This window comes from Gossypium arboreum, chromosome 12, assembly GCF_025698485.1.
Source record: "Gossypium arboreum isolate Shixiya-1 chromosome 12, ASM2569848v2, whole genome shotgun sequence".
Classification (NCBI taxonomy): Eukaryota; Viridiplantae; Streptophyta; class Magnoliopsida; order Malvales; family Malvaceae; genus Gossypium; species Gossypium arboreum.
Window position 1 is genome coordinate 98,059,460 of NC_069081.1, and position 72,089 is coordinate 98,131,548.

General features: G+C 33.5%; 2 protein-coding genes and 1 long non-coding RNA gene across 3 annotated transcripts; 1 reads left to right on the forward strand and 2 right to left on the reverse strand.

The window, feature by feature from the left end:
* Nucleotides 1-22,638: 22,638 nt before the first annotated feature.
* Nucleotides 22,639-23,406, reverse strand: LOC128285259 (uncharacterized). Its single transcript, XR_008275720.1, has 2 exons — nt 23,217-23,406; nt 22,639-22,953 (listed from the first exon to the last, which is right to left on the reverse strand). It is a non-coding gene; the product is annotated as an uncharacterized LOC128285259 (long non-coding RNA).
* Nucleotides 23,407-28,694: 5,288 nt separating this feature from the next.
* Nucleotides 28,695-29,862, forward strand: LOC108476522 (fasciclin-like arabinogalactan protein 9). Its single transcript, XM_017778745.2, has one exon. The coding sequence runs from the start codon at nt 28,938-28,940 to the stop codon at nt 29,670-29,672; it is 735 nt and encodes a 244-aa protein (XP_017634234.1). The 5' UTR covers nt 28,695-28,937; the 3' UTR covers nt 29,673-29,862.
* Nucleotides 29,863-35,658: 5,796 nt separating this feature from the next.
* LOC108479479 (acyl-coenzyme A oxidase 3, peroxisomal-like) lies at nt 35,659-43,438 on the reverse strand. The gene is made up of 13 exons (XM_017782110.2): nt 42,733-43,438; nt 41,238-41,355; nt 41,024-41,131; nt 40,693-40,865; nt 40,501-40,600; nt 40,311-40,385; nt 40,037-40,167; nt 39,502-39,637; nt 37,476-37,595; nt 37,008-37,154; nt 36,823-36,927; nt 36,641-36,742; nt 35,659-36,077 (listed from the first exon to the last, which is right to left on the reverse strand). The coding sequence occupies exons 1-13, from the start codon at nt 43,236-43,238 to the stop codon at nt 35,832-35,834; spliced, it is 2,067 nt and encodes a 688-aa protein (XP_017637599.1). The 5' UTR covers nt 43,239-43,438; the 3' UTR covers nt 35,659-35,831.
* Between the last annotated feature and the right edge of the window lie 28,651 nt (nt 43,439-72,089).

The following is a 72,089-nucleotide window of genomic DNA, read 5'->3' on the forward strand; positions in this document are numbered from 1 at the left end:
TTGGATTCATTTTGAACAATTGGACTGCTGTTGATCTCCTTGTAGTTTCTAAGTCTTCTCCAGAGTAATGTTCAATGTTAACACTCTTCTTTTTGTGTGTCCCTAAGTAATAGAGGGATTCTTTTGTAAGAACTTATGATTTTCTCTTTATCATTTAAATGAACATTAATGAAGATGTATTTTGTCATGGTCTTTACATTCTAATTAACTTCATAATTTTTCCCTCTTCTCATAGCCTATCATTGCATATATCTCACGTCATACCATGCTTGTTGGTCCCAATACTTTGATGCTTCTCTATAGTTTTCTTTTCCATTCAATTTTCAAGTGCTCAGATATCAACGATATGAACAAACCCGTTACAAATCTTGAAATCGATTTCGAGAAAGCTATTTGTTTAGGAGAGTTTGAAGCTGAGGAAAATGTTGAAGACTGTGCCTCGTCTCCTGACTTACTAAGAATGGTAGAACAAGAAGATAAACAGATTCTACCTCATCAAGAATCTGTTGAGATAGTGAACTTGGGAAATGAAGAAAATAGGCAAGAAGTGAAGATTGGGACCTCCATTTCAGATAACACCAAACATGATTTGATCGCTTTGCTTCATGAGTACAAAGATGTATTTGCATGGTCGTATCAGGACATGCCAGGATTGGATGAGGATGTAGTGGTCCATAAACTCCCACTGAAACAAGAATGCAAACCCATTCAACAGAAGCTAAGATGAATGAGACCTGAAATACTGTTAAAGATAAAAGAAGAGGTCAAGAAATAATTCGATGCTGGCTTCCTACAAGTCTCTAAGTATCCACAATGGGTAGCTAATATAGTCCTAGTACCGAAAAAAGATGGTAAAGTACGAATCTGTGTGGATTACCGCGATTTGAATTGAGCAAGTCCTAAAGATAATTTTCCATTGCCACACATCGATACCTTGATGGATAACACAGCCAAACATTCATTGTTTTAGTTCATGGATGGATTCTCAGGTTATAATCAAATAAAGATGGCTCCTGAGGATATAGAGAAAACTACTTTTGTAACGATGTGGGGAACATTCTGTTATAAGGTGATGCCGTTCGGATTAAAAAATGCTGGGGCAACATATCAGAGGGCCATGGTGATGTTGTTTTATGACATGATACACAAAGAAATAGAAGTCTACATCAATGATATGATCGCCAAATCCAATGGGGAAAGAGAGCATGTTGGGAACCTCAAGAAGTTGTTCGAAAGACTGAGAAAGTTCCAACTGAAGCTTAATACAGCCAAGTGCACGTTTGGAGCTACCTCGAGAAAATTGCTAGGCTTCATCATCAGCGAGAGAGGCATTAAAGTCGATCCAGATAAGATAAAAGCCATACAAGAATTACCGCCTCCGCTCACGCAAAAAGAAGTCAGAGGATTTTTAGGAAGGTTGAATTACATCGCTCGATTCATTGTTCAACTCACTAACCAGTGTGACCTAATTTTTCGACTTCTTCGAAAACATAATCCGAGAGAATGGAATGATGAGTGCCAAGTGGCTTTTGACAAGATAAAACAGTATTTGTCTAATCCCCCGGTGCTAGTACCGCCAACTCTAGGAAGACCGTTAATATTGTATTTGACTGTGTTCAAAAATTCAATGGGTTGCGTACTAGGGCAACATGATGAGTCCGGGAAAAGAGAAAAGGCGATTTACTATCTCAGTAAAAAGTTCACAGAGTATGAGGCAAAATACTCATCAATTGAAAAATTCTGTTGCGCTTTGGTTTGGGTAGTTCAGAGGCTCAGACAATATATGTTGTATCATATGACATGGTTAATTTCAAAGCTGGACCCAATAAAGTACATGATGGAATCACTTGCACTCTTAGAAAGAATGGCACGATGACAGATCCTACTATCAGAATATGACATCGTCTATGTGAGCCAAAAGTCGATAAAAGGGAGTGCAATAGATGATTTCTTAGCAACTTGAACGATGGAGGAATACGAGCCATTAAGATTTGATTTCCCAGATGAAGATTTGATGTGCATTACGGGAAAAAAATTTGAGTCATCCAAAGAGAATCATGGAAGATGAGCTTTGATGGTGCATCGAATACGTTAAGGCATGGGATTGGAGCAGTCTTAGTATCTCTAGAAGGGGACCATTATCCGTTCACTACCAGGCTGAATTTCTTCTGTACCAATAACATAGCGGAATATAAGGCCTGTATCATGGGACTTCGTGCAGCTATTGAACGAAACGTCGAAATCTTAGAAGTGTATGGGGACTCAGCGTTGGTGATATACCAAATCCGTGGAGATTAGGAAGTGAGAGATTTGAAATTAGTCAAATACAGCGATCTAGTAGCAGGACTGATTAAAGAATTCAAAGAAATAACTTTTAATTACTTCCCACGAGAAGAAAACCAATTGGCTGATGCCCTGGCCACTTTGGCTTCGATGTTTAAAGCAAACAGAGAAACAGAAATAATGCCTCTGCAAATGAGCATAAATGAAGTCCCTGCACATTGTTTCAGCATTGAAAAAGAGCCAGATGGACGCCATGGTTCCATGATATCTTAGAATATGTCAAGAATCAAAAGTATCTCGAACAAGCAAATGAGAACGATAAAAGAACAATCAGAAGAATGGCAGTAGGATTTGTTCTTGATGGGGATATTCTGTACAAAAAAGGAAAAGATCAAGTGCTCTTGAGATGCGTAGACGCTGTTGAAGCTAGAAAAATACTTGAAGATGTCCATGAGGGAATTTGTGGAACACATGCCAATGGTTTCACTACGGCCAGGAAGATTATGAGACTCGGTTACTACTAGTTGACGATGGAAAGCGACTGCATTAGCTATGCACAAAAGTGCCACAAATGTCAAATTTACGGTGATAAAATTCATGCAGCCCCTTCACCCCTTCATATCATGACTTCTTCGTGGCCTTTTTTTATGTGGGGCATGGATGTTATAGGGCCAATTTCCCCAAAAGCTTCTAATAGACACCGGTTTATTTTTGTGATTATTGATTACTTCACAAAATGGATAGAAGCCGCTTCATTTGCTAATGTGACGAAGACTGCAGTTTGTAGGTTTTTAAAAAAGGAAATCATTTGTCGATATGGTTTGCCTGAAAGAATCATTTCAGATAACGCTTTGAATCTGAACAACAAGATGATGAAGGAAGTGTGTGAGCAATTTCAAATAAAGCATCATAACCTATCACCCTATCGCCCGAAAATGAACGGAGCTGTTGAAGCGGCCAACAAGAATATTAAGAAGATTATTGGGAAAATGACCGAGACATATAAAGACTGGCACGAGAAACTACCATTTTCTTTGTATACATATCACACATCTGTGCGGACATCTACGGGAGCAACTCATTTCTCTCTGGTCTATGGAATGGAAGCTGTGCTACCTATCGAAGTTGAGATCCCCTCTCTACGAGTCTTAATGGAGTCAAAACTAGAGGAAGTAGAGTGGGTTCGGGCTCGATATGACCAGTTAAACCTTATCGAAGAAAAACGTTTGAAGTCAATCTGTCATAGACAGATGTATCAGAAGAGAATGATCGCGGCCTATGACAAGAAAATACGGCCAAGAGAATTCCATGAAGGAGAACTCGTGCTGAAAAAGATTCTCCCAATACAAAAAGACCTGCAAGGAAAATGGGCACCAAATTGGGAAGGACCATACATCGTAAAAAAAGAATTTTCGGGTGGAGCTTTGATTCTCACTGAGATGGATGGGAATGAGTTACCTAATTCAGTGAATTCAAATGCTGTGAAGAAATATTATGCCTAAAAAAAAAAGGATCAAGGTGAAAACCCGAAAAGGGCGTCTTGATTAACACAAAAGATTAGGATGAAAACCCAAAAGGGCATTCTCATGAAGCAAACCCGGGCTTAAAGTGCAAGGCGGTTGAACGGTGGGTCAAACAGTAAGACTATAGTATTTGAAGCATTTTCAGTAGCTCGAAATCTTCTACGCAAGAAGCCATGCTCGAAAAGATTCTTGATTAAGGAACGTGGAAGAGTTCATGCGTTGAATATCTAGAGCATTTGTATCCGTTAAATGCGATCCCTTTTCTTTTTATTACACTTTTTACTATTCTTGGTTAACTTTCTTTGTTTGTCACCTTTGAAATAAATAAATGAAGGTATCCCTTTTGTACCTACCTGACCAATTTCATACATCTCATTGTGTGGTTTATTTAAATAATAAATAGTAACATGACATACTCTGAACAAAAGAAATGTTAAGCATTACCTGGATAAGAATTTGATAAGTACAAGAGCCTCAAAGCAAGGACAAAGTTCAACCAGGGGCAAAAGAGTGATATTTGAGAAACGCAGATTGCCCATGAAGCTTGAGGACGGGCACAGGGCCTAAAGAGAAAGTCAAAAAGCCAAAGTAATGAATGCAGATTATCACAAAAATTGTGACGAAAAAGGACATATGACAAACATGCCTAAGGCGCATTGCATAATCATGTAGGCATAAAGGCATTTAAGACAAACATATGCATATCATGATATCATCATGCATGACATATGCAGGTACTCCAGTAGAGTAAGAGTATGTGATGATAGCTGTACTGAATCAAAGGAAAAGACACCTGAGTTCCACCAGATGACATGTTTTGGTAGTTTGATGTTTTTATTTCTATTTTCAAAAATCAACTTATATTGCGAGAGGTGAGTTGAGCCTCAAGACACGTTCAGGTATTTTCAATTTCTATCTTTCAAAAAATCAACTCATATTGCGAGAGGTGAGTTAAGCCTCGGGACACACTGAGGTATTTCTTTTCAATTTCTGCTTTTCAAAAAATCAACTCATATTGCGAGAGGTGAGTTGAGCCTCAGGACACGCTGAGGTATTTTCAATTTATGTTTTTCAAAAATCAACTCATATTGCGAGAGGTGAGTTGAGCCTTGGGTCACATGTCGAGGTATTTTCAAAATCTTTTTTTCAAATTCTGTTTTCAAAAATCAACTCATATTGCGAGAGTTGAGTTGAGCATGGGCTCACGAGCTGAGCTATTTTCAATTTCTGTTTTTAATGTCTGTTTTTTTAAAGAGTCAACTCATATTGCGAGAAGTGAGTTAAGGTCAGGATCACATGCCGAGTAAAGAATAAAGATTGGAACTGATTGAAGACACAAGATTTTGTCTCCCTGAAGTTGCAGTGGAGCTGATCGAGGATATCAGATCCTGCCTTTCTAAAGTCGCAGAAGAAAAGACCACAAACCTTATCCCACTGAAGCGGTAGAAGAGCAAAGTGAAGTTGTAGATCTTATCTTTCTGGAGTTACAGTGAAGCAGATCGAAGCCGTAAATCTCATATCCTTGAAGTTACGTTGGAGTAGATTGAAGCTATAAGGCATATCTATGAAGTCGCAGTAGAATGATCAAGGCAACAACATGCGGTGGACTAGAAAGAGACTACCTGGATAAGAAGAGCACTAAAGAAGTCAACACTTGGCAAGACCGGACAAAATTGGCCTTTCTTTGTGTCTTTGCTCTATTCTCGATACACGACAATAAGCAAAAAGGGACAGCTATTACAGGCCAATTTTGGCCCACATTACCAAACCCAAAGCCCAAAATTTTAGCCCACCTAACCACTACCCAAACCCAATTTCAATCTAACTACCCAAGCCCAAGTAGCTAAATTTAGGGTTTCAGAAAGCTAAAACCCTAAAACACCTTACCCAACCGCCCTGGTCAAGTCATCAATGCAACTGGCCACCTGCCCCTGCCTCCACCGCCCATCCCCTGCAAGTATCAAAAAAAAAGAAAGGATAGCATAAAAAAAAAGATGTAAAATAGGCTTTAAAAGCCCAAGCCAATTTCAATGGAAATATTCGGCAATTTTTGCAAAAAAAAAAAATACAAACATTCTATTTCAAAAGCAAAAAACGAGAATAGCAAATTCTAGTGATACTAAAGCACTGGTATTACACCAAATCAGAGGACCAAAGATACCAAAAATCGAAAAGCAAATACCTAAGGTGATTTTGTTTCTTTTATTATTTTATTTTTATTTTTTTTGAATCAATTGATTTATATAAATACATATATTATAAATACATAAAAGATAATAAAAAAATATAAAAAAATTACCTTTTGGAATTTGGGCGGTGGCCATGACGGCGGCCGGCGTTCAACCATCGATTTATGACCGCCCTGTGGCCGAAAATCCCCCAACTCCCTCTCCCCTCTCTCCCTTTTTTTTTTCTCTTCCACTTTGCTGAAAATGATTTTTTTTTAAAAAAAATTAGCCTTTTATAGCCTCCCAAAACGACGTCGTTTTGGGGGCTACCTTTTAACCCCAAAACGACGTCGTTTTGCCCTGGATCGGGTCGACCTGACCCAACCCACTCAGGATCCGCGTGTTTTTGCTCTTAGGGGCTAATTGCGCGCGTGGTCCTTCCGCTTTTTCTATGATTTTCAATCAGGTTTTTTTATGTGTTTTAATTTGGCCCTATAATTTGTTGCGCTTTCCAATTTTGTCCGCAATGCTGCTGCGCATTTTGGGTGGAGGGGTTTATTTTGTTTTTAGTCCCTCCACTATTTGTGCGCGTTGAAATAGGTCTCCTTCCCTTCGTTTTTTTTCAATTTCGCCCCAAACCGTTTATTTTTAATTCGATTCGATCCTTTTTAATTACTTTATTATTAAAATTAATTATTTTAGTATTATTATTATTACTAGTACTATTCATGTACGTATATATTATCATTATGGTTACTATTATTATTATTAATCTTCATATTATTACTATTATTTCTTTATTTTTATTTTATATTATATTATATCATTAGTTTTTAGTATTAGTTTTAGCTTCAATTAATAATTTTAACATGCATATATATATACTTTTATGTAACATTATTAATAATTATTTTTAAACATTATTATTATTTTTTAATACATGCATATACATTATGTGTATATTCTTTTAATAGACATTATGTATATATTTTAATATTATTAGTTATATATCTTTTATACTATTGTATGTATATTTCTAATACTATATTGTATATTTCTAACACCATTAGTATTTATATATATATATACGTATTTATGTAGCGTATGAATAGTTTTTTTATATATTATTATCATTTCTAAATATATGTATATATTGTATATATTTTATATATATTTTTAATGTTATTTGTTATATATTTCTTTTACTATTCCATGTATATATTTTATATCATCTCATCTACATATTCTTGAATACTATGTTATATATATATATATATATATATATATATATATATATATATATTAATACCATATTATGTATATATTATTGTATCTATTTTATCCTATTATATTTATTATTAATATTAGTACATATATTTTATTATATGGGTATATATATACTTTTATATATAGTATTATTTTCATATATCGTTATATTTATTATTATACCTACTATTTTCACTATTGTCACTTATTATTTTATTTTAATATTATTATGTGTTATTTGGTGTACATACATCTTATTATTATTATTATTATAATAATTATTATTAGTAGTATATGTTTACTATATATGTATATATCTTTTATATATATGTATATGTTTATGCAGCATTATTAATAATTGTTTTGTAACATTATTATTATTTCGATATGTATATATATATATTTTTAATAACTATATTATGTATGTATTTTAACACTATTTTGTGTATATACTTTTATTATTATTATGTATTTATTTTAATATATATGTACATATTTATGTAGTATTATTAATATATATTTTTTATGTTATTAGCATTTCTAATCAGATTGTATATATTCATTTTATATATATTATGTATATATATATATTTAGTATTATTATGTATGCACTTTTCATTCCTATTATTACGTATATACTTTAATATATATATGGCACTATTAGTATTTTTAATATTATGTTTACGTCACTTCACTTATTATTATATGTTTATATATATGTTCGTCTCTATTTCGTGTTTAATAATATTATTATCTTGTTTAATATTGCATATATCGTCATTTTTTTAATATTATTGTCATATTCATTATTTGCTTCGATGTATTTCTAACTCTTTTATTTTTGTTTCCGCCCATTTTATATTATTTTGCTGTTCACTACTTTAAAGATTTTTATTCATGTTTTACTAATTTCAATAAATAAGGCAATGAACCGATTTAACATTAAGTCATCGATTTCATCACTATGTTGGGTGAAATTAAATAAACTCGTGTTAAAAATGGGACACCCTTCTAAAAAAATCGAAAACTAAAAATTCTCATTTTTCAATCGAATCACGATTAAATGTCAAATTGAATTCCTATTTTTGAAAATCAAGACAACACCTGTTTAATAAAGATACCAATTTTGGGCGTCGCGAGGGTGCTAATATCTTCCTCGCATGTAACTGACTCCCGAACCCAACTTTACTTTGGTTTTTGACGTACACCTAAATTCGGCCTTCTTTTTGTTTAAAAAATGAAATTTCTTTTAAAAGAAGAGGATTTATTAGGTGTCTGATCACACCTAGGAAAAGGATCGGTGGCGACTCTCATTTTTTAAAATGTAAAGTCGATTTTCAAATTTTCAATACATTGACTTAACTAGCGACCAAGAGCAAATTTTTACGTCGCTACAACCCTATCTTGAGTTAAATGTACAATTTTCATCGCCAAATGAAGCATTTGCGACTTCAACATCTACTGCTATTCGAGAGGAACACACGACTCCTACTTGACACTCTATTAATGGGAGGCAGAACACGGAAGCGCCCATGTTTGGTGGCAGTATGGAATACACAACTCCTGCACGACGCTCAATTAGTGGATGAGACATACACCTCATTGCGTCGATGTTCGATGCTGGAAATACGTACTGAGGAATGACATCAACTTCTAGTGGTTTGCAATCCATATCTGATTGGGGACGTTAAACGTCCACAAGAAGGGATGATATACTCCCTACGACGTCCACCGGCTAGGGGACCCTGTATTGCAGATGACGGTGGGTTGGATGATAAGTCTGATGTGGATCCACATCGAGAGTCTAGCCTCGATAGTGCAGAAGTTGTATTATTTTCTAAACCGGAGCCTGTTCCAACCGAACCTGAAAATGGTGAAGGGGGTTTAGATGAAGAAGAAGAAGATTCGTGATTCACGGCGTACTCGCCTCCAGTCCATATGCATAATGTCAATCTGTCGGCAGATGATGCGTTAGAGTTTCCAGATTTACCATACAGAAAGCGTGACCATACAAGTTCGTCATTGGATTCGGGTGAATTGGAAGTTGGTAAGGAGTTTTCTAGTAAGGATAGTTTTCTTGGTGCATCGAAACAACATAGCATCAGGAACAGAGTTAACTACAACGTGGTTAAATCCAAATCTGAGAAGTTCGAGGCCAAGTGTGCAATGCAAGACAGTACATGTTCATGAAAAATCATGGCTTCGGTTAGGAAAAAGACAGGCTTGTGGGAGATAAAAAAGTACAAAGGACCACATACCTGTCTTGCCAGTACAGTATCACTAAGTGTTTAGGGTTTTTGAATAATATTGTTCTTACTTAATGTTGCGTTATTTAATGTACTTCGTTGACAAGTGTTTCACAAGATCATCCCAATATGGATTCAGATATGATAGCTAGCTTAATACTATCGATGGTGAAGGCGGATCCCAGGACTTTTGTATCGACTTAATTACTAATATTCGTAGCCAATTAAAGTATACGTCCTCTTACCGCAAGGCTTGGATAATAACTAAAAGGCGTTGGAAAAGATGCACAGTGGGTAGGACGCTTTATATAATGAGGTGTGGCAATGGTGTCAGGTGCTAGAGAGATACATCTTAGGTTGTATAACAGACCTTGAAACGGGCTCTGTATACTACAACGATCGCTTACTTTGTGTATGCCAAGTGTTCAAGCGTCTATTCTGGAGCTTTAAGCAATGTCGGGACGTATTTGTGTACTGCAAGCCATTGGTACAAATTGACAGTACCTTTATGTATGGTAGATATACCCATCGGCTATTGTTAGTTGTCAAAACTATTTTTTTGAAAACGGGGATCAACTTTACATTTTGAAAAGAAAACGAAACTTGGGAGTCGCCACCAATCTTTTTTGATTAGGTGTGATGGATCACCTATGTAACACTCTCTAACCCCGAACCATCGCCGGAACAAAGTTACGAGGCATTACCAGACGTATCAGACAACTTATAAATAATTCACTAATAAAATAACATTCATAGCATAATTTAAATTACTAAATCCCTATATTGAACTATTCAAATCTAAATCTTATATTTAATTGAAACGGGACTCGTTTGTTTCTTAATTCTTTCACTTCTCGAGCTAGTATTTGAACTGGTTCCTCTTCATATGATAAATCTGGTCTAATATCAATGTTTTCAGTAGAGATAATATGAGATGGATCCGATCGATACCTTCGTAACATGGAAACATGAAAAACATCATGAATTTGTTGTAATTCTAGAGGTAAAGCTAATCGGTAAGCAACTGGTCCAACTCTCTCTATAACTTCATATGGTCTGATAAACTGAGGACTTAACTTTCCTTTTCGGTCAAATCATAATACTTTATTCCAAGGAGAAACTTTGAGAAACACTTTATCCCCGACTGAGTATTCAATGTCCCGACGTTTCAGATCAGCATAAGATTTTTGTCTATCAAAAGCTGCTTTTAATCTTTGTTGAATCTTCTTGACTGTTTCTTCTGTTTCACAAATTAATTCAGTCTTAAGTATCTTCTATCACAGAAAGAGTTGAATTTGAGGCAGCGTCGATGGATAGAACTTTTAAAAGATTATGATTGTGTTATTGATTACCATCCAGGTAAAACTAACGTGGTAGCTGATGCATTGAGTAGGAAAGCAGCAATTGAATTGCGAGCGATGTTTGCTCAGCTCAGTATTAGTTATGATGGAAGTTTATTGGCTGAATTAAGAATTAAACCAGTGATGTTTGAACAAATCAAGTCAGCTCAATTAGAAGATGATAAGCTAATGAAGAAAAAAGAAATGGTTCAGAGCGACACAGTAGGGAATTTTAGTATTGATGAGTATGATTCTTTCAGATACCGAGATCGAATTTGTATTCCAATCAATTCAAAGATTAAAGAATTAATTCTTCGAGAAGCACACGATAGTCCATTTGCTCTACACCCTGGAGGCACAAAGATGTATCGTGATTTACGATAATTGTACTGGTGGCCTGGGATGAAAAAAGATATAGTTGAATATGTCAGTAAATGCTTGGTTTGTCAGCGGGTGAGAGCAGAGCATCAGGTTCCTACTGGATTATTACAGCCGATTACTATTCTAGAATGGAAATGGGATCGTGTTACGATGGATTTCATTACGGGATTGCCATTGTCTGCAAGTAAGAAAAATGCTATATGGGTAATAATTGATCGACTCACAAAATCGGTTCATTTTATAGCTGTCAGAATGGATTGGTCACTTCAGAAACTTGCAGAGGTCTATATTCGGGAAATTACAAGGTTGCATGGTATACCGGCTTCTATAATTTCTGATCGAGATCCTCGGTTTACATCGAGATTCTGGAAACAGTTACATGAGTCTTTGGGTACTAAACTTGATTTCAGTACAGCATTTCATCCACAGACTGATGGGCAATCTGAGCGAGTAATTCAAATTTTGGAAGATATGCTTCGAGCTAATTATTCTGAAAATTTCAGTAATGCCTCGTATCCTATCCCGGATCTCGGTACGGGTATGGGGTATTACAACCTAGAAATTTGGTCATTTTAATAAAATATTTCAATTTACTAAAACAACAATTTTGGTCTACGAAATTTGAGAAAACGGGTTCGAGAGTCGGTTACGTACGAGGAAGGATTAGCACCCTCGTAACGCCCAAAATTGGTACCTAGTTGATTAATTAATGTCTTAATGTCGAAATTTAAAAACTCAAAAAGAATTAAAAATACGATCCTTTCTTTTTTGACTTTTTATGAAGAATTTGCTTGCGTAAATTGAAACGAATGTTAAAGACCTTCTTGTCCCGAAAGTAATAAAATGCCACATCCAGTAAGTTAGGACACAACATTTTAAAACCTCGATAATAAGCTTGTCTTTTGATTTTCAAAATTCATGCATTTTAATTTCAAAAGGTTATTCGGTCATTTGGGTCAAACGAAGAAAATTGAAACCCAGCATGTTAGGGCACGATCTCTAGAATTTCCAAATACAGAACATTGCCTTAATTTTCAAAATCTTTCGAATAAATACACATGTAATGTTTAAAACTATGCATATTTATTTTATTTGGATTATAGTGTAAAGAATGGACATTTAAACACGGCTCGTGACATAATTGGAATAATAGTAGAATGATAACACAAATAAGCGATATGACTATATATATATAATGATGAAGCAACAAATAAGCAATGACAATGATCAATTAAATTTAATATTAATTAAGTAATAATAGTAATAAAAATGAAATAAAATGGTGATAAGAAAGTAGGTAAAATGCATATACATGAAGTTAAATTTAAGTGTTTGAAAACGAAAGAATGAAAAATAAATAAATTAGTATAAGTAAATATAAAATTAGGTAAAAAATGAACATAAAATATTAATAACAATAATAGTAAAAATAATAAAAATAAATAATATAAAATTTGAAAGTATAAAAAGATATAAACAAATAGATAGTAAAATGATAATAATATGGGTAAAAATAAAATATAACCAATCTATAAAAATAATAATAAATAAATAAATAAACAAACAAATAAATAAATATTAAATATTAACTAAATCAGTTTAATAGTATAATAATAATAATAATAATAACAACGACATGAGTAAATACGAAAAGGAAATATATAATGTAATATAAAATTAATATGATGATAATAATAGTGATAATACAATGATAATAATAAAATGGAAGATAATAGTGATGATACATTAATAGGAATAATAATATTAATAATAACAATAACAGAAAAATAATAATAAAATAATAATAACAATAAAATAATGAATAATGAAAACAATAATATAAATAATAATAGAAAAACAATAATAGAAATAGCAACGATAATAATAAATAATAAGAGTAATAGTAATAATAATAATAATAAATAATAATAATAATAATATGTAATAATACTCTAAACATAGAAGCATATAACAATGTATGTATAGAGAAATAAATGAATAAACAATAATAATGCAAGTAATAAAAGCATATTATGAAGATAACAATACGTGAAGAAATAAAAATAAAATAAAATAAAATGCTGAATATTAGATTAATTAATTTTAGTAACATAATAATATTAATATGGAAGGACTAAATTGAAATCAAAATGGGATTTGAGGGCTTAATTAGGAAAAGAATAAAATAGGGGATCACATTGAAAGGCGCGGATAACGTGGAGGGATCATATGGGGGAATATCCCCGCCCTCCAAAACGCTGCACTTCATGCGGGATTAAATTGAAAACTAAAATAAATTAATAGTCACAAAATAAGAGAACTTAATCACAAATTGATTAAAAAGTGGAAGGGCTGAAAATGCAATTAGCCCTTCCGTTACAAAACACGCAGGTCCTGGCTAGGCGGGTCGGGTCGACCCGTTTCACCCCAAATCAACACCGTTTTGCATCTGGGGGCTTAGAGCCAAAACGGTACCGTTTTGGTACCACTACTTAAATTAAAATTTCAGTTTTTTTTTATTTTCAACACTTTCAAAAAAAAAAAAAAGAAACCCCTCAACTCTCTCTCACTCTCCCTTCATTAGAACACTGATTCCGGAGAAAAAGCCACTATGGTGGCGACGGACGAACCACCAGGTGAGACTTTCGCTCTCTTTTCCTCCCCTTTTTGTATTTTCTTTCTTTTAGGTAATGAAAATAAGGAAAAATAACGGTAAAAAAGAAAGAACTACAGATAAAAGCACTTTTGTTTTTTTATTGCTTTCTGAGTTTGTATTGATATTTTATTTTTCTATATGAGTGTTCGTATAGCAACTAAGATCAATTCACATTTTAATTTATAACATAAAACATCCCAATATAAGGTAAACGTGTATATAAAACGTTTCGGGTACATTTTCAGGTCTTATACGAGCTTACGAAAGCTCTATTGCTAACCCGAGGTCGATTTAGGACCAAATTGTAAGAATTTCATAACATTGGGTTGACGTTGCGAAGTCGGGGGTTCCTCGTCGCGACGCAACATACTGAGTAGGTCTCATCATGACCTCGAATACATGTCGTTACAACATGAATCCTATGATGCTCCTCGTCGTGACGTTAGGGATATGTCATCATGATGTGATATTCTATTTCTATAAAAATGAACATGGTACAAGTTTGAGAGACCTGTAATAATACTTTACATTTCAATTATAACCAAAACAAAAATATGCCAAAATGGTACTTCAAAACAACATTGAGCATCCAAGTTTTAAATTCAACCATTTTCGATACAAAATCGACTTAAACCTTAGGTACATGTCATATACTAATCAAAAGAGAACTTTACAAACTTTATTGAGTCGGGGATCGCTTGCTAGATGTTGGAACAACTGCTCAAACTATCTAGAATCTACTATACCTATGCACGGAGAAAACAAATTGTACACTGAACAATTACGCTCAATGGTAATTTCCATATTTCAAGTTACAAATAAGCATTATCTGTAATATCCTGATTTTGGGCCTAGTCGGAATAGTGGTTTCGTGACCACAAAATCTGAGATAGAAATAATTATTTTATGATTATTTTAAGGTCTATGATATGATTGCATGATTGTGTGAAAATTTCGTGAAGAAATTTTATGCATAAAGAGCTTAAATTGAAATTAGGGACTAAATCGAATAATTTGCAAAACTTGCATTCTAGAAGTTTCTAGTATGAAATTGTTTTGAAATATTAATTAGGAGGTCTTAAATAGAAATTTTACCAATTTCTAAGTCTATGGACAAAATTGGACATGGATGGAATTTTTGGAAAGTTTAGTAGTAAGGGCATTTTGGTCATTTAGGGTAAAATGAATTAAAATACAAAATTAAAAGCCAATTTTGCTCATCTTCAACCCCATGGCCGAATATAGCATGGAGAAACCATGGCTAGGGTTTTCAAGCTTTCAAGCTCGATTGTAAGTCCGTTCTAGCCTCGTTTTAATTATTTTTACGTTTTTGGAGTCCGTTAGCTCGATTAAGCTTATGCTAGCAATAATTCAACCTAGGGTTCATATTTGGAAAAATACCCATAGGTGAAATTTGTGTATTTTGGTGTTTTATGATAGAATATGAGGTTTTAAATTATGTTAGACAACTTGTACTACTCGGTTTTAAGTGAAAACGAGCAAAAGGGCTTAATCGGTAAAATATCTAATAGTCATAAGTACATGTTAGATTGAGAATTTGATGTTTCCATAGAAGGAAAAATGATCAGCATGTCATAAAACATAAGAAAATAGGCTGAAGTTTAATTTACGAGCTTTGGGGCAAAAGTGTAAATATGCAAAAGTTTAGGGGCAAAACTGTAATTTTTCCAAAATATGATTTTGGGTCAATTTGAATAATGTGAGTCCTAATTAGACTATATTTTAAATGATAGAGCAAGGAAAACTGAAATTTGGGCTAAAATGGAAAAATACCAAGTTGTGGACGAAATGGTAAAAGTAGTAATTTTCGCATACGAGGTAAGTTCATGTGTAAATAATGTAGCATAATTGTTATTTTTAAGTTATTGATATTAATTATATGATATGCTGATTTTTTTATCGTGAAATATTATGCTTTGTGGTTAATGTTGAGTAATATGCAAATTAAGTTTACTTCTTGATAAATATGAATTGCTACCGAGTATCGGTTCCGATATTCCATGGAAGACGGCAATGTGAGATCGAGGAAAAAAGCCCGTTTGAACCTTAGGAATAGATTAGGATACAAGTGACATGTCACTAGGACGGTTGAGCATCCGAACTCGTTGAGTTGAGTCCGAGTTCACTTATGGATGCGAATGTCCGAACTCGTTGAGTTGAGTCCGAGTTCGTGAAATGTAACTAGGCATCCGAACTCGTTGAGTTGAGTCCGAGTTCACTTATGGATGCGAACGCCCGAGCTCGTTGAGTTGAGTCCGAGTTCACTTAGGGGCGGGTTACATGATTTCTTGATTACATATGAGGCACTTATGTGCAAATTATCCGTGTATCCGAGTTGTATTCCGATGTGTTCAACGGGTGAAATTTCTAGTGAAATGAAAGAACACTTAAGATGCAAGCGACATTTTGGTAAGTGTTGTGAAATGGACACTTTGGACAGGTATGTTCTTAACCCTCGGGTTGATAATAGATACAACAACGATAAGGTAGTAAGATGATGAATGATGTTTAGAAATATGATATATGTTTTGGTGATACCATGCTAAAGTTGTTTGGTATATTTGTATTGTTATGTTACTTGTTATTTACATATGAACTTACTAAGCATTTATGCTTACTCCCTTCTCTTTATTTACTGTAGTTTTGAACAAGCCAGCTCGGGAATCGGGACGGGTCGAAGGTTCGATCACACTATCCAAAGGACTTTCATCTAGGTAAATGACTTGTAAAACTTAAGTATGGCATGTATAGCAATATATTTATTTTGTGTAAATAATTTTATGATATGACCATGATTGGTTGAGAAAATGTTTGATATTGATAAGTCATGGTGGTGGTTAAATTTAGATCATGTTTGATATCATTGAAGTTTAATAGGTTATCTAGTTCATAATAACTCATGAAAAGATGAAATTTGCCTTAAAACAGAATATTGCTGCAGCAATGACATGAATTTGAAAAATCACTAAAAATAGTATAAATGGAATTAAATAATGAATAAGTTATGGAATCGAAGCTTGATGAGTCTATTTTCATATGGATGAAGCGAAACAGGTATATGAGCTATATTTTATGAGATGTTTAAATTTTTGTGAAACAGGGCCAGAGCGATTTCTGGATCCCCTGTTCTGATTTTGGAAATTCACCATAAATTTTACAAAGATAATTATAAGTCATGCTTTATATGTACAGATTCCTTATTGAGTCTAGTTATTAGAGACAAATGTCATAGTCATTGAAGCTCTGTGAAGGGAGATATCTGATTCGTAATACACAGAGGTCAGAGTAGTCAAACCCTGAAACAGGGGAGACTTTAACTAATAAACTGTACTACTTGGCCCAACTAAAAATTCTAGAAAAAAATCAGTAAATAGATATATGAGTCTAGATTTAGGGAAAATTTACGGATCCTGATTTCGAGTTTCGTAACTCGAGATATGATTTTTCTTGTAAATGTGACGCGAGTAGCTAGAAAGCTGTGAATGTAGAAACAAAAGATTTGAAGTTCTTAATTTGATAAATTATGTTCGGTAACTCCTCAAGCTCGACTCCGGTGACGGTTTCGGGCGTGGGGGCGTTACATTATCAATACAAGAATTCAATTCAAATATACTACAATTCAAATGAAACAATTTGCGTATTCAATATAAGAATTCTATTCTCCTACAACATTCCATTTGATAGTCAAACTAACATTTATATCATTCGTTCTTTTAACAAATATGTAACATATCTAATTGAATTACTTACATATACGATTATGTACCAGTATGATGTTTAATCTCATTTCCATTCCTATTTTATACAACTTAATCAATTCATATTATCATTTATAGTCACATACGCTCCTTCATTTATTATGACCAATATGATGCCCTTGTTACCAGAGCAGTATTCTATTAGTTTAAGACCACTTATTTGGAAGCACAATTTTAAAATAATAATCTGTTGCATTTAAAGATTTAATGATGCATGAGTTAACCTTTGGCGGCTGTTTAATTTTAATATCAATAAGTCACAAATAACATTATGTCATCAAAACTTTCGATACACATTCAAGTGTTTAAAATAATGTTCAATACAGTTTAAATGGTTTCAAAATTGCGGTATCTAATAGTTGTCCTAGCACCCCTTGCAAATACATGTTAACCCTGAAAATAAGAAGGCTCACAAATGGTCACAAATTTGACTGTATCCCTTTAATCACCACGCTCAACCTAAGAACCTGAAGGGAAAAAGAATTTGGGTAAGTTCATGTGAACTTAATGAGTTACTGGGAAGAACGATCCCACCATAATTACTCTCAGTCATTAGGAAATGGGACATGTAATTACTTTGATCAATAGATCAACTGGCGAATACTACCACAATTAAACTCAACATATTGGCGGATAGAACTAGTTACTAACTCATATATGACAGTCATTGATACATCTACTCCACGAATACGCCACTTATATGGGCTACCATTTATGATTGGTAGGCTTACTATTTACGTTCTCATGCAACGTGCACTACTGCATGCAACCTTTCTTACGCACCCTTTTTTTGTGCTAGTTTCTGATCCCAGTTCCCGAAGAACCAATTTTTCTTATATCTTCATATCCACTCATCAGATTTATTTAAAAATAAAGCTCTCATGAACTCAAATCTATAAAAAAATTATAAGAAAAGGGTTTAGTTACTTTAACAAATTTTTGGTCGAAGCTTAACTCTCCAAAAAAAAATGAGTTTTTATTTGGTTTTTGCTTCAATAGATGGTGGGGAAGATGATATTCATTACCTTTCTCCACTTACATGATTTATATAGTGTGATTAACACTAATTAACCAAGTTTAATTAAATTAAACTTAATTTATACTTTAATTAATCTTAATTTAGTAATAATTAAATATTTAATGGTAACCATCATAAAAGTCCACTAAATAATGATTATTATTGGTTTATTAACCATTTTAGCCCCTTGGATAATTACTATCTAGGTCCCCAAGTTTTTTCTTATTAAAATCTATAGCAATTAAATATTTACAAATTTAGTCCTTGAACCTTAATTAACTATTAATTCGGCAAAATTACTAGACCAAACTTTAAGATAACAATATATTATACACGTAAATATTACGAACTTGGTTTATGGAAACGAGATCCTGAGATTGCAATTTTCGACACCAATAAATTTCAGGTCGTTACAAGTTAATCCTAAAGAAACAAAATTAGGATTTTTCAAAATTCTTCTCTCCATAGTTGGCCACACCTTTGAAATAATTAAAAGATTGCATTTTATAATTGCTTAGATAATTAACAATTATATTCACTTCTTAATATAGAAACAAGAATTCAAAATTTATTCATGCATAAAGAATTGCACTACTTGTAACAACAAGGATTTCATACAATTTTCCACTACTTGCATTGAACTTTTCCAACATCAACTAAATTGTTGTATGATCCTTATGCATTGCATCAAGACAAGTAGTTATATCATCTAGAAGATTATCTTTTACCTATATTTGTTTGATTAGCTTTTGGTTCTCTTCCTTTAGACAAGAATTCTACTCAACTAGCTTCGCATTAACATCATACACCTGCTCTCATTTCTCCAGCATTATCTTGTAAGTCTGCAAAAACTCAGCACTTGAATCTTGTCTAAATCATCATTAGTATTAGAGTCAGTTGCGACAGGGATATTGACTTTAGTAAAGAAAGCCACATAATCGCTCACGTGTTTTTCATTTGAATTTGATCTGCTTCAAGAATCCTCTTCACTCCATGTTACACACAAAGACAACTCGTTTGTGGCCAAAACCATGACATTTATAACATTGAATGCCCTACTTTTTCTCCTTGGTAGACTCCTCATTGATCACAACACATTTTTGTCTATTTTTGGAGAAGTTCTTAATAGCCTTAAACTTGTTATTCCTCATGGGTTGCTTCTTTAAGGCTTTAATAAAATTATAAGTTAGCAATACTACCTACTTTCACAGTTATTCGATAATAATGGTACCTTCAGTTGAAATAGCTTTTGTCACTTGTAAGGTAATGCTCTTCTTTCCTTTAGATATGTTTCTTCTTGACTTGTATAAATTGATCTTAAAAGCCCATAAAGATCTAATAATTTCATTGATTCTCGTATTATCAATGTCTTTTACTTATCTAATGGTAGTGACTTCAATAGTAAATCTCTCTGGCAAAAATCTAAGCACCTTCCTCACAAGGTTAAAATTGGAGTACTCTCTTCCAAAGGGGAAAACTTGATCGAATGTGTCACACAATTTTGCATATAATACCCCAATATTTTTCTTTTCTTACATCCTTAGAGTTTCAAACTTGGTGGTTAACATTTGCATCTTAGATTCCTTTACAGTATTTGTACCTTTATGTGAAGTCTCAAAAATACCTAAAGCCTACTTACCAGTAGTGCACTTGGATATCCTTTTGAATTCCTATCCATCCACACCACTAAAAATTGGGTTCAATTCTTTTGAATTGGAATTGGCTAGTTTCTCCTCCTTTATAGTCCAAGTAAGCTCGAACTTTTTTGTTTCCACTTAGATGTCTCATTTGTAGGGAACTCCCATTAATTGTTCATCCATTGACTTGATGAATGCATTCATCCTAGCCTTCTAGTAGGCGTACTTAGAACCATCCATCATCGGAGGATGAGACACAAGTGTTTCCATTTCAAGAAAGTACTGACACCAGGAATACAACTTGATAAGTTAAGTAGGAGGCTCTTCTACCAATTTAAAGAGGACAAGCTGATATTCGCTAAAACACTAGAGCAATGATAAGAGTAGTTACAACTACAAGTTGAACTGTGGAAAAAGAAAAGAATAAACACATAGCAATTTTTACATAATCGATTTCCCTACATTGGCAAGGCCTTGCAAGGAAGGCAATCCACTATCTTTAACCTTGTACAAACAGTGGTTTAAGTCCTATCATATACTAGTATAGCAATCTTACTTTTTGTACCTAAGATCTAGATCACTCTACTCTAAGCTTTCTCCATGAAAGCTTAGATTGTAAAACCAAGTGACTCACTTTTTTTTTACTTAGAAAATTCATTCACAATGATAAATTCCTAAAGAATAGATCAAGTGCTAAACTGTTTGTACAAAACTTGAATAAGTCTCATGAATATATGCTTTTTCGACTTGCTAACATACTAAATCAATTACAATCTTAATCCCCATCAAAGTAGAAATAAAATCAGCATTGAGAATATCCTAATAAAGTCTAGGATAAGTTAAAGACCTCCAAGATAAGTTTCCAAGTTATCCAACCCAATCTTTTCAAATTGAAGAATTCGATTGCTTGATCTAATTCGATCCAATCTTAAAGATATGCTTCTTTATATGGATCGATCTTCAAATATGAGCCAACATACATCCAAAACAACATCATAGATTACGACCCAATTGTTTTGTTACAAAAGATTGTAAATACTAAATAAGGCAAGTTACGTGACTTGCACAACGCTGCATTGCTCACAAAATTACCTCAACAATAGTTGATAACATAATTAAAGTCAATAAAAAAGCCTAATTGAAGGAAATTAAATTATTTACTTTAATAGCTATAAAATCTTATTCATTCATTTAATTACTTGATGGCATATACAATTAAAAGTTCTATCATATATATAAATTAGTTTTCCCTCTACCTATTGGCTATTAGGGTTGCACATATATACAAACGCTAAAGAAAATAAATAGAAAATATTGGTTTGATTCCCGTGCAATGCATGAGTCTACTGTACTTAATAATTAAAATACATTATTTTACTTCATATTGTTTTTTTTTAGTTAAAAGATTTACAAATAATGCAAAATAAAGAAATTTAAAAATAATATATTCAAAAATAATAAGTGAAAATGATATATTCAAAAATATTATGTCAAATTAAATAATTGTAAGAAATAAGTATTTTATTTTGATAAAAATAAGAATCCTTTTTATTAAATATTCATAAATTGATTTTAAATAAATTTTTTATATTTATATAATGATTAGGATTTGAGCTCAACAATTTTATTAATATTATAATAGATGAGGTGTCAAGCAATAAGATCATTCTCTTGCAGTAATTATATAGTGCCACATAGGATTATTTCCTAATTTAGTTGTATAGATTATGTATAATATATAAGGTTATTATTTGATATATTAGCGGAGGGTTTTAACTCGGCAAGGAAATTTAAGAAAGTGTCAATTGTCTTTAATTAATATTAAAAAACTAAATAAATAATACACTTGATGGTTTTTAAACCTGCTTGTGGGTTAAAAATTTCACCAGTAATATATCAAATAATAATTTTTGTATATTATTTATACAATGATAAATGGTTGAGATGTTGATTTTTTTTTTTTTTTTTACATTAACTTGTTTCATGCAAATTTTTTATTTAGCCTACAAGTCGAATATAATGGCTTAATTTTGTTTGACTACTATAACAGGATTAAATTGGTTTGAAAATTAAGGCAAACGATTTTATGTCACTTTTTGTATATACTGCTTGCAAGTTAGGGACAAAATATATCCATTTATATGATTTTTATTTTGCAAATTAATCTTGCATATCTTAACATATCAACTCCAGATTTGGATCTTGAAACATGTAGGTATGGGCTCTCAACACTTTGCGTTGAATGGGCCGCTCACTTCTAAGAGGATGGAGCTAGATTTCTTCTCTACTATTTGTTTTCTTAAACAATCATATTGTCATAGGCCTATTTCGCCCGGGCCCATATAGAAACCAAAACTAATAATAAAATTAAATTCAAGCCAGCAGTTCAAGTCCAGTTACAACCAATCCAAACCCAAACAAAGCTAAACCCAAACCCAATACGAGCCTAATAACAAACTCAGATACTCATTTACAACGGGGCCCAATGGCCCAAAATCTAAACTTAGGTTTAGCTAAGCTAGCAAACCCTAGCAGCAAGGAGCGCCGCAGCCCCCAGCCTTCAGCGTTGTACGGCCTCCTTGTGCCACAGCCACAACCACGCCTCCGCGTCAACGAGCCGTACGCCACAGCTGGCCTCGTACCCTGTACCTGCAAACTAAAACACGACAGCAGCACAAAATAGCAAAAAGAATATATTTTTCTTTTTAATTTTGGCTATATAAAGCCATACAAGGCTATTGTATTTTGGGGGCTTCGGTTTTTTTACACATACAAAGCAATCAAATAGAAAAAGCAAATACTTCAAGGTTTTTCATTCACTATTTTTTTTCTCTCTTATTTTTCTCTTTTATTTCTTACTTATTTTTTTGATCTGCTATACTAATATCAAAAAAAAAAAAGAGAAGAAAGCTCTCTTACCTGTTGATTCGGTGTCGACCTAGTTGACATTTGCTTCTCCGATCCAAAGGCAGACGGATCCCTGGGGATCTGGTTAAAGCCTCGACGGAGATGGAGGCATATTAGGCGCTGGCGAAGCCCAATCGACTAAAAAGGGAGGGGAGGCTATAAGGGTTTGGAAAAAAACTTTCAAGCTGTTTGGAAAGAATGATCTGCCAAATGAATTTTTTGGGCAAATTTTAGTTTATATATATGATCAAAACAGCGTCATTTTATGGCGTAACCCGATGATTCGACCCAAATTCTCTTAGGATCCGTGTGTCTCATAGAGAGGGGATAATTGCGCGCGCGGTCTTTTCGCATTTCTGTTATGTTTTAATACAATTTTACTTTGTTTTTTAATTTTGCCCCTTAATTTCAACTCTGTTCTGATTTGGACCCTAAGGGAACGACGTTATTCTGGGGCGAGGAATAATTTCCTATTTAGTCCTCATGGTTCTGCGCGCATTTCACTCTAACCCCGCATTCTTTTTGCTGTAATTGAGCCCTTTTAATTTGTATAATTCATTTTTTTTTAAATTCACTTAACATTTATTATATATATATTTCTTGAGTTCTCTTGATAATTTTACTTTTTTTATAAAATCTTTATTTTAAAGCTCTTTTATATCATATTGTTTTAAAAACTTTGTATGATATTCCATTTAAATGTTCTTATATATAATGATACATATATAGTTCATGATAAAGTTAGTTTTATGCTATATACATTATTAATTCTATGTTATTGCTATATATAATTTCTTTTAAATCTATTTATATATATTTTTTAAAATCTTATGTAAATAAAATATATTTTATTATATATTTTGTTATTTAAAACCTTTCATATTTTACATATTATTTAAATTATTTTTTATTGTATGTATATTGTCAACTTTAAATAGATGTATCATTTTTAAAATATTTTGTACATTATTTGACTCAAATTTCTTCTTTTATAAAATCTATTTTAATAATCATTTATATATTCTTAGTTTTATATATATATATGTAAATTATTTCAAATTCTTACATGTGTTATTCATTTGTAAATTTTTTTCATATAGTTTTTGCATTATTTGGTATTGGCTCCTAGTTTCCATATTGTTTCGTAGTGGTTTTGGTTTTCATATTGTTAATATACTATAGTTTCATATTGTCTATTAGTCTTTTGTGTTGTTCTTTTATCTATGCTTGAAAGCTCGCTATAGTTTTTATGATCATTTGTTTCTTTAATTAATTATATTACTAGTTTTCATTGTTTGAGTTGTAAATGTTTGGATGTGAGCTTAATGTTACTTTGTATATGGTAATTTGCTTTGCTTTATTTATTTTTACACTATTTTCATTCATTAATAGAGTCCGCTATCCATGTATATTGTCTCATATTCATAATTTCGCCTTTCGTTCGCAATTGTCTCATTGTAATTTTCAACTTATTAATCAAAAATTAATTGTTCCATTTTATTTCAAGTCAAAGTAATGAATTTTGAATCGACTTTAAAATTTCGTCCGCATTTTCTAAAACTTTAAAACAAACTCGATATTTGATGTTTGGAAATTCGGGAAATTGTGCCCTACGTGCTAGGTTTCAATTTTCCGTTTGTGTAAATAATCGAATATCCCTTTTAATTTCGTCCATATTTCCTAAACCTCATCAAGGCAATATTTAACATTTGGAAATTCGAGAAATCGTACCCTAACGTGTTGGGTTTCGTTTTTTCGTTGGACCAAATAATTGAATATCCTTTTGTAATTTTCAAATGTACAAGCTTTTGGAAGTCAAGAATTGATCGTGGTTACGAGGGTTTAAAGGATCGCGTCCTAACGTGCTGGATGTGATACTATATTCTTTCGAAACAAGAAAATTTTGACGTCCGATTTAAGGCATTCAAATGTTTTAAAAGAACTCGTATTTCAAAACATTTTTTAGACATAAGGACATTATATAATCAATTTAGTACCAATTTTGGGTGTAGCGGGGGTGCTAATCCTTCCTCGTACATAACCGACTCCTAAACCCGTTTTCTCGAATTTCGTAGGCCAAAATTGATTTTTTTTAATACAATAAAATGTTTTATTAGGTGATCCGATCACACCTAAACAAAAAAGGATTGGTGGCGACTCCACACCTCGTTTTAAAGTCAATCCCTGTTTTCTTCAAAAATCAAAAAAATAGTTTCGACACATATTGCATTTTATTCTTTTTACTTAAAAAATTAATAAATTAGTTCTTATGCATTAGATTAAAGAGTAATCTGGTTATTCTATTAAAAATTGTACTCATGTCTATTGTTAAAAACCTGTCTATATACATTAGAATGAGATACATGTAGCACACCACGTGTAACTGTCTAGTTATTTTATCAGCCACATCAATTTTTAATAGTAGAAATTGATAAAAAAATTTAATAAAAATGAACAGTTTACTCTTTGATCTATTGTATAAAAACTTATATAACTTAGTATAAATGCTCGTTAAATTAACTTTATATAAGTTTTTATAATTAAACTACATATTGTTTGAGTTGTGAACCCCAACATAGTAAGATTGATGTTAATTATGCAAATAAAAAGGGTTTTCTTACATCATATTATAAAGAATGATGCCATTTGAGAGGATGGTGTTAAACACGAGCACCATAGGCAACTTGCAAACTCTTTAATTTGGAACATTCAAGGCTTCAGAATATAGTTGATAAGGCATTTGTTGCTCTAAAAAAATTATTTCTCATATTAACAAAATCACCTTAATATAGTATAAAAAGACAATATTGGATTATACTAGCATGTTGCATATCTCATAACTTCAATCAAAGGTGAAATTGAAATGATTCATACTTCGAAGAGTATATGGAAGAAGGAGATATTAATAGTCTTAATGGTGCAAATTCAAATTCAAATGATGATGAACTCGATTAAAGACCAACAGATAATGACAAGGAGCATATGTTAAATATCAAAGAGGACTAACCCAACAAATATGCACTAGAATAATTAGATAAAATAGTATATGATATTTTTTTGGTTATTTTGATTAGTAGTTGTATTATCAACTACTTTTTAAATTAACATAACACATGCATGATTGGATTTTAATTTTTATTACTTGTTTAGAAATTATATTTATCGCACTAATAATTTGTTATAGTAATTAATATTTTTTAAATATAAATTATGTAATGTGTAATTATAATTTGTACTACCAAACATGATATAAGGAATTACGATGTAATTACACTCTATCAATTAAACATGTCTAAGAAAATACAATTTTTGTAATTAAAAGAAAGTATAATTACTACCTAATAATTACATTTTCATTTAATTACACTATATTGTTCAAATAGACCCCAGTGTATTCCCTTTTTATTTGCTATTTCTTTAATGACACATTCAATAGGTGAATCTATATATATTTATATTCTTTAATATAGGGGGTCATAGGTCGGGCTGAGTCAACTTCAAGATGGGCCTACAAAAGGTATCTAGATTAAATTTTCAAGTTCGGACTCAACTCGACCCGAAAATGAGCTTACTGTTTTGCTCAAGTTTAGTCCAACTTAAGAAAGGTAAATTCGGACTTGACCCGACCCATCCATATTTAATTTTTTTAGATTATTTTTATTTAAAATTATTTTTTAAAAAAATATAATATATTAAATGCACTAAAACGCTAAAATAAAAATTTTCTAATACATTAAAGAGTATTTATATTAAAAGGTCTAACATAAATATAATAAATGTTTTATTATATTAAAACGTAAATAAATATATTAAATAAGTTATTGTATTAAATATAATTTTAAAATTTTATATTTTGGGCTAGGTTATTTAGTTGGGTAACTTTTTTTAGGTTTTGCATAATAAGTTTAATTGTTATTGAATTAGTGATTTAATATAAATATAAATATATAATTATTTTTACAACATAATATATTTGGGTCAAATTGAGCTCGTGCAAAAAAAATTACCCGAGGCCTGACCTATATAGAAAATGGACATTAAATTTTAACCAATATCATTTTTTAGGTCTCATATTTTTATCCAACCTTCTCAATTTTTGAGTCAACATTTAGATTATTTAGAAGATAATGAATTATAAGTGTTTTTAGGGGGGGGGGGGGGTGATATTCAAGTGTTTGAAGGAAGAAGAGTCCCAAACAAACACTTGTTTGCGACTTCTAATTGAAATTGTATAATCAATTATAGTTTTAAGAAGAGCTAGTTTCTTACCTATTAATTTTATATATTAAATATAAATAAAATATAAATCAATACTATAGCATGGAGCTTGGTGGTTGAGGGTAAAAGTATAAAGAATATTAGATATAATTAATAATTTGTCATTTAAAATTATACAACTTTCTTTTTGTTTTCCTTTATTTTCTTGTGAGTAGTTAAGAAAATTTTATGTTGGCCATACCTTCATTTTCTTATCAGTACGTAGTTAAGACGATGAATTTTTTATCATTTAACATTTTTCTTTAAATTTTAAAATGTGTTTTAAAATATTTTCTTTTCGAAATTCTATTTTTTAAATCTAGAATTCTGTGTTTTTTATTTATTTTAGAACATATTTTATAATTTTTTAAAAAATTATGTCAGAAAATATAAAAAAATAATGTTACGTAAACAAGGTAAGACTGATGATTAATTTACTTCAAATAAAAGAAGAAGGGTCAATATGAATAAAAGTGTAAAAGTTAATGGATAAAACATCAAAATATTATTCTTTTACATGCAAAGTAATTTACCCATTTTTGGATAAAAAGACTAAAATATAATGAAAGATATAGTGAATAGAATGCACGATAATTGTAGACTGCAATGATAGTAAATAAACATCCTTTCTTTGGACATATGAGCATGGAATATTGTGTACCTGTATTTAAGGAATATCCTAATCCCACGAGCCATGTTCTGGTGCCCAGACAGGCTGCCAGATGCTTCTTCCAAAAACCATTCAAATCAAACATCGACTACCAAACTGTCAGGCAAGCCCGACATGTATTGAAATTCAACCTCATTTCATATTGATCGTCTCATTCCTAAACATTAGCTATTCTCTGGGTTTGGTTTGGTCTATTTCTAGTCTAGGTTTTCATTTCAGCTTTAAATCAATTATCCCAAAATGACTCCTAGAATCTAGGTGCAAAAATAAGTGGTCGACTCATATGAAATGAAAACGCTGTCGCTCGCATACTAGCGCTACTAAATGACCAATTATTGCTTTGGACGAATGCAGCATGTGATTTGCCCTGCCAACACAATATTCTTCCATTTCCAGTGGTGGCCAACCGGATTGATTAGCTTAAGTGTCAATTGGTCCACTTCTGATTTCCTACCCATTTAATATTTGTTGCCAATGTTAAAAGAGTAAGGGATGAGGATAGCCATTAACCACCATCCGCTCTTTAAATAATACCTAAAATAGGCAACCACCCTGCCTGCTTCATCTATCAAAATTTCACAAAGTAAATAAAAAACAAACCCAAATTAAGGAATTCTTTTTTCTTTAAAACTCGTTTCATAATCCCATTATTGCTATGTTGTTGTATCAAAGAGGATTGTCTTGTTCAAGACTCTAGAGTGTAGCCAGCTCATTCCAGCAAACTCCCACTCCCTACATCTTATCCCTTAAAATCCCCCCACTGGCTCTCTCCTTCACATATTCCTTTCCAACACAAACCTAAAGACATGGCTTCATCATCTCCTCTTTCTCCCATTCTCCTCTCTCTGTTTCTAGTATTCATTTGTGGGGTGTCAGCTCAAACGGCTCCCGCCCCTGCCCCCTCTGGCCCCTTGAATTTCACTGGAATCCTTGACAAAAATGGCCAATACACCTACTTCCTTCAGCTTTTGGCACAGACTCAAGTTGGGAGCCAAGTACAAACTCAACTCAAAACCACCACTGAAGGCTTTACCGTCTTTGCTCCCACAGATAATGCCTTCAACAACCTCAAACCTGGCACCGTCAATAACCTGGACCCAGAACAGAAAGTACAACTAGTTCTATACCACGTTATTCCCAAATACTACTCCTTGAACGATCTCCAATTTGTTAGCAACCCCGTTAGAACCCAAGCTGGTGAGGATTTCGGCCTCAACGTAACTGGCCTGAACAACCAGGTTAACGTCTCAAGCGGGGTTGTCGAGACTCAGATTAACAACGCATTATATCAAAAGAAACCTCTGGCAATTTATCAAGCGGACAAGGTGTTGTTGCCTGAGGAGTTTTTTGAAGCTAAATCCCCAGCGGCTGCACCTTCACCGGCGACAAAGAAATCATCAACAGGGTCTAAATCGAACTCAAGAGCATCAGCAACCGCAGATGAGCCAGCTTCTGCTGATAATTCAGGATCAACCGTAAGGAATATGGGGTTGGGATTCGTTGTTGGGCTTGCATTGGCTTGCATGGGATTTCTCTCATGAGCGGATATATATGAAGTTTGTCTGCATTTTTTACTATAAATTTTCGTTTTTCAAATGGACCGATAAGGGTCTGATTGGTCGTTGAACATATTCTTGTTATCCACATTATTTGTATTTCCAGAATTTTTTTGTTGATTGTGCTTCTGCGCGCTGCTTGATGTTAATAATAATATATGTGAGTTTCTGAAAATGCTTTAATCTCCCCATCTCTCTTTTCCTACCAAATAGATCCCAGTTTAATATTGAGCATTAATCCTATAAAAATATAGGGAAGGATGTAATTATATATAAAGAAATGAAGTGTAAATACAGATGCTGAACGTGATTGGCACCTCATTTTGCATTATATTTTTCATCTACTTGATGACCATAAACCAGACCGATGGACTGAAATCTCGCTCCATCAGCTCTATAGTTTCAAAACTTATAATACCTCTTACTTCAAAAATTTCTCAAAGCCAATCATCTTTAATTAAATTAAATTTAAAAAAATAATTATAAAGAAATTTTAATTTTTCATTCCCTTCATCTTCTTTTCAATTCAAATTAACTTTATTTCTTTTCCTTTTTCCTTCTTTCTATTTCATCTCCTCCATTTTTCTTTCTTTACCACTCTTATTCTCCTTCCTTATCAATGGTTATAAAAAAGTTAGGGTTTTTGGATGGTGAATTTGGGTTCAATGGGGAAAGGAAAAGGCGGGTTCTTTTGAGTACCAAAAGAAATAGTGAAAACAAAGATGACGTTTTTTATCATCAAGAAATAATGAAACGGAGAAAATTGGAGGGGAAAGAAATGAAAATGGTAAAACCGTAGATGGGTAAATTTAAGGTGAAGATTGGTTTTTTCTTTACTAAAATTATAAAAACAATTAATTATAATTTGGGAAAAGGATTATTCCAATGCTCTAATAATTGATAGGTTTTGTTTGCTTTGTCGCTTATATCATTTTGTTTGCATCTTTAGCTGAGAATGCATATGGATCATGATACTGTACGATGAGTTAGAGAAAGCTGAGAATGCATATGGATCATGATACTGTACAATGAGTTAGAGATGAATTGGTTGTTAAAACAAGTGTTTTTTGGCTAATCATTTTGAAAAATGGGAAAAATATGAAAATCAATAAAAAGAAGATGAAGAATGCAAATGAAAAGTTTGTTTGGTTGTTGAGAAAATTTGGATTTTGTTGAAGTGAAGAAGAAGATAAAAGAAAGAAAGATAGATTTAATTTAATTTAATTTAATTTTATTCAATATTTAAAATATGTCATGTGTCGAACCATGATTAGTTAACATAATTTTATTAAAAAAGTTAACAGTTAGAATAAAATAATATCAAAAATCAAAGTTTAGATACCTCCTTCAATTAAGAAAAGATGTTAATGTTTTAAACTTTTAATAACATGATATTATGCGTATAATATTATCAAATCATAAATATGATAATTAATTTAATGAATTTTATAATATTTTATAATAAAATTTTATAATTTTACAAACACATAATAGATAATTTAGTTGTATTAAAATCCTAATTTTTAATATCAATATATATTTTCAATTAGGTATAAAAAAAGGATTATGTTTATAAAAATATTTACTTTTTATTAATTAACATTTATAATTTTATAAATTTACATTTATAATTTTATAAATTGTCTTTATGTTGTATATCTTCAATATTATTTTATCCATAATATTTTTACCCTTGTATTATAAACCGTTTATTACTATACATTTACCGCAATATGGAAATGTTACGAATTATTATTATTAGGCTTATACGAAAATACGTCTCTAAATTATGCAACTTTTCTTTATTTAGGTATTTAAATTTTATTCCGTTACCACTTTAGGTTTCGACTCTTAATTTTAGTTAAAATTTATTTAATTAAAAATGGCGCGTGTTTAAATTTAATTGATTTAGAGGTTTTTTAATTGGACTTAACTTTTAAATAATTTTATTTAATTAAAATAAAATGTCTCATAATTTGATTGGTTCAAAGTTTTCTTTAACCGAGGTTAATGGTTGATACCTAAAGTGATAATGAAATAAAACTTTAGATACCTAAATGAGAAAAATTACACAGTTTATTATGTACCTATTTTTCATATTAAGTCTATTATTTATGACTAAGTTATACATCATATTCTATTAATTTATAATTATTTATTTATAAAATATTAAATTTATTAAAATGTTTTCAGTCATTTACTAAATATGTAAAATTTTACTAATTATTTTATCTATATAATCTATAATATACATAAAAGCACAAGTTTGGAAAAACTTTTGAACTAACAATAATGCCATTTATTTTCGATCATATTACTAAATTCACTTTAAAAATAATGGAAAAATTTGTGAAAATAGAGTTATTACTTGAATACAACTCTAATCATGAAATATATGAAAAATTGTAATAATTTTATTTATAATTATTAGTTAAAATTTTTGAGGTAAAAAAGTTGTGTTAATTTTATTTTTTTTAAAATGTGCTAATTTTGTTGATGTAAAATAGAGTTGTTATTTGAATAGAACTGTAAGCACCTTAATTATCACTTAATTAATATTAAAGTTATATATCAATTTAAAATTAAGTTTAGCTTTATGAATAACGCCTAGTAGTTAGGCATATTGAATTAAGTAGCATCTAATAAAAATCACTGGTAAAAAAATGAAGATTGTTAACATTAATAAGTTAAAATTATATAAAAATTATAATGGAGCATCAAAACCATGGCTATTTAATAAGGCACCAAAAAGTGATAAAATATTATTTTAATTGATGATAAGGTAATATAATATTATGATTTTTAAATTTTTGAGAAGTTGTTTTTACTGTGTGAAGCACTCTTAAAACCGTTTTTTTAATCTATCCATTATTTTTTGGTGTAGGTGAAATATTTTGTGAGCTTATTTTGAAAATAAAGTCAATTTTGATAAATTATTTTTAATCACTATTATTAAACATGTTTATTAATTTAGTATACATATTTTTCATATTTATCATGAACTATTATTATACCTGTTGCATGTTACGTAATCTTTTTTTTTCTTATTCCTAAATTAATATTATAATTTATTATAAGTAGCAATAATTAAAAATATATCATTTAAAACTAATTAAAAATTAAACACGTAAAAATACGTGCAAAATGCATATGACATTAGAAATTAATAACGAGTTATAGAGAAACTTTTTAACTAACTTTTAAGTAATAGCTTTGCATAAAATTATAATAATATATTAATTTCTCAATTTTATCTCTTATAGCACTTAATTAATAGTTGTTAATGTAATAATTAAAAATAATAATATTTTAGATAAAATCATAATATCATATTAACAAAATCTTATAATATTATAATTAAACAATAATGAATACGAAAATTCTTATATCATAAATAAAATATTATAATACTACAATTAAACAGATTTATTAGTGATAATTTAAATTTCTTAGTTTAGATTAATAATAATTATTTTATGGTATTTTATGAATTTTTTCTTTTATTATAACTTGAGATTGATGATGCTTTGTACTAATCCTGTGCTGGTTTTATTCAGGCTGCGGACTCATAGTTCCTTTTACATGGATAGAACTAACAAGTGGACCGCAATTCATCACACTCACTGAAAATTTCAACCCAAGCTGACAGCATGGCTAAAGCTGCAGCTACTTGCAAAATTCACTTTAGATGGCCTTAATTTGCAGTAATATTATAACTTGAAATAATGAAGAAGAGAATGTGCGATGAAGAAATTTTAAATGTATGAAATGCAGAAAGAGATGGAAGCATGTTGTGTTGGAGTGAATTACTGAAAGTTGAGGCTTGGAGGGTGCTGAGTAGATTTGGGTGGATCAACTTATATATTATATTGCCAAATGAGGTGCCAATCACGATGATCAGCTTCTTATCATTTTAGTATTTTGAAAAAGTTGTACTACTACCACGTTGATGTGAGAACAAAAACTCTATATCACTCAGCCATTGAATTTGTAAGATGGAAACTAAATGAGTTTGATATAAGAATCAAACTGAACATTACAAGGCTATATATTTATGAAATTTCATATTATTAATGGGAATCAGCAGCAATACATTGCATAAGAGAAGGGACCCTCCTCAACCATCAATAGTTCTACTATACTGAGCTACAAAATATTTAAAATTAAAATAAAAATCACAAATATTACAAAAATCAAAAGAAATTTTCCCCACATTTGGCACCAATCCATCAACAGAGACCATACTACAGCAACACCAAACCCTCCCTCAACTCTGGGCTAAGTTTGGTTAAAGCTTATTGCCACCCATTTGTGAAAATATCCTTAATTAGTACAGCTAATATCGTGCTACGCTGTCCAACTTCAATATTCTCTTGCCAGAAAACTAGCTAGTCTGAAATCTTTTTCTTAAACTGAAATTTCTATAAATAAACATTTACAGGTTGAAACTTCTTAATATTTCAGTTAAATCACTTATTTTGTTGAGACGTAGAACACTAAACTTTTGCTCACATGCACTATTTAGCCTTTATATTATTATGGTGACAAACCTTGACAAACGAAACGGTTCAGGTTTAAGACTGGTATTGTTGTTGAAAATATGTTGGATCCAAAATCTAGCTTATTTTAAAAATATGGTGAAAAAAATATAATTTATACATTTTAAATATTGAAGTTTTTAAAATATGTCTTTCAGAAGTTAACGGCCCCTTACGAAGCAATATTGTTGTCGTTTAAAGTTTTGTCTCTTGACTTTATGAAGAGTTTAAGTGCCAAAAGTTGACTAAAAAGACGCAAGTTCAACAGAATGAGAATGCTTTGTCAGATTGGACAGTGTACGTACATGTCTACCTATCAAATAAATGTGGGCATTTATGCTTTATAGGGTTTGAATCAATGTCTTTATATGGCATTGTTGGGCATCTAAATGATCATGCATCATGCACTATCCAATCTAATAAGATATTTTATCTCTATAAACTCGTCAATTCTTTAAGTAATCTCAAATCACATTCTCTCCACAAAATTAAGAGAAAATCTTAATAAAAAATAACTCCAACCTGTTCAAAGATACTTCTAACTTCTAGCGGAGACTTGAAAAACAAAAAGGTGCTGGATAAAGTATTAGCATAAACAATTTGTTTTGACAAAAAGATGCCTAAATTAGTTGGAAATCCAACTTTTAACTTCCGATCTAACTGGATAATTGTTGGCCTAGTGTTTAGTGTTCCATTTAGTAGAGAAGAGGTTATGTTGGATTGTCACAACTAGACTGATAAAATATCCTTATTTGTCATGACCAGTATGCTTTTATGTCTCAAGTAAATTTTGAAATAATTTGTTATAATTTATATTTTTTATGCATATGACAAGATTCTTTTAACCGATTGAATTGAAAATTAATTAAAGAATCAATTTAAAAGAAATATTGAACTAGTTGACTCCACAATTAATATAGATCAATTAAATTGGACAAAAATTGATTGAACTAGATAATTAAACCATATGAATTAGATTTTAATATATATAATTTTTTATAAATTTTAATGACTTATTTAGTCAAAGCGGTTAGACCAATTAGACTAGTTAAACGGACAAACTGATGATCTAATCAATTCGACCATCCTCAACAATTAGATACATTTTTATTCAATTCAAATTTTTGATGAATGTGAATATTTTGTGAATAATATTTTTAATTCATAGTAATATTATAATCTTATAAAATTTATATGAGAAATAATTATTTGAGAGAAATGATTAATGCAATTTCTGTTTTTTAATACAACTCACACAACTACAAATAGACAATTTCTACAAGTCAAACCCATGACGTGGATTGGAGTGTAAGATGGTGAACGCCCACGGAAAAAGAAATTTTCCTCGAAATGGTATAACATTCAAAACCTTTTGATGATACGGTATGATGAATAGAAAAAGCAAGCAACAAATATATACATACATAGGGCACTTCCTAAATAACAAACATATATTCAACGCAAAGTTATTAAAACATGATCCTCCTTATAATATAAATGTATTATATGAAAATAATTTATTTTTATGAGTATGTTGGGGGTATAAACTGCTTAGAAAAGAGTAAAGCTTTGGGTTGGGTGCAGTTGGCAGATTAACACCACCCTATCAATGTTGAGCCGAAGACCAAGAGTTGGCATCAATCCAGTTAAAAGCAATAGGGCTGAGGTAAGCATCAGGAATGCCAAAGGAACTGACCAAAGCAAGTGCATGCGGTCGAAGTTCACTGCATATTTTTGTTATTTCTCTCCTCACTGTAGCAGCATTCTCAACTGACAGGTACCCATATCGGAGATACGCACCATCTTCCAGACAATTCAACGCATACAATGATCTCAGCAAACCCAGCACATCCTGCACAACAATGAAAATGAAGATTCAACAGCCTGTCTAATGCACAAAAAACTGCATAAATCTTCTCATGCCTTCAATATTTGAAGTGACAAACATGCAAAGTTATTTTTATATTAGATGATTTTCATCTTGCAAATCCCGAGAATTTTTACCCATCTCTTATCCTATATATATGACTGCAATTTTCTATTCATCTCTTCCGATCATATCCATCCCCCCATATCCTGCAACGCAACTTCAGACAACGATGAAGTTTGAGTTGTTTCTGGTTAGGTTAAGCCAGGTTTTGGATAAGTTTTGAAGTCAGTTTGGGTTGGGTGAGTGATGTTTTCCATTTAGAGTCAGATTCAGCCACTTCTACAACCAAGGTCCTAACAATCAGGTTCAATTAGGTTTTAGTTGGGTCCTTTTATGCTCAAGCTATTGACTCTTAAATTTTTGGTTTTAAAAGGGCTGGCTTAAGTGATTCAGATTACGTTCATTTCACCACTTCTAAATTAGAACGAATACCGAGCGGATGCTACGGCTGGATGCTCATTTGAGATACATTCTCTAATACTAACCTTCAATGAACCAGCAGCTAGAGTTGCTTCTGCCTCAACAAATGTTTGTAATATTGTTCGATCTGAAAAAGCTTTTCCCAAGTCCTCTGCTAGCTGATAACTCTGGTGTGAATAAGCGACTATTAGACTAAAAGGTGGATAAAAAAGAATAGAAACTTAGATAAAAGCAAGTGCTTCCTCACCATAATGAACGCGTGCTCTTTACTTTCTCCCTTGGCTTGACACTGTGAGACTTCCGCAACAAACCGATTCAAAAGATCTCTCTCCCTTAAGCACAAGGCATCTATCTGAAATAGGACAATGGTCAGAGATGCCCACAAATTTATATGGAATTATCAACTGTATAACTGATGCTAGTCTAATTTACCTGGAATTGGCTGCATCTGAGGGTAGTCGTAGTAAGCTGTGATGGAATGACAGGGCAGGGTTTATTCATGTGTTCTAAACCCAGACCCTTGAAAGCCTTGTTTGGCTTCTGAGCTGCCATGTATTCAGCAAACAGAGCTTTGCTGACCTGAGTTATCATGTTCAATCATAAGTTCCACTATTTAGTTGTCAATACATTAGGATGTTGTGAACCCAAAATCCATGAAGCCTATTAAAATGACCTACACATCTAACAGGCCATGGTCAGGGGACTACATGCATCATATGGGTCATTTCAAGGAAAACAAAATCCAGTAAAAACCCATACACAGAGAACTCATTCCCCAATTCTGCATCTGCTACTTTCATTTTACATTGAGGTCATATATTCTCAGCCGGTTTAGTTGTAAGTTGTAACCAACTGTCCTTGTCAAAGTAAATTCGTAAGGAAAGAAGAAAGCAAATTTACCTGCAGCATTAAAATATTATTGTCCCCCTCAAAAGTGGATTGCACATCATGTTCAGCTTTTAGATGACCAACACGATTCTCTGTCTTTAGTCCTTGTCCTCCACAAGCTTCGCGACATTCCTGAAGCATTCAACAATTGAACGTCTGTAATGGCACTTAATGTTGAAATGGTTCAACTTACTCCAAAATTGTTTGTAGCTCACTGATATGGACGCTTTAATTGCAATAGGAGTTTTTAGTTTTATTTATTTATTATATATCAGGTTTTACTAAGAGTTTTAGTTTTACTTATTTTATCTATTATATTAGGTTTTTATTTCCTTCATAAATTTAAATTAGGAAATTTATTTTATGTCAATTAAGACTCTTTCCTTTGTCATTAACAGTCTATAAAAGGCTGTCAATATGAAATAAAGAGGTAAGCAATTATTTTATCAAAAGAAACATTATTTTGAGAGGGAGTTTCAGTTAAGAACGAATCTGCCTTTTGAGTAACCATAAGTCGAAACAAGAATTCTTTCTCGTCTAGACCTGTAACTAGATCCTACATCGAGGCACATAACAACTTGGTATCAGAGCTAGCTGTCATGGGTGACGAAAAGACTTTGACAGCCAAGCTGGAGGCATTGATGGAACAAATGGCTCCAAGGCAACAAGCATTAGAAGAGCAGATGGCGATATTATCTCTTTCGGTCCAAAAGATAACGAAAGGAGATTCAGAGAAGAATAATGAAGAATAGGGCAGTAGCGGAGGCAGGAAAAGGAATTTAGACTTGCAACACGGTGGGTGCATGGTGCCACGATACTCTAAGATGGAATTTCCCACTTATGATGGTGTTGGAGATCCTTTAGGGTGGTTGAAAAGATGCGAAAATTTTTTTGGCAATCAACGAACCAACGAAGAAGACAAAATAAGCTTAGCATCATTCCATCTTTTAGGAGAGGCACAATTGTGGTTTGATCAAATGGAAGAAGAGGAGGCAAATCTTGATTGGGGGCGCTTCAAAAAGTGTTGTCATGTAAGGTTTGAGCCACCTATGAGTAATAACCCCTTGGGAGAACTTGCCAACTTGAAACAAACTGGGACTGTAGAGGAATATCAACATCAATTTCAATCACTATTGGCTAGGACTACTAATCTTAAACCTCAACAATAAGTAAACCTCTTTACTGCCGGGTTGATAGAGGAACTTAGAATTGATATTGAGATGCAACAACCAAAAAGCCTTGAAGTTGCAATGAATATGGCTCGAACATTGGAATGTAAACAAAATGCCTCTTCCAAACTGTCATCTCGAGCCATCCTGAATTGGCCAACTTCCCAAAACATTGACAGCAATTCAATCATTCCAACAACTAAGAACATTGCAAAGGGAGGGGGACAAATAATAGAACCAATAGGGAACAACGGCAAAATAGGTTCTTCTACACCATTTATTAAGAGATTGACACGGATAGAAATGGCGGAAAGAAGGGCTAAAGGGCTGTGTTATAATTGTGACGAGTCTTATTCCATGGGACACGAATGTAAAAGGTTATTTTGGATAGAAGTATCAGATGTTGAAGCAAGATGATGATGAGATAGATGATTTTGGATAAGTTCTGAAATTTATTCTGAATTTGAGCTTGAGGACAAGCTCAATCCCGAGAAGGGGAGTAATGATATGGACGCTTTAATTGCAATAGAAGTTTTTAGTTTTATTTATTTATTATATATCAGGTTTTACTAAGAGTTTTAGTTTTACTTATTTTATCTATTATATTAGGTTTTTATTTCCTTCATAAACTCTAAGTTAGGAATTCTATTTTATGTCAATTAGGACTCTTTCCTTTGTCATTAAAAGTCTATAAAAGGCTGCCAATATGAAATAAAGAAGTAAGAAATTATTCTTTCAAAAGAAACGTTATTTTGAGAGGGGTTTCAGTCAAGGACGAATCTGCCTTTTGAGTAACCATAAGTCGAAGCAAGAATTCTTTCTTGTCTAGACCTGTGACTAGATCCTACGCCAAGGCGCATAACACTCACCTGAAGTATTTGCATGTTACTCCATGTAAAAGTAGCCTTGAATGAACTTGAAACTACATGAATGATTTTGTTTGACTGGGGTGTCCTCTTCACATACAGCATTTTCAAGTAATTTGCTCCAAAACTCATAGCAAACCTGCAGCATAAAAATGAAAATAAACAAAGAGGGTTTAAAACTTACGGTAAACGTTCAACAAACACTCAGACAACATACGTTTTCTCTATACATGCACAGAAAAGAATGACTAATCTTATCTACCAAGCCAGTGAAGAAAAAATTGTCATGATGAGACTTGCTACAAGCACAGTACTTAAGTTTCAAACACAAACTGGACTTAATAAGAGTGCAGGAGAATATATATACATATATATATATACATTTCCTAAACTACCTCTAAACCCCTCCAAACTCCAACTAACTAAATTGGAGGATTACACTCTTAATAGTGCTTGAACCCACAACCTCCAAATTGCTACAACAACAACGGTGCCAACTGGGGTAGCACTCTGATCAAGAAACTGTGCATATACTTACGTCTTTGCAAGGAGAGGCAAGAGTCGTCGTTGATGACTTGGGTAATCAAGCAATAAGACCTCAGGTTCCTTTGGTTTAAGAGAAAAAGCCCGCCTTGTTAAAGCATATCTAATGGCAATAGCTAAACCAACCTGTAAGGAGAGTAATGGCATGATATCAGCCACCTTTACATTTGATAGTAGTGGCCTGCCACCCATACCCAAAATACAAAAAACATGCAAATTTCTTCTGCCAATAAAAACGGACAAGATGCTTAGAAAAAAATGAGGTATACCTTTGACTGGTAAACTGCATTAACTGCAATATTAACACGGCCTGCTGTTAGAGGGGCCAGGAATGCAGCAAATCTCTGAATTAAAGCAACAGACATGTAAGAGAAACCAACACAGTATTACCAGCAAAACAGTTGTAGTACAATAAACGGCTCTAGAGCAGATACCAGTCAACTCAAATAAAAGAAGTACCTGATCTGGGTCTTTTATAGCACTTAGATATTTTCCATCAGGTGAAACATCAGCAACTGAATTTAATAAGTTCTCTCTCGGCACTCGAACATTGTCAAACCTGAAATAACATGAGCAGACCTTTAATAATAGAATTTTTCTAAGAAAAAGAAGAGACTAAAGAATCCATAGTAGAGTGTGAGTTTACACTACCAGATTCTACCGTTATCAACACCATTTAAACCAATTTTATGACCACAGTCAGCAATGCGAATGTTTGGACGTACATTACCATCAGCATCCCTGATCTGGGCTATAAGTGCATGAACCCCTTGATTGGTTCCATTGATATTGAGCTGTGAAAAAACAATTGTGTGTGTTGCATGCTAGACAACAATGCAACAACAGAAGTATACCATGTCAGCATATACACAAAACAGAGGGAAGGATAATAAAAACAGCTAAATAAAAACTTCACATTACAAAGGAATCTAAAAACAGACTCCATGGAGAGAAATGGTATTTGGTTCTAAGAGAAGCTTACGTTGGCTGCTCCGCCAATCCAATACTTTTGAGCTGATTCACAAGGAGTATTAATGACAAACTCCCCTGTGTTTGAGTCATATGTTGTTATTGTTTCAATGCCGCGAACCTAAAAGCAGTAACTCTAGAATAAATCAGGAACAAGAGGAAGACCGCATAAAAATTCAGAAAAAGCATGATTCTCCTTACTAAAGGATTAGACAACCTTTACATACATTACTTCCATGCCCCAACTCAGTCATTGCAAAGCAACCTTTGATCAAGTAATTTTCAGTGTCCCTCAGCCACTTGTCATGGTGGTGCTTGGTACCGAAAAATTGGATGGCACCACCCCTGCATACATTATGACAATAGTAGAACTCAGTTCCAAATTTTCTTATTTTCTACTTCAACCTTGTCGACTAAAAAGTCTGCACCCCTTCCTATAACAATGGGTTAAATTCATAAATAAAATGTAAGGCAAGCAACAAACAGCTCTCGGTTCCATTAAATTTCAAACTTCAATACACTAAGACTTTGTTGGTTAGTTTCTTTTGATACTTATATCTTTTGCTATTTGATTTTTTATTCTTCATTGCTAACAGGTAGGATCATATTTAACTAAAATAAACAAATTGAAAATCAATTAAAACAAGGCATTGTGTTGTATATTATCAAATAGAGTAATGCAACCAAAGAAAATGAAGAAGAAATGAATATACAGTTAATAAAGACACTTCAAGGGAGCTACTACTCTTAAGTGCAAAAGGGCTCTTGGTAACATTTTTAAATATTACCATGAAAAACTGCCACTACAAAAAAAATGCAGCCCAAGCTTTTTTTGAACATATTTCACCAAAACTAAGAATTTGAGAGAGAGAGAGAGAGAGAATGAGTAGTAAAAAAAATGCAGCCCAAGCTTTTCTTGAACATATTTAACCAAAACTAAGAATTTGAGAGAGAGAGAAAGAGAGAATGAGTAGTTGAATATAAGTAATAGTTCAATTCAGTGTAAATGAATGCATTCATAGAAACTAACAAGTGCTATGAAAGTATTCTTTTATAGAGAACTATCTGAAATCTTGAAATAATATCCCTTCATGAAAAGCCATCACAAAGTTATATCTTGTCCTACATACTAAATTCATAAAAACATGCGATCTATACGATTTTACAACTTCTGTTTAAAATCAAAACACTTAGAATAATTTTGGTAGACTTCATGATAACATTTTCTTACTCAAAAATATAAAAATTCTAATGGTTACTCTTTTTATGTATTCAAATCTATTTTACACCTAAAAGCAAAGAAAGGAAATAATGCATAAAGGAAGTCTATAACTTTTAAAGTGTGTTTGCTCGGGTAAAAGGAGAAAGTAAAAATTGAAAAAAAAATCATTTTGAATGTGCTTAAAAAATGAGAGAAATAAATATAAAAGGTGATCATCTTATATTCCAAATTAGAATGATAAAAGAGCGAAAATTGTATATTAATTTATTTTTAAATGTTTTATTTTATATCTTTAAAATTTTCAACGTAAAATTATTCTTCTTTTCATTTTCTTCATCAGCGCGCTTATAGAAAAAAATTATAATTTTTTTATGAAAATAAAATTATTCAGAAAAAATATACTTTTTCATATTTATATGTAGAGTTTGAAAAGTAAAACGAAATCCAAAAATTTAGATTAATCTTAAGAAGATAGAAAAGAGAAAAGGCAGATAACGCACCACAAGAAGAAGTGAACTCCAAGCTTAATGGAGATGGAATGATCGAAGAGACCCAAAACCTCAAAGCAAGCGAACCTTCTCATCTCAACTTCTTCTCCTTCCCCCGTTAACCACCCTTGGAACACTCCCCTCTCGAACAAATACTCGATGCGTTTCCACGTCATCTCCCGCTGCTGCTCCATGGACTGGTTATAGTCCGGCGACACAAACACCTTCCCTCCCCTCACTCTGGGATTGAACACCTTGCTCTGCGTGATCATCCCAAACAGCCGATCCCGCTCCTCCAGGTCGTGCCCGTCCATTAGCTTCCGCATATCGTTGATGTCGAATGCATATTTTTCGGAAAGTTCGGGCGGAGAGTAGTTCAAACAGGCGTTTGAAGAAAGAGAAGGGGTTTGAAAGGACGAAGAAGGAGGTGATTGGAGGAGGTGATCGGTTAGGACTTTGGTTCTCTGAAATGCTCGATCCATTGCAGAATTACGTGTTTTTTTTTCTTTTTTTGCCATCCTTTATTTGTTTGTTCAAAAGAGGAAGTCTGATGATGGTGGTGGTTGCGTTTTCGATTGGGCGACCCGACCATTTATTTCCTTAAAATTACGCGCGAACGGTGGCGTTAAAAACGCGCGAGTAGTATTTTTTACATTGAAGCACTCGCGTTTTGATTGGATCCAGGAAGCGGTTAGGTTGGGTTGGTCATCCGGGGTTAGGTTCGTCAGCCAACTATCTACATTGAAAAATCTGACCTTATCCGTATTTCTCAACTTGCGCCTTTTTTACAAAGATAATATAATAAATATATTAAATTAAAAAATGGGTTATATGTTACATTAATTACCAAAATGGTATAAATAAGATGGTGAAGGGTGGTGTATAGACTGCATCATTTTTATTTTCTAACAATTGTCCCATATAATTAAAAAATAATATTTTAATAGGTGAAGCCTTATTGATAGGTGATACCTAAATATCAAACTTAGTATATACTTATTTTTATATATTGGTATAGTATTTGGGGGTGATATCATATCAAGAGGTGGTACCAGTGACCCCTCTTTGACAGGCTACACTAGTGACCATCATCTAATAAGCGGCAATGTAGAAGAAGCAGATTTGGGAGACATTATAACCATGGTCCCCCTTTGTAGTTTTAAAGTTGGAGAAGTTATTTTTTTTTTATTTAAAAGAAAAAGAAAGTAGAAGAGAGGAAGAAGAAAAAAGGTAAAAAAAAATAGTAGAGAAGATTAAAGGAAAAGAAAGTTAAAAGAAAGAAAGGAGAAGCAAAAAAATGAAATGATAGTAGAGAAATGGAAGGTGAAGGTATGTTTTTCTTTTTTTAAATAGAAGCGATTAGAAATTATTTTGTTATTAATTTGTTTAGTTTGATGTTTATTGTGATTTGTTATAAATGTAATTTTTATGTTGTTTTTAAATTATTTTAAAGTTATTTTGTTAATAATTATTATAAATTAATTGTTAGTTAGTGATGACATTAGGGAAAATAGATAAATACTAAAATTCAAAAAAAAAACTTGGTTTCTGTCATAGATATTGGAAGAAATGATAATAAATTTGATATTTGCCTGATGAGATAACAACTTCAACACGAAGGGAGAAAGTTGATAGGATGATTGGAGAAGTGTAAGATTATAGAATGAAACCAGAAGAAACATTGTTCAACACCTTATTACCAAAAATCAAAATATCCAAAAAGTGTTATGGAAAATTCATGAACTAATTAGAAAAAATAAAGTGCGATAATTTACCCTTAGAGGGACATTAATAGAACGGGAGCATCAAATGATTTTAGACCAACTTTGGAAGACATTAGTACCACGAACTTATTGGAATATAGTTATATACTATGTGAAGTTTATAATCTCCTATGGAGCCAAGGAAAATAGCGAGACAAAGTGTAGGTTTGCGAAAGTTGACTGGGAAGCAAAATGTTTTTGACATGCCATGGATGGATAAATTAGTTGTTAGGAAATTACTTTATAAATTCAATACCCATTATAAAGATGGAAGAGGAAAAAGATCTTGAGGAATTTTCAAATTGGATTGTAGAAGATGAATTTGAAGAGAATTCAAATTTTAATATAGAGAATTTCCTGGAGGAAGATACAGAATTAGAGATGGAAGAAAATGTAGAAATGAGTTTAAGTGGTTAAATGTGAAGATAAAGTAAAAGTTGAGACTAGAAAATGTAAAAAAAAAAAAAAGAATAAATATGGTTGTACATGTACGAAATGAGAACTTAATGTTGATATAATGCTGAGCTTATGAATAAAAAGTTTTGCATATTTATAAAATGTTGGTCTTTTTTACGTTTATTTTTATTAAAGTATTTTTTTTGTTCAAAATTGTATTGAGATTTTTTTAATGATTTAGTATTAAATATGGATAATTAGTTTTTTTGTATGCGTTTATTTCAATGGAGTAATTTTGGCAAAAGTTGGATGTATATTTGAATGTTGCCAACATATAACAATGAGATTTAATAGAAATGTCTCAGTTGATTATATGAAGAAAATGATTAGTGCAAAAATTATTAGACATTATGGAAAAAAGATCTCAAAACTTTTATACAAGTTTCCAATTTCAACAGATCCCACCAAATTCACCGAGATAGAACTTGTAGACGATGAAGACGTGGAGATAATGGTCACTCTTTATTGTGAGAATCGGAGTGACTAAAATGCACTGATTCAGTTATTTATTGAGTTAGCTGATATTGAGGCAACTAAGGATCCCACTCCATTAGGTGAAGAACATGGAGCTCAAGAGTAGTATATGGTTGTTCTTATATCGTACATTGATAGTCAATCGATTTTATGCGGGATCGACATCGAGCTTAATATTGCATCCGCCAAAACTGATGCGGTTGGTGATAACGGATGCGATAGTAGTGATCCTTCTAGTCACGAGGTCGATAGTGATAGTGATCCTGATGTGGACGACGTCCTGAGTGTAACATCCCAAACCCGTATACGTCGCCAGAACAGAGTTACGAAGCATTACCAAAATAAATAGATCAAATATAGACATTTCATATCATTTATCATTTATCTTAGAAATCAATCATAAACAATCATATTGTCCCTTATATGAGCCCTTGAGGCCCAAAATATGCAATAGAAATAAGTCAGAACTAATTCGGGTACTTAGAGAATTTTTCGCAAAATTTCAATGTTTTTCCTAGGTGCAGGAGGGTACACACACCCATGTAGTCAAGCCGTGTGGACATTTGAAATAGGGACACACAGCCATTTCCTAGCCCGTGTGCTAAGCCGTGTGAACATTTTAATTTTACATTAATTAAGTACAAGGGTCACACAGCCAAATTACACACCCGTGTGTCAGGCCTTGTGCCACACTGCCCGTGTGAAAATACCTGAGCATCGTGTTTTGCAATTTTAAAGATGTAGGGGACACAAGGCCGAACCACACGTCCGCACGCATGGCCGTGTGTCACACAAGGCTGAGACACACGCCCTTGTCTTTACCCGTGTAAACGAAATAGGGCTATTTCTAAGCTATATTTCTCACCCAAACTTGTTTTCCACTTGCATTAACACTTTAATACATTCACAAACCAATACCAAACACTCAAATCAAGCCAAACTCAAGTTTAATACATGTCATAGCACCCCATATGTCCAAGTACACAATCTTACCTAATGGTTCATATAAACATATATGCATTTTTCATCAATCAGGTTATCTCAAATCACTCCTCAATATACCTATGTAAATTTCTATCATTCATCCATTTCAATCCATATCAAACATATTAAGACCTTATATATATATATATATATATATATATATATATATATATATATAAAACTATATCAACCACAAGCCATGACAATGGCTAGATTCAAATCAATATTTATATGCCATTATTGATCAAATCTAGCCTATACATGCCATTATAACCAAAATGTAATTTACTATATATATACTGAAACAAGCCGATGGATAGTGTGAGATATCTCCAGCAAGCTTCCAATCCTACGAGCTTCCGAATTACTATAAAATAGAGAAAATAAAATAGAGTAAGCATTTAATACTTAGTAAGTTTGTATAACAGGAAGTTAACTTACCATTTAATTGCATTTAAGGTAAATATACTTAATATATTCAAAGAAAGTTGGCCAATAGCCTATACACATATCCTCATAAAAATGTTAGTCATTTATTTCACTTGAATATCAATAAACAAGTATGAACTTATCATTAATCAAGTTTCCTTATTCATTTACTTTCCATATCATATATTCAATCTTCATATACAAGTCATATTCATGTAGTCAAATATATATCCATAATCTTTTATCACAAACTCATATTGTCATTTATCATAACTTTACCTGTTGAACCACTTATAATATTGATGGATACATGGTTAGTACACACAAAGTGTACATACTATATTCCATCAATTCATATTCAGGAATGCTCATTGAGCATTTAAATTAGAAGCTCTTCCAAGCCAAATAATAGAAAGCTTATGTGAGCTTATAATAGGAAGCTTATTCGAGTTTAATAACAGGAAGCTCATAAGAGCTTAAATCAGAAAGCTCATGCGAGCTTAACGGGTAATTTCGAAGAGCTATTATCAGGAAGCTCATGAAAGAGCTTTTAATCGAGAAGCTTTAGATAGCCATATATCGGGATGCTCATAAAAGCTGCGGTGTGTCCGCAACATATGCAGGATCACTACCAATCAGAATGCTCATAGGAGCATATAAATGTGAATATTAGAAAAACAATGTATCAGAAAGCTCAAGAGAGCTTATATCAGGATGCTCATATGAGTTATATCAGAACGCTTGCGAGCTATGGTGTGTTCGCAACATATGCAGAACCATAACCACTCTGGGAACTTTGTATCCATCTAATTTCATTTGTTCAAACGAGATTTATTTCTTGTCAAACATTGTTGGATATGTGATTTATTTTCATACTTAACAATTATACAAATTACATATATATAAATCAAAGCATATCACATAAATATACAATTTAGTTACACAACCTTACCTCAACAATGTTCGTGAACTCATATGCTACTAATTCGTTACTTTTTCTTTTCCACAAACTAACTTCGTATTTGAGTTATCCAGATCTATACGAGTAAATTTAACTCAATTTAATAAAATTCATAATCAATTCAATTCAATTCACATCCTAAGAAAAATTACCATTTTACCCCTATACATTTAATTAATGACGATTTCGTCTCTAGGCTCGAAAAATGAATTTCATACAAATTAACCCTTATTCCAAGCCTACCCAAAATTTTCATATAACAATAACAGTCCATGTATTTCACAAAAATCAGAAATTTTCCATAAAATTTACATCTTTTCAATTTAGTCCTTAAATTACAGTTTCATGAAAATTTCCTTTACAAAAGTTGTTTATCTATCAACAACCTTTCTATTTCTACTATAAAACTTCATAATTCATACATATTCAACCATGGAAAAACTTTAATACTTTGATAACTTTACAAATTAATCCCCAAAATAGCTAGATTAGGTTATTACGATCTCAAAAATATAAAAATTACTAAAAACGGGACAAGAAAACATACCTAATTAAGCCAACAAAGTTTTCTCTCAGCTAGGGTTTCCATGTATTTTTAATTTTAAGGAAAATGATGAAATAAGATGATATTAGTTTATTATCATATATAATTATTTCAATTTCCAATTTTCCATGGATGATTCATCAAACTTATCTATTAACTCCTCTTAATGGTCTATTTGCCATATAAGGACCTCAAATTTTGAATTCCATAGCTATTTGATACTTATAGCTACTAGAACTCAACTTTTGAATTTTATGCAATTTAGTCCTTTATCAAATTAGACATGTAATCAGTAAATTTTTCTTAATGAAAATTTTCATATGTTATTTCTATCATAATACTGACCATGCGCTAATATTAAAATAAATTTTCTTTCGGACTTAGATTTGTGGTCCCGAAACCACTGTTTTTATGTTACTAAAAATGGTTGTTACACCAGGTGATATTAACGAAAAATACGTGAATGATGATTGAAATGTTAATGCGTTGTGATACACAATAATCTTGGGGTACACATGTCGCTCATAAAACCTAATGCGGCGCATGCAGCCAAGTTCCCGAAGTACCCTAATATACTACCTGCTCACTAACTGGCCATAGATTCTGATCTTGAGAAGTTGTTCGTGTAACACCCCTTACTTGTGTCCGATGCCAGAACAGGGTACGAGACATTACTGAACTTATTCATTCACAAAAACACAAAAATCGGGCTACAAAATTTCTTTTAATTCAAAACTTTTCATACACGGGCCTATGAAGCCTTAAACATGCATTGAAAGTAGTAGGGACTAAACCGAGAACCTTAGCAAGTTTTAGGAAAACTTAGAAAATTTTTCCCAAGAAACAGGGTCACCCGCCCGTGTGGACATAGGGACACGCCCGTGTGTCTTTGACACGACTGTGTCCTCAGGCCGTGTAACTCTCTGTTTATGATGTCAGTATGCAAATTGAACCACACGGCCGGGCCATACGCCCGTGTCTCCAGGTCGTGTCCCGCACATAGTTGAGACACACAGCCGTGTCTCAGCCTGTGTGGCAAACACTTAGGCTATTTTCCAAGCCTTCATGTTACCCATAAACCCTTACAACCTTATACATATTAAAACCACAAATCATGGCATCATTTTAGTGATTAAAACACTCTTTAATGAGATATATTCATAACATTATCATGTCCTCTTACAAGTAATTGCTCTACTCATGCAATATCAAGTCTAGAATCCTCAATTCACATTCATAAGACTTATCATTTTGATGATCACTTTTACCATTATACTATAGTTATCCACTTATCTATCCAGTACTCATGTTCAACCATTATCACATTGTTTTTATAACGTGCAATTACTACATGGCCATGACCACCTCAATTGGTCATAGAGGATACATCCAACACACATGTCATATGTTTAACCATGCATGACAACCAAACATAATCACATCATAAACATTAGACATAACATGAATAGCTAGATTTATGAACCGAAATCAATATGAGCCACATCTCATGGCCATATACACATAACTTAATATAAGCCAATACATTTGGCCAAAATCATAATAACACATACCATGAAACTAGATCCCTATACATGCCACATACTTGAAAATTTCTAACATATGCTTCATTATTCCAAAGGTAGTGACTTGATAGTGTGATGCTGCCTCCGACGATCTCCAACCCCGAGCTAACCTGTCAACACTAAAGAAAAGGAAAGGAAGGGAGTAAGCTTTATAGCTTAGTAAGACCGTATGAAAATAATAAGCATTTTATCAACTTGCTTCACGAAGTAAGACAACCATATTTGTACTTTTATTTATGTTTAGGTCAAGCTATTTTCTCGAGTTATAGTCATTAAATTATTTATATCTAGAGCTACGGAATTCCAAATTAAGATTTGCTAATTTTCCATGAAACTAGACTCAATATCTTCTTACCATAAAATTTTCAGAATTTTTGGCCTAGCCAATAAGTACAGTTTATTCTTTAAAGTTACCCCTTTTATGCTATCCGATAGTTCCGACCCTTCTTCACTAAAAATTAATTATCTCCTCATACAAAATTCGAACGATGTTATCGTTTGTTTCTTTTCAAAATAGACTCATTAAGGATTCTAATCATATAAATTTTAACCCATAATTATTTTTTTTAAAATTTTTAATGATTTTTCCAAATTAGGATAGGTGATTTCGAAATCATTCTGACTCTGTCTCACAACAATTTAAATATTTCATAATATGAAACTCTTTTGCTACAACGTTTCTTTTAAATGAAACTAGACTTATTAAGCTTTAATTTCATATTTTATTCAACCTCTAACTCAATTTCCAAAAATTTTGGTGGATTTTCAAAGTCATACAACTGCTGCTGTCCAACACTATTTTGGTGCAATATAATGATAACTATCATAAGTTCACTGTCGACTAATCATGAACTCACCATTTCATGAATTTCATGTTCAAGTGTACAATATAAGTTAACATGACATTGCAACAAAATTTATAATCATAATTCATACATCTTAGCTCACCGATGTCTCAACATTTCAAAGTCACAATAACCATAAGCTTAGTGCACATACATGTACTCATCGTAATATATCATATAACAATACCTCTTTAACATGCCCTCTTTGGGACTTTCATCATATCTATTGCATTACTCGTTGAACCCCCGAAATACTATTAGATACGCAGAAAACTTGCACATAAGTGCCACATATACATACGTAGCCAAAGCTACTTCATAACATGTAACGCTCACAATGAAGCTACTCACGGGTTTGCTCATAAAAGCTATCGATCAAGGTGTAGCCACACAGGCTGCTCACACAAGCTGTCAGGTATCCAACTAACTCAAGGATTACCTAGCCACAGGTAGGACACACAAGACCATTACCCGGAACCCTATTACATGTACCGCATCCATAATGAACTCGGACCAATTCAACGAGTTCGGATGCTCGCATCCATAGTGAACTCAGACTAACTCAACGAGCTCAGATGCCTCATATATATCACGAACTTGGACTAACTCAACAAGTTTGGATTTCTAAATTCCTAGTGACATGTCACTTGTATCCTAGACTATTCCTAAGGTTCAGACGAGATTTTTTGATACCCCTTCTCTATCGAACTTACTTGAAGTGTCGGTCTCACTATTCATAGTATCAATTGCCCATTCATAGCATAATAATGCATAACTCAAATAGCAAATAAGCTTTTAAGAATTTACATAACATATATCACATATTGCATATATCACTTGTCATGGATCATCATTTTCTTGCATTTCATGTAACATTCTTCCATGTCATATTTCCACATCATATACAACATTTCATCAACTTTTCCAATATATATTAAATCATATAATATATGCAATAATAGTAAAGAATTATAATTCGAACATAACATTGCGCTATTATTATCATACAAACTTACGTCAAAAGTAATTACAGCCAACTACTCCAAATTAATCCATAATCTCGAATTTTTCGATTTAAGCCCAAATCTTGATTTTCTTTATCTAACATGATGAAATTCACTCATCTAATCATTACATTAATTAAAACATTCTATAATTCACAATTTGGCAAAATGACCGTTTTGCCCTTAAACTTTACAAAAATTACAATTTTGCCCTTAAGCTCGTAAATCAATTTTATCGAAATTCCTCTTTTACCAAGACTAGCTGAATTCTTTTTATAACTATAGCAACTCACAATTTCAATTATTTCACACATTTACAACTTATTTTACAACTTTACAAAATAGTCATTTTTATGTGTTTTCATGCAAACTTTTTTCACAAAAGTTGTTTATTACACAACCAAGATTCATTTTCTTCCATAAAAATTCAGCAAACAACATAAATTCTCTCATGGAAAAACCCTAGACTTTCAACCATTTTGCAAAATAGTCCCCCCTTTAGTTAGCTCATGCTACAAGAGTCCCAAAAACACAAAAATCAACAAAAATGATCATCAAAATCACTTACTTGCAAGGGATGAAAATTGCTGAAATTTTGAGCTCTCAAAGCCCCTATTTTGTTGGTATTTTTGGTGGAGCAAGGAAGAAAAAAGATGATATCTCTTTTTTCTTTATTTTATTTTTTTATTCTAGTCAAAATAGGTCACCAACTTACCTAACTTTGACAATTTTGTCAAATCTTGTCCCTATGGCCGACAAAGCACCTTATTAGGGTCTATTTTCACTTTAAACACCCCCATTTATGGTTCTCTAGCAATTTAACACCTTTTGCTAGCAATTCATAACTTTTTCCCTTTATGCGATTTAGTTCTTTTTCAAAATTAAGCTTCCGATTGCTAAAATTAATTCACTAAAATTTTCATGCACTCATATAATCATGATATAACACATAAAATAACATTAAAAATAATTTCTCCGGCCCCGGAATAGTGGTTCCAAAACCACTGTTCCGACTAAGCCCAAAATCGGGCTGTTACAATTCGTGGGCCAAAAATACAAAAGTAAAGAAGAATGCGTATTTACCATTAAGAGGTATAGCATGAATGTGTCAATGGACTAAAAATTCATGTCTAAACCGACATTATATATTGGGAAGTGTTGAAGGTCGACGGAAGGTTGCAATTGGTGGGTACGAGTTACACTTATCCAGAAGTTGCAGATGTGGGAGATACAAAAATTTGTTCACCCTCACACATGCACTTCAACACATATGAAAGAAGATCACTAGAAACTTGATTATAAAACTATTTGTACATGCATTATGTCAATGGTGAAGGACATGCCGACCATTAAATTTTTGGTACTAATTACTGAAATGCAAGCACAATTCCAGTATCGATTATCATACTGAAAAGCATGGATAGCTAAACAGATGGAAATAGAGAAATTATATGAAGATTTTGATACGTTGTACAATGAGCTACAGGGGTGGATAGCCACTATAAGAGAGTACGTGTCAGGGACTTTTATTGAGTTCGAAACATGACTTTATTATAGCCCGGATGACCAACTACAACTGTGAAAAAGAATTTTCCAACAGATGTTCTGGATGTTTGATCCATACGTGTGAGCATTTCCCTACTGCAAGCAATTTGTGTAGGTAGATGAGATCTGGCTATATGAAAAATATACGTAGATCCTACTTATTGCGGTTGCTCAAGACGGGAACAATAACATGCTCCCAATAACGTTTGCCATTGTGGACAATGAGAAAATGGAATCATGAGATTTCTTCCTCACGAACAAGTGGAAGTATGTTGTTAATGATGATAATATTTGTATCATCTCTAATAAAAGGAAGAGAATAATTACCGCCATTAGGCATTCTGGTGTACCATAGAAATCTATTTACTGCATCCGGCACATCGCGACAAACTTCCACCGAGAGTATAAGAATGCAAACTGGTAGAGATAAGTTTTAGAAATGGGTAAAGAATGACCTTATCTTTTCAATATATGTTTTAATCTTTTAATTCGTGACTGTAACTAATCTTTTCTTAATACATACACAGCGTACGAGCTAGAGCCACACCTTTTCTGGCAAAGAATGACTATACTTGAAAGTAACATGGAAGGTGAAAAAAACACACCTTTTTGACAGTGGTTGGTTACCATTGAGTCGTGGCAATGGGCTCAAAGTTTCGACGAGGGTTTCGCTATGGTCATATGGCCACCAACTTGGCAAAAGGGGTTAACTCCGTGTTGAGAAAAACATGACATCTTCTGATTTCATCTATGTCCTCGGCTATGTTGTGTAGGCTAGCTACCTTGATGCCAAAAATAGGATAGTAACAAGTTAACCAGATAGAGACGGGATACGTGTTTTTTAAAGATGTCAAAGATACAATCGTTGCGAATCGTCGGAGGGCGAGGTCGATAAATATAGAAGTATATTCACAGCATTTTGAAATGTTTCATGTTACAGAGACTATCAATCGTCGACCCGATATACCACCTAGGTTCTACGAAGTTGATCTCCGAAACAGACAGTGCGATTGTAGGAGGTTCCAGACACTTCATTATCCATACGCGCATATCATGGCAGCCTGTGCTCTCGCCTTGCTCAATGTTAAATAGTTTATCAATGAGGTGTACACTCTCGAGCACATATTACATGTCTGAAAGAATGAGCTCCCCGTCCTACCTGACCTGTCTACAAGAGAGGTGCCGCCGACGACTTTTGAGCTTGTCCTAGACAAAAGGTTGCATAAGAATCCAGAAGGTCATATACAATCAACCAGAATCCATAATGAAATGGACATTAGGGAGAAAACCAACGGAAATCTTTGTGGTGTATGTAGATTAGTTGGGCATAACCGAAGTAAATACCCGCAGCTAACCTACCATATTAGACAGTCATTGCGATCGGGTAAGAATTGAGCTAATGTACTCCAATGTATCTAATTTATATTACAAAGTTTGTTCCAAGTTTGTTTCAACACATGTCATTTAAAATTACAAAGTTTGTTCCAAGTTTGTTTCAACACATGTCATTTAAAATTATAAAGTTTGTTCCAAGTTTCTTTCAACACATGTCATTCAAAATTACAAAGTTTTTATTTTTGCATTTATATTTTACTACAATTAAATAAATACAAACTTGACTATTTAAATTACAGAAAACCCTAAACTTGATGGTTTGTTGGTATAGTCTTAGGGGTATATTTTTGTGGTGGTCGGCGTTCATGTTGCGAGAGATCGTGGCAATCAACATTCTCCTCATCCGAACCTAAGGGTGTGCTAAACATAGTAGAAAATCATATACCCTAAACGTCATCGATGATGTTGGGCTGGAAGGAGTGGAATATTGAGGTGGACACAAGTCGGAAGGAGTGGAGTACTACGGCAGTAATGGGCTGAAGATATCAAACATCATCATTGATTTCAGATCAGGTATATTAGAATTGGATCTCGAAAACTCTAAATGATATATGTGGCCTAATGAACTCGAAAAATAGTCATCGAACCCCATGTCTAGATGACAAAAGCTATCCCCAGATTATGTATGAGATCGATTGGGTTCGGGCTCTGGTTCAGACTCTAGCTCGGGTTCAGGCAATGGCTCTAGCTTAGGTGCAGGAGGCGTATGTAGAAAAGGATGATCGTATGCTCCAAATCAATGTATGTGCAACGGAATTACAATCGATTACCCACCAAATAAATATGGTTTCCCCATATTAGAGTACCAGTATATGTACTCGAACGAGGGCTGCAAATTGTAAGAAATATCCATCTAAGGTCTTTGCGCCATCCGCTTATCCCACACTGTAATATATTTTTGATGCACTAGTGCCCAATTATTTCCATGTTTTCCCCTATTGTTAATCCCATGGATCTTCCCTAATTGCATTGATAGAGCTGGGATATACTATATGCAACCGAACTGCCAAAGTACTTGATCCTCGTTATACCACTCCACTGTCTAGAAATTGATAATAGGTGCATTAATGTACCACATGTGTAAGTGAATATGGGAAGATGAAGGAATAACCGTCGTAATTTCTGGAAAGGAATAGGGCATCTAGATAAATTGCACAATTAATAATATGGTTAAATTCTAACACGGTTCGAGTAAAATATACAAAGTAATTACATGTCACGAATATTGGAATAGCTTACCCCTTTCCTAGCATGTTGCTCAATTATCAGGTGGTATATCAGAACCGTGTAAAACCTCCCGATACCTGGATTGGTACTTCATCTATGAAAACAAATAACTTGTTAGAATAATATCATTAGAAAAAAAATGTCAAATAATTGCCATAACAGGTAAGATTTTGACACCTATTTACGAATGGAAAAACATATACTTGGTGACTAACAGATGCCAAGAATGGCATCCAGTAAAGAGCCCAAGACTGTAGTAATATGAGGCATCTGCCTATACCCATGGCAAAAGGTTTTGTCGTTCGACAAAGCTCGGGATACAGCATAGCCAGTTGTAGCGACGTAAAAATTTTAGCTTCGGTCGCTAATTGGGGTGTTTGATTGAAAGTTTAAAGACCAAGGTTTGATTTAAAAACAGAGGAGTCGCCACCGATATTTTTTCTAGGTATGATCGGACACCTAATAAATCATCTTTTTTGAAAAGAAAATTGATTCTTGAACAAAAATGAAGGCCAAATTTGGGTCTACATCAAAAACCAAAGTAAAGTTGGGTTCGGGAGTCGGTTACACGCGAGGAAGGTATTAGCACCCTCGCGACGCCCAAAATTGGTATCTTTATTAAACTCGTGTTGTCTTGATTTTCAAAAGTACGAATTCAATTTGACATTTAATCGTGATCCACTTGAAAAATGAGAATTTTTAGTTTTCGGTTTTTTAGAAGGGTGTCCCATTTTTAACACGAGCCGACGAGTTTCACCCAACATAGCGATGAAATCGATGGCTTAATGTTAAATCGGTACATTGCCTTTGTAACACCCCTTACCCGTATCCAAGGCCAGAATAGAGTACGATGCATTACCAGACTTAACAATACACATAGATGAAAACCGGGCCATAAAATTTCATTTAATTCAAAACTTTTCAAACACATGCATAACAAACAAAACTAACTATATCATCACATCAAAAAATAGGACATGGCACGAATAATTAAACTTATAAACCATAATAGACAAGGACTACATCTCATGATCATATACGATAACTCAATGCAGACTGATACGTATGGTCAAAATCATAATGAAAATTACATATCACAAACCAACTTCCTATACATGCCACTCACTTGATATTTCTAATATTTAAATTAATTCTCCCAAAAATGATAGTTTGATAGTGTGATTTTGCCTCCGACGATCTCCAACCCCGAGCCGACCTGCCAATACTAAAGAAATGGAGAGGATGGGTAAGCTTTACGCTTAGTAAGTTCATATGAAAATAATAAGCAATTACTACCATGCTTTTCAAGATAAAACACTATAATTGTACAATTACACATGTTCAGGACAGGCTGTTTTCTGGAGTCCCAGTGTAAACAAAAATCATATCTCGAGGTACAAAACTCGAAATCCAATTCCGTAAATTTTTACTGAAACTAGACTCATATTTCTACTTACTAATTTTTTTCTGGAATTATTGGTTGGTCCATTTATTACAGTTTATTAGTTAAAGTCTCCCCTGTTTTAGGGTATGACTAATCTGACCCCTGTGCACTAGGAACAAATTTCTCCTTGTACAGAATTCCAACGACCATTCCATTTGTTTCCATTAAAAATAGACTCAATAAGGAATCTATTAATGTAAGGTATGACTCTTAATAATTTTTTTACAATTTATGGTGAATTTATAAAATCAGAATAGGGGATCTCGAATTCATTCAGACTCTGTTTCACAAGAATTCAAATATCACACAATATAGAATTCTTTTGCTTCCCCTGTTTCTTTTATGTGAAAATAGACTTATTAAGCTTTATTTTCATATATCATTCGTATTTTTATTCAACTTACACGATTTTTGGTAAATTTTTAAAATCATGCAACTGCTGCTGTCCAACACTGTTTTACTACTAAAGTTTACTTTTACACAATTCACTTAATCCATTCCATTTTACCGAGGTTCGCTCAAATATCGAGCACATTGCTCATCAATTCAAATAAACATATACTTGCACTTGTTCATCACATAATCACTTTCACATGTATTTTCATTTAATCGATTTCCCGTTGAACTCATCGGAATAATAACAAATACACAATTGCCTGCACATTTTCTCATTTCCACACTTGTAGCCGAAGCTATCTGGTACGCATAGTAGCCTGCACTTAGTACTACACATGCGACCAATTATCAGGTACACGTAGTAGCCTGCACTTAGTACTACACACGTGACCTAACCATCTGATACACGTAGTAGCCTGCACTTAGTACTACACACGTGATCGAAGTTATCAGGTACGCATAGTAGCCTGCACTTAGTACTACACATGCGACCAACAATCTGGTACACATAGTAGCCTGCACTTAGTACTACACAAGTGATCACAGTTTTCGGGTATGCATAGTAGCCTGCACTTAGTACTACACATGCGACCAATTATCCGGTACACGTAGTAGCCTGCACTTAGTACTACACATGTGACCTCACAATAGTTCATTTGTATCGTTTCTATTCCGAAGGTTCAACCGGGAAATTCCTCACTTTTCAAAATTTTACTAAATTGTCCGTAATCAATTTAAATTCATAATTTACATCAAATAACCATTTGATAGGTAGCCACATTTCATATGATATCAAAATATATTAACATAAAAAGAATCAATAGATTATTTATATACAAACTTACTCGAAGTGTCGATCTCACTATCCATAGTACCAATTGTCCATTCATAGTATAATAAGACACAACTCAAATAGCAAATTAGCTTTTAAGAATTTGCATGACATAAATCACATATTTCATATATTACTTGTCATGTATCATCATTTTCTTGTATTTCATCTAACATTCTTTCATGTCATATTTCCACATCATAAACACCATTCCATCAACTTTTCCAATATATTAAATCATACAATATATGCAATAATAGTAAGAAATATAATTCAAACATAACATTGCGTTATTATTATCATACGAACTTATCTCGATACAAAATATTAGCAATTGAGCCTATTCCTTGTAAACTTTGTTTTTCCTTCGATCACGACTTGAATATCGTTTCTCTTGATCTATAATACCAAATTAATTTATTTAATACATACATTCATAAAAACAGCCTTTAATACAAACTTTGGCAAAATTACCATTTTGCCCCTAAACTTTTGCATATTTACACTTTTTCCCCTAGGCTCGGGAATTAAAATTCATCCCTTATTATTATGTTTTATGACATGCTGATCATTTTTCCCTTCTATAACAACATCAAATTCTCACTCTAACATGCACTTATGACTATTAGGTATTTTTACCGATTAAGCCTTTTTACTCGTTTTCACTTAAAATTGAGTAGCACAAGTTGTCTAACATAATTTAAAACCTCATATTCTATCATAAAACACCAAAATAGACAAATTTCACCTATGGGTATTTTTCCAAATACGAACCCTAGGTTGAATTATTGCTAGCATAAGCGTAATCAAGCTACTGGGATTCCAAAAACGTAAAGAACTTGAAAAACGGGGCTAGAACAGACTTACTATTGAGCTTGGAAAGCTTGAAAACCCTATCCATGGAGTCTCCCTTGGTACACACGTCCATGGTGAAGAAGATGAGCAAAATTGGCTCTTAATTTTGTATTTTAATTCATTTTACCCTTAAATGACCAAAATGCCCTTTTTACTAAACTTTCCAAAAATTCCATCCATGTCCAATTTTTATCCATAAACTTAGAAATTGGTCAAATTGCTATTTAAGACCTCCTAATTAATATTTCAAAGCAATTTCATACTAGAAACTTCTAGAATGCAAGTTTTGCAACTTATTCAATTTAGTCCCTAACTTCAAATTAAGCACTTTATGCATAGAATTTCTTCACGAAATTTTCACACAATCACGCAATCATATCATAGACCTCAAAATAATCATAAAATAATTATTTATATCTCATATTTGTGGTCACAAAACTACTACTCCGATTAGGCCCTAATTAGGCCCTAATTCGGGATATTACAGCCTTATTTATTGAAATAAATAAATAAATAAATATGAATAATCATCTTTAAAATGGTGAACAGTGAGATGATATAAAATGGACGGGAAACAAAATAAAAGAGTTATAAATACATCGAAAGCACATAATAAAAACGACAATAATAACAAAAAACAATGACAATGCGTGCGATATATTAAACGTAATAATAGTATCAAACACGAAATAAAAACAATGAATATATATATACATAATAAGGATATTAAGAGTATGTACGTAAAATATATATATATAAATAGTAATAGTGTTAGAAATATACTATATATAGTGTTTGAAGTATATACCTAAGATAGTAAAAATATAACTTGTAATGTTAAAATATATACATAATATATACATATATATATAAAATAAATATTGAAAAATGTATGTACATAATAAAATAAGAAAATGACACATTTAAAATAAGTACATGAAAATATCTATACATATATGTAAATAATAACAATAATATTAAAAGTAAGTAATAATAGCGAAAATAATAAGAATAATATGGTATTAAGAGTATACATATAAAAATATAATATTGAGAGTATATATACATATAATAAAACGCACTAATATCAATACTAATAATAAGGATAATATAGAAAAAATATATATATGAAATAGTACAAAATGTATAACTAATGGTATTAAAATATATACATAATAATAGTATTACAAAGTGTACACATAGCATTAAAAATATATACATAATATGGCTTGAAAATACATACATAATATAGTATTAAAATATTTACATAGCATTTACATATTAGAAATAATAATGTTAAAAGTACCTATTAATAACATTATATAAATATAATAAATAAAAATAATAATAATAACAATAATAGCAATAATAGTAAAAATACAAAAGAAAGTATGACATAATAATAAGGTAAGGAAAGTAAAATGTAATATATTAAATATAATAGTAAATACAAAATGTAAAAAAAATACCATACATAAAGAGTATATATATACATATATAATAAAATATACACTAATATTTATAAATAATAATAGTAAATATAATAATAATAATAATATTAAGTATAGTATAAATAATATGTACATAACAGTAATAATAAGTAACAATAATAATAATAATAATATAGAAATTCAAAAAGTAAACATAATTTAATAATATTAAAATAAAATAATTTTAAAAAAATACTATGTAGATATAAATACATATACGTATGTAAATAAAATATACACTAATATAATAATAATGATAATCAAATAATAATTAAAATGAAATAAAATAACGAAGATAATACTGAAAATAAACTAAAATCTAAAAAAGGATGAATTTTGAACAAAAACAAAGTTTTGGGGCAATTTTAAAGAGAAATAAAGAAAAGGATCAAAATGCCACACGCAAGATAACCTAGGAGGACTAAAATAGCAAATATTCCTTCCCATCAAAACACAACATATCGATGGGGACTAAATTGAAAAGCGACAACTTCCCGGGTAAATTTTAAAATAAAAAACTTGATTGCAAAAGCTTGAAAAGCGAAAGGACATACGCATAAATTCCCCTTTTCCCAAAACACGCGGATCCCGAGGCGGGTCGGGTCGGGTCGGACCAGTCGTATCAAACGACGTCGTTTTGGGGTTAAGAGCGACCCAAAACGACGTCGTTTTGGAGGGCTATATAAACTCTAAAATTAACAAAAAAAATCATTTGGTGAGGAGAGAAAGAAAAAAAAGAAGAGAGAAGGGAGAGAGACGGGGGGGAAGGGGATTTTCGGCCATGGGCGATCCACCGTCCGATCATGGACTGTCAGCCATGGTCTTGGCGCAACCACCGTGTGCAGTGGTAGGAAAAGGTAAAATTTTTTATATATTTTTGTTATTATGTTTTTATATGTTTTAATATATATATGTGAGAAAATAAGCTTAAAAAATGAAAATAAAATAGGAAAAAAAAGAAATCACCTTAGGTTTTTTAATCTTTCGATTTTGGTATCTTGGGTCTTCTGATTTGGTATTTTGCTTGAGATTTGGTATCACTAGAATTGCTATTCTGTTGTTTGTTTTTAGAATTAAATGCTTTCCTTTTTTATCAAAAAGTTGCCGAAAATAAAAATCCTGTTTACAAAATTTTAAATCGGCTTTTTATAGCCATTGTACAAGTTTGTTTCCCTATATTTGCTGCTTGCTTGTTCTCTTGGATTTTGCAAGTGGAGCAGGTGGTGGATGTGGTGGTGGTAGAGGCTGGTATGGTGGTGGCAGAAACTGACAGTCAGGGGCAAATGGGCGGATGGGACAAGGTTAGAAGTGTGGGTTTGGTTTTAGGTTAGTTTAGGCTTTGGGCTAATAGTATTTGGGCTAGGTAAAAATTTGGGTTTAATTATTGGGCTCCGGGTATGGGTTTGATGGTTTAGCTAATGGGTTATTATGGGTCATTCGGGTTTTGGGTATTAGGGAATTAGTGGGTTTATGTGATTGGGTTGGCTTATGTAATGGGTTTAAATTTTAATGGATGTGGGCTGATGGGTTTTAGGATATTGTTGGGTTTAATTTTGAGTTTAAGTGGGTCAAAATTGTAAATGGATCATGGGGTAAAATTGGGCTATAATAGCTGCCCCTCTTTACTCATTGTCGTATAACGATAACAGAGTTGTTGTCGTGTGACGAGAATAGAGTAAAGACTTTTAGGAAAGACCAATTTTGCCCGGCCTCGTCGAGCTTTGACCTCTTTGGCGCTTCTCTTCTTCAGGTAGTCTCTTTCCAGTCCAACGCATCTTGTAGCTTTGGTTCAATCCACTGCATCTTCTGATATACACCTTGTAGCTTCAATCTACCCCAATGTAGCTTCAAGGATATGAGATTTGTGGCTTCTATCTGCATCACTGTAACTCAGAAAGATAAGATCTACAGCTTTAATCTGCTCGTCTATCGCTTCAGTGAGATAAGGTTTTGGTCTTCTCTTCTGCCCTTTTAGAAAGGCAAGATCTAATATCCTCGATCAGTTTCACTGCAACTTCGATTAGCTCCACTGTAACTTCAAGGCTCTGCTACAACTTCAGGAAGATAAGACTTGTAACTTCAATGTGCTTCACTGCAACTTCGATCAGCTCCAATCTTTATTCTTTACTCGGCATGTGATCCTGAGCTCAACTCATTCCTCGCAATGTGAATTGACTCTTTAAAAAACAGACATTAAAAACAGAAATTGAATATAGCTTAGCACGTGAGCCAAGGCTCAACTCATTTCTCGCAATATGAGTTGGTTTTTGAAACTTAATTTGAAAAGCAGATTTTGAAAATACCTCGACATGTGACCCGAGGCTCAACTCACCTCTCACAATATGAGTTGATTTTTGAAAAATATAACTTGAAAAAAACAGAAATTGAAAATACCTCAGCATGCCCTAAGGCTCAACTCACCTCTCGCAATATGAGTTGATTTTTGAAGAGCATAACTTGAAAAACGGAAATTGAAAATACCTCAGCGTGTCCTGAGGCTCAACTCACCTCTCGTAATATGAGTTGATTTTTGACAAACAGGAATTGCAATTAACTCAGCGTGCCCCAAGGCTCAACTCACCTCTCGCAACATGAGTTGATTTTTTTGAAAAATATAAATTGAAAGAACAGAAATTGAAAATACCTCAGCATGTGAGCCAAGGCTCAACTCACCTCTCGCAATATGAGTTGATTTTTTTGAAAAATATAAATTGAAAGAACAGAAATTGAAAATACATCAGCGTGTCCTGAGGCTCAACTCACTTCTCGCAATATGAGTTGCTTTTTGAAAAATATAAATTAAAAAAACAGAAATTGAAAATACCTCAGCATATGAGCCGAGGCTCAACTCATTTCTCGCAATATGAGTTGATTTTTGAAACATAAATTGAAGATACCTCAACGTCTTGAGGCTCAACTCACCTCTCGCAATATAAGTTGATTTCTGAAAACAGAAATTTGAAAAACAGAAATTGAAAAAAATAGAAATTGAGATTACCTCAGCGTGTCCTGAGGCTCAACTCATTTCTCGCAATATGAGTTGAATTTTGAAAATAAAACATCAAAATACCAAAACCTGTTATCTGGTGGAACTCAAGTGTCTTTCCCTTTGGTTCAATACAGCTATCATCACATCCTCTTGCTCTACTGGAGTACCTGTATATGTCATGCATGATGTTATCATGATATGCACATATGTCTTAAATGTCTTTATGCCTACATGATTATGCTATGCGCCTTAGGCATGCTTGTCATATGTCCTTTTTTTTATGATCCTTGTGACGATCTGCATTCATTGCTTCGATTCTCTACTTTTTCTTCAGGCCTTGTACCCGTCTTCAAGCTTCACGAGTAATCAACATTTCTCAAATATCACTCTTTTGCCCCTGGTTGAACTTTGTCTTTGCTTTGAGGTTCTTGTACTTATCGAATTTTTATCCAGGTAATGCTTAACATATCTTTTGTTTGGAGTATGTCATTTCACTATTTATCATGTAAATAAACCACATAATGAGATGCATGAAAATGGTCAGGTAGGGACAAAAAAGTACCTCACATTTATTCATTTCAAATGTAGCAAACAAAGAAAGTTAATAAATGATAGTAAGAAAAAAGTGTCATAAAGAGAGAAGGGATCGCATTTCAACAAATACAAATGCTCTAGATATTCAACGCATGAACTCTTCCCCATTCCTCAATCAAGAATCTTTTCGAGCATGGCTTCTTGCGTAGAAGATTTCGAGCTTTCAGAAATGCTTCAAATACTGTAGTCTCGCTGTTTGACCCACCGTTCAAAACGCCTTGCTTTTTAAGCCAGTTTGTTTCATTAGAATGCCCTTTCGGGTTTTCATTCTAATCTTTTGTGTTAATTAAGACGCCCTTTTCGGATTTTCACCTTGATCCCCCGCTTTTTTTTCTCTTTTTTTTAGGCATAATATTTCTTCACAGCATCTGAATTCATTGGATTAGGTAACTCCTTCCAATCCATCTCAGTGAGAATCAAAGCTCCACCCGAGAATGCCTTCTTTACGACATATGGTCCTTCCCAATTTGGTGCTCACTTTCCTCGGAAGTCTTTTTGTATTGGAAGAATCTTTCTTAGCACGAGTTCTCCTTCATGGAATTCTCTTGGCCGTACTTTCTTGTTATGGGCCATGATCATTCTCTTCTGGTACATTTGTCCATGACAAATTGCCTTTAGACATTTTTCCTCGATGAGGTTTAACTGGTCATATCGAGCTTGAACCCATTCTGCTTCATCTAATTTCGACTCCATTAAGACTAGTAGAGAAGGGATCTCAACTTCAATAGGTAGCACAGCTTCCATGCCATAGACCAAAGAGAAATGAGTTGCTCCCGTAGATGTCCGCACAGATGTGCGATATGCATACAAAGCAAATGGTAGCTTCTCGTGCCAGTCTTTATATGTCTCGGTCATTTTCCCAATAATCTTCTTAATATTCTTGTTGTCCGCTTCAACAGCTCCGTTCATTTTCGGGCGATGGGGCGATGAGTTATGATGCTTTATTCGAAATTGCTCGCACACTTCCTTCATCATCTTGTTGTTCAGATTCAATGCATTATCTGAAATGATCCTTTCAGGCAAACCATATCGACAAATGATTTCCTTTTTCAAAAACCTGCAAACTGCAGTTTTTGTCACATTGGCAAACGAAGTAGCTTCTATCCATTTTGTGAAGTAATCAATAACCACAAAAATGAACCGGTGTCCATTACAAGCTTTTGGGGAGATTGGCCCTATAACATCCATGCCCCACATAGAAAAAGGCCACGGAGAAGTCATGACATGAAGGGGCGAAGGGGCTACGTGAATTTTATTACCATAAATTTGACATTTATGGCACTTTCGTGCAAAACTAATGCAGTCACTTTCCATTGTCAGCCAGTAATAACCGAGTCTCATAATCTTCCTGGACATAGTAAAACCATTGGCATGTGTCTCACAAATTCCTTCATGGACATCTTCAAGTATTTTCCTAGCTTCAACAGCATCCACACATCTCAAGAGCACTCGATCTTTTCCTCTTTTATACAGGATGTCCCCATCAAGAACAAATCCTGTTGCCATTCTTCTGATTGTTCTTTTTTCGTTCTCATTTGCTTGATCGGGATACCTTTGATTCTTGATGTATTCTAAGATATCATGGAACCATGGCTGCCCATCTAGCTCTTTCTCAATGCTGAAACAATGTGCAGAGACTTCATATATGCTCATTTGGAGAGGCATTATTTCTGTTTCTCTGTTTGCCTTGAACATTGAAGCCAAAGTGGCCAGGGCATCAACCAGTTGGTTTTCTTCTCGTGAGAAGTAATTGAAAGTTATTTCTTTAAATTCTTTGATTAGTCCTGCCACTAGATCGCTGTATTTGACTAATTTTGAATCTCTCACTTCTCAATCTCCACGGATTTGGTATATCACCAACACTGAGTCCCCGTACACTTTTAAGATTTAGATGTTTCGTTCAATAGCTGCACGAAGTCCCATGATACAGGCCCCATATTCCGCTATGTTATTGGTACAGAAGAAATTCAACCTGGCAGTGAACAGATAATGGTTCCCTTCTGGTGATACCAAGATTGCTCCAATCTCATGCCCCAAGGCATTCGATGCGCCATCAAAGCTCATCTTCCATGATTTTTCTTTTGATGACTCGCACTCTTTTTCTGTAATGCACATCAAGTCTTCATCTGGGAAATCAAATCTCAATGGCTCATATTCCTCTGTTGTTCGAGTTGCTAAAAAATCAGCTATTGCACTCCTTTTTATCAACTTTTGGTTCACATAGACGATGTCGTATTCTGACAGTAGGATTTGCCATCGTACCATTCTTCTTGAGAGTGCAAGTGATTCCATCATGTACTTTATTGGATCCAGCTTTGAAATTAACCATGTCGTATGATACAACATATATTGCCTGAGTCTCCGAGCTACCCAAACCAGAGCGCAACAGTATTTTTCAATAGACGAATACATTACCTCATATTCAGTAAACTTTTTGCTGAGGTAGTAGATCGCATTTTCTTTCTTTCCTGACTCGTCGTGTTGCCCTAGTACGCAACCCATTGAATTTTCGAACACAATCAAATACAATATCAATGGTCTTCTCAGAGTTGGTGGTACTAGCATTGGAGGACTAGACAAATACTGTTTTATCTTATCAAAGGCCACTTGGCATTCCTCATTTCATTCTCCCGGGTTATGTTTTCGAAGAAGCTGAAAGATTGGGTCGCATTGGTTGGTAAGTTGAGCGATGAATCGGGCGATGTAGTTCAACCTCCCTAAAAATCCTCTGACTTCTTTTTGCGTGCGCGGAGGTGGTAGTTCTTATATAGCTTTTATCTTATTTGGATCAACTTCAATGCCTCTCTCACTGACGATGAAGCCTAGCAATTTTCCCGAGGTAGCCCCAAACGTACATTTGGCTGGATTGAGCTTCAGCTGAAACTTCTTCAGTCTGTCGAACAACTTCTTCAGGTTCACTACATGCTCTTCTTCCCCTCGGGATTTAGCAATCATATTTTCGACGTAGACTTCTATTTCTTTATGCATCATGTCATGAAATAATGTCACCATAGCCCTCTGATATGTTGCCCCAGCATTCTTTAACCTAAATGGCATCACCTTGTAGCAAAATGTTCCCCACATTGTTACGAAGGTAGTTTTCTCCATATCCTCAAGGGCCATCTTGATCTGATTATACCCCGAGAATCCATCCATAAAAGAAAACAATGAATGCTTTGCTGTGTTATCCACCAACGTATCAATGTGTGGTAAGGGAAAATTATCTTTAGGACTTGCTTGATTCAGGTCATGATAATCCACGCACATTCGTACTTTGCCGTCTTTCTTTGGTACCGGGACTATGCTAGCCACCCATTCTGAATATTTGGAGGCTTGTAGGAAGCCAACATCAAATTGCTTCTTGACTTCCTCTTTTATTTTCAACAACATCTCAGGTCTCATCCGTCTTAGTTTTTGTTGAATAGGTTTGCATTCTGGATTTAATGGGAGCTTATGGACTACTACATCTTCATCCAATCCTGGCATGTCTTGATATGACCATGCGAATACATCTTTGTACTTGCAGAGCAAAGCAATCAAATTATACTTGGTATCCTCTGAAATAGAGGTCCCAATCTTCACTTCTTGCTTCTTTTCTTCAATTCCCAAATTTATTGTTTCAACAGATTCTTGATGAGGCAAAATCTGTTTATCCTCTTGTTCCACCATTCTTAGCAAGTCAGAAGACGAGACATAGTCTTCAGCATTTTCTTCGACTTCAAATTCTCCTAAACAAATAGCCTTCTCAAAATCAATTTCAAGACTATTAACGGGTTTGTTCATGCTGTTGATATCTGAGCACCTGAACATTGAATAGAAAAGGAAACTATAGAGGGGCATCCAAATATTGGAACCAACAAACGAAATGTTATGGCATGGTATGAGGCAAATGTAAGGATAGGCTATGAAATGAGAAAATGATTATGAAATTAGTGATAATGCGAAAGATCATGACAAAATGCATCTTCATTGATATTCATTTAAATGATAAAGAGCGAATGCAAGTTCTTACAAAAGAATTCTATTATATCTAAGGACACAATAGAGGGTTAATGTTTGAGCATTACTCTGAAGACTTATAAACTACAAGAAGGTCCTCGGCAGTCCAATTGTTCAACATGAAACCAGGAGGACAAGGGCGTATCGTTGAAACATCTTTAATTGCCTCACTTACTTTGTCAATGACATTTATACTGACATTCTGAAGACCCCTTTCAATTAATAACAGCATGCTTTGTGTATTATCCTGTCCGAGGTATATCATCCCTGTAGATGTAAATGTTTTTGACAAATGAGGGTACGTTATGGGCTCCCATTCTATTTCTCGGCCCAAAGTTCTCACGATCCTTCTTTCTTGATCTTTCTTCCATTGTTTTCTTCTTTGACGCACATCTGGTTGGAACCCTAAATCGTATTGAGCTTTGTGATGTACCGGCTTTAAGGCCTTGACTATTCCTTGCAGATACCTTCCCAAACCTTTCTTTGCTCGGGCTCCTCTTCCCCCAATCATCTTGATACCCATCCTGGTATTTCTTGATAGTTTTGGTGCGGGAATTCTGTTTCCCTCAGCGACAAATGTGGCATTGACAAATTCAAGGGATCGGAAGGAACATTCTATAGCATCTTTACTCACTTCAATGTATAGTGTGTCAGTAGAAATAGATGCTACAATATCTTCTTCTCCTTCGACAGTGACCAAACAACCATCCGTGATAAATTTCACCTTTTTATGGAGGGATGATGGGACCGCTCTAGCGGAATGGATCTAGGGTCTTCCCAAAAGGCAATTGTATGATGGTGTAATGTCCATGACTTGGAACTCGACATCAAATATGTAGGGACCCACTTCTAGAGGGATCTCGATTTTTCCCATGACTTCTTGTCTTGTTCCATCGAATGCCCTTACTGTGGAATGGCAAGGCCTTAGATAGGACAAATCCATCGAAATCCTGGAAAGTGTGGCCAAAGGTATGACGTTGAGTGTCGATCCATTATCGATGAGTACTTTCGGTATTATGTAACCCTTGCAGCGGGTTGTGATATGCAATGCTTTCACGGAGCCTCTACCATTGAGCGGTATTTCATCATCACTAAAAGAAATGAAATTATATGCATTCAAATTATTCACCCACCTATCCAGCTTTTCAACAGATATATTGTTTGCCACATAAGCTTGATTTAACACTTCAGCAGAGCGTTCCGGTGTGGTTCTAAATTCAACAGTAGAGATAATACCAAGATTCGTGCTGGCTACTTACTCAATTGTTCCACCACATTATACTCACTATGCTTGATAAATTTTAAGAACTCCTGTGCTTCCTCCTCGTCTACAGGCTTTTTAGCTTCTTGTTCAAACACAGTTTCATACTTATCTTCGGTCACGTGTATCGGTGCTTTTCCTTTCTATTTCAAGTCACTATTCTTCTTCACTGGTTCGACCTTTTTCGAATAACATTTTCCACTACTAGTGAAGTGACCTACTTCCCCAATACTTCCAGTTATGGCATTGGGTTTTTCATCTTCAGGTGTGACGATATTGACGTCGTATTTCCATGGTACTGCTTTATTGTCCTTGTTGGGGAAAGGATATGGTACTTTGATTATCACTTTTGGTTTCACCAGCCCCTTCTTTGCGTCATAATAAATTATTAACGGTCGGTCGGCGCTATACGGGAAACCTGACGATTGATTGTCAGAGGTGCATATTTCTCCTCTATCGGCTTCTTTGCCTTTATAAAAAATTCCAGTCTCCTTATTATCCATCATATTTTGCAGTAATCTCCTGAACTCCTGCAGGATTGAATGTCGTGCCCCTCAATTCCATGAAATTTGTAAAAACTTTGACCTTTTGCATTTCTTCCTTCGAATACTCTGTTAAGATGACACAGCAACCCCTTTTCAACTAGTACCTCCCAGATTTTCTGTAGAGGTGTTCTTATTTCAGAAACCCATCTTCTACTTTACCGTTTGTCCCCCTCTCCCACTGCGCTCACATTCCCTTCGGTGTGGTTTGGGAATGGGTTTCCGGCCGTACCGCCAGTGCCATCAAATTGTAGAATGCCCGTATCGATGAGTCCTTGAACTCTCCTTTTGAAGGCAAGGCAATTCTCCGTAGAATGCCCCTGGTTCCCGGCATGATATGCACAACTAGCATTTGGATTGTACCATTTCGGGTATGGAGGCTTAAGGGGTTTCATGTAATGGGGAGATATTAATTGCTTCTCCAAGAGTTTTGGGTACAGTTCCCCATACGACACAAGGATAGGGGTAAATTGCGGTCTCTCAGGATTGGGTCTTGCTGGTCTTGGTTCGTTTCTAGGTTGGCTTTGAGTGGGTACAGTGTTTTGTGGGAATGTGGTGACGGGTCTTTGGTTGTTCGTAGCGTATACGGGGTAGGAATGAGGTGGTGCTTGGTAGTAAGGGGTTTAAGGGGGATAATAGAAATTCGGAGGTGGATAATTTCGAGGTCGGGGTTGGTCTGAATATAGATTAGGGGTGTAACGGCTTTTCATTCCCACCATATGGGTTTCTAGTTCTTTCTTCTTCATGGGCGCTACCCTTCTTGAACTTTCTTAACCTTCCATTTTACCGCTCTTAACGGTATTCTCTATAAGCTCACCGGATATTACAATATCCACAAAGTCTTTTGTGGCACTTCCCACTAGTTTATCATAAAACGGCGCCTTTAAGGTGTTGATAAAGAGAATGGTTATCTCTTTTTTTGTTAGTGGGGGTTCCACTTGGGCCGAGACGTCCCTCCATTTCTGCGCATACTGTCTAAAAGTTTCTGATGGCTTTTTCTCCATCATTTGTAGAGTCATTCGATTAGGCACCATATCTGATACATGCTTGTACTGCTCACAGAAAGCTAACGCCAAGTGCTTCCAGGATCGGATCTTTTCCCTACTAAGCTGGTTGTACCACCGAAGAGCCGATCCTACTAGACTATCCTGAAAATAATGTATGAGTAGCTTGTCTTCATTCACGTAACCAGTCATCTTCCGGCAAAACATGACAAGATGCGCCTTTGGACATCTCGTGCCATCGTATTTTTCGAAATTTGGTACTTTAAATTTCGGAGGCAGAACCAGATCAGGCACCAAACTGAGCTCTTTGACACTCAGTGCAGAGAAGGCTTCAGTACCCACTATTACTTTGAGTCTTTCCTCTAAGCTCCTATACTTCTCTTGAACCTCGTGATCACCGGTTTTCAACTTGGCTATTTCTGCTGGATCGTTCAAATCTGAAACGAGTGGATCAGCAGGACTAGCTCCCGGGTTTGATACGAATATTCCTTGCCCCAGATTAATAGGTGGCACCGGTCGTTGCTCCGGGCCTATAGATTCCCATTGAGCGTACCCTCTTTGTGTTGCATGGGCGTGCGGTGGAGTAAATCCTAGAGGATAGGGTGGATTCTGATCGAGGTTAACCCTTAACTGTGGTTCCACAACGTCAGGGTTCATAGGTCCCTTTCCTTTTACTAGAGCTGACATCATTTCCATCATCTTGGCCATTTGGTCCCTTTGTTCGAGCGATTCTTCTCGAGATCTCACCATTAA

What these genes read in the sequence shown, in the direction of transcription:
- LOC108476522 (XM_017778745.2), top strand. Translation starts at nt 28,938, where the DNA reads ATGGCTTCATCATCTCCTCTTTCTCCCATTCTCCTCTCTCTGTTTCTA.
- LOC108479479 (XM_017782110.2), bottom strand. Translation starts at nt 43,238, where the DNA reads ATGGCAAAAAAAGAAAAAAAAACACGTAATTCTGCAATGGATCGAGCA. An exon ending in ATAATATTTTAATGCTGCAG is followed by an intron (nt 37,155 to 37,475) that starts GTAAATTTGCTT and finishes ATGATAACTCAG; the next exon opens with GTCAGCAAAGCTCTGTTTGC. An exon ending in TAGCTGCTGGTTCATTGAAG is followed by an intron (nt 36,078 to 36,640) that starts GTTAGTATTAGA and finishes ATTGTTGTGCAG; the next exon opens with GATGTGCTGGGTTTGCTGAG.